Below are 72,089 nucleotides of genomic sequence, written 5' to 3' on the forward strand. Positions count from 1 at the left end.
AGCACGACGAATGCATTATCTGGATCTGGGGCATTTTCTTCAGCATGGTCCTCAGGGTGAGGAATCTCATCAGCTTGAGCTTCAGGCTGAGGTGCATGCTCTTGTTGTGCTTCAGGTTGAGGAATGGGATCTGGCTGATCTTCAGGCTGAGGAATGGGATCTGGCTGATCTTCAGGCTGAGGAATGTGATCTGGCTGAGCCTCAGGCTGAGGAATGTCGTCAACTGGAGCATCCTGTTGAGGGTTTTGCTCCGGAGGAGGAATGGGTTCACCCTGAGCCTCAGTTTGAGGATCTTGCTCAGGAGGAGTTGGGTCAGCCTGATCCTCAGGTTGAGGATTTTTCTCAGGGCTCTGAATTTCATCAGCTTGAGGATTTTTTCTTTGTTCTTCCTCAGCTTGCTTGGTGACAGAGCCAGAATCATCAGTTGGTGCAGCTGATCCTTGTGCAGTTTCTGCATGAGGAATGGAGGGCTGAGGACTGTCGTCAATGCAAATTTTTGCGTCAGTATGTTCCTCAGATGCAGCATCCTTCATTTCCTCATCTCGCCCTTTCTCCTGGTCTTGAAAGGTGACCATTTCATAAGAGGGAGCGATGTTAAGAGGCACAGGGTCCAGTGGAGCATTTTCTTCAAGTGCCTTGAGGCGCTTGGCCTCAGTGTGTTCTTCTGCTGAAGAAGCCTTTCTCTTCTTGGCTTCCTTTTCAGTGGCCCTTGTCTTCTTCACGTCTGATGCAGACGGATTCATCTTCTTCACCTTTGAAGCTTTTAGTGAAGGTGTTTTCTCAGCAGATTCATCAGCTGGCCTTGAGGAACCAGCTGGAGCAGAGTCATCAGCTGGCTTTGAGGAAGCAGCTGGAACAGATTCATCAGCTGGCTTTGAGGAAGCAGCTGGAACAGATTCATCAGCTGGCTTGGAAGCATGAGCTGGAGCAGATTCAGTCTCACGAGCTGTGGCAGCTTCATCAGCTGGCTTGTCCATGGTGATTTCCTCAATTACCGGTTCATCCACACGGCTTTCTTGAGGGATTTCCTCAGCTTGAGGAGTTTCATCAGCTGGTTCTTCAATCAGAGGCTGAGGAGTTGGTACTGGAGGGGCAGCTTTCTTGTTGTAGTTATTAACAGCTTCAGTAGCAAGTTTGATGAAATTGCTTTTGAGACTTTGATGGTCAGAAAGCTTGGAGTACTTATCTGTCAAAGTCTTCAACTCTGTCTGTGTTAATACAAGATCATCAGGCGTCAGATTGAGGAGATTCTGCTTGAGGAATTTCTCCTTCTTGAGCTTAGCCACCTTGGCCTGTTTAGCTTGCTGCTCCTTCCACTTGGCCTCGTTGATGAATGTGGCCACCATGTGGCTGATGCCAGGGGAAGTTTCAAATCATCAAGCGGAGTGTTGGGGTCCTCATACCAGATATTTATGTAGTCTAGGAGGACTTTTGGGTCCATGGCGAGAGGAATGGAGCTACCAGAAGCTTGAGCTACCCTCTCCTGCTTGTTTCTGATCATAGCTTGCAAAGTTTCATCATCATATTCATCACTACCCTCTGATGCAGAAGGGACCGTGATGATTTTGCTTGGGCTGGGTCTTGTTCCTCTCCCAGCAGTCACCTTAGTCTTCAGAGGAGTTGGTGAAGACTTTGTCTCCGAGCTGGTTGCAGCTGGGAGTGAGGAGCTGGAGGTAGCTGGCAGTGGCTTCATTAACGGCTTATGTTCAGGTTTTGCAGCCTATGGTGGTGCTGAGGATTTTGGAGCTGAGGGTTTTGGTGCAGATGGTTTTGAAGCTGATTCTGGAGCTGATTTCTCTTGAGGCTTTGAAGCCTTTGGTTTTGATGGTACTGACTTCTGTTGAGGAATTGCTGAGCCAGAAGTCTCAGTAGCAGAGGAAGTAGCGCCAGTTGAAGCAGCAGCAGATGATTCGTTGAATTTCGTCACAGCAGTGTCTGCCTGCTTCTTGAGCTTTGTGAAGTGCTTTTCCTTTTCATCAGGATAGTCATCAAGGGTCTTGAGGCTTGAGGGATGTGCTTCTTGATAATCCTCAAGTGGAGCCCGTTTGCCACGAGGCTTCAGAGCGAATTTCTTCGCATATTTGGGAGTGACGAACCTATACTCCTTCCACTCCTTAGCCCATCGGCGTTCTATCTTCTGAAGCCGAATTTTCTCTTGGCCATAGTTTCATGTTCATCAGGGGTGCAGTAATCCAGGTATATATCCTCAGGAATGTCTAAGCCTGTATTCTGCTCAAGTTTCTTGCCTCCCTTTTGCTTCCTGTCATCCTCCATTTTCTTCAGCTGGGGATTTTGCTGATGAGATTGAACTCTTGAGGACTCCGATGAGACTTGAAGATTTTCTTCAAGAAATGCTGCAAATGAGTTAATTTGATGAGAACCGAGAGATTCATCAGCTGACATGTGTGTACCTATGAACAGAGTATAGTTGCGAGGAATTTGGAGAGGTCATATGCATTCTCAGATTTGAAGAAAATGAAAAAAATTGACAGTTGAGGAATTTGACCAGTGGTTGAGGAATTTGCCTAAGCATACTGTTCTTGGGTTCCAGAGTTGTACAGATCCGAAAATTCGCACAATTGAGGAATCTCGTGAAAATCTTAGATGCTTAGTGAAGTTCATCAATAGTGTGGTGATAGGTAGTGTTTGAGGAATCGGATGTATATGTATTCTTGAGGAAAAACAGATTTCACATCTCAGAGGTAAAATAGTCGATCAAACTTGTTGTAAAAATAGGGTTTTTATTTACCCTAGATGGCGCGCACGAAGAACAGAGAAGAGTTGCAGGGAGAAGCTCTTTCGGTGCATGTCCAATGCGCCCTAACCCGGCAGCAGAGGACGTCTACGGTGGCGGCGGACGAGGATGGTCCGACTCTGGCGTGGTTTCGGCGACGGAAAAGTCGAGGCAGTGAAGCTCTTCTTCGCCGGCGACGAGACTTCCAGCGGTGGCGCTAGGGTTCGGTGCTTTTGCTATAGCAGGAGAGCGATGGAGCGAAGAAGTGTTTTAACGAGGGGGATGGGGACATATTTATAGCCAGGCAGTTACTGCTGGCGCGAAGAAATCGGACCAAATAGCCCCTGCCTCTACATCTCCGCAGGACATGTGTAGCTCCCGAGCAAAGCGGTGGAGATCGTGGAGATCGTGGTTATCCGAACGAGGAAAGTGGGGTTCGGTTATGGTGCATTAAAGAAACATTTTTGAAGATTTGAGGATTTTGTTACAAAATCATCAGCTGACAAGGACGCAGTGAGGATTTTGAACAAAGTTTCAAGTAGAACGCATATGAAGAATTGAATACACTGGATAAGAATAGCATAGAGGAAAAGTAGGGTCCGATCACATTCACTTAGATCAAACATCAACTTGAAGACATAGCTATAAGTGAATGTTGTTGAGGACTTGAAATCACAATCTATCTAGGTAAACGAAAGTCATCAAGTGTTTTTGAAGATTTGACTAACTTGAGGATTTTGTGATAAATCGTCACAATGAAGAACAACTATTTTGAAGAAAATCAAATTTTGAGGAAATGGAACTTTGAAGAAAATCAACTTGAGGAATTTCATGTTGAGCTCTGCATGACCCACCATATAAGAATGTTGATTACAGACGCCGCGTACAATTGTCGTAGGGCCCTGAGAATCAATTTCTTCGTTGATTTCTTCACATTCAGAGTGATATTCTGCATCAGTTGAAGAAAATCGATTCATCATGTGTTGCACATCTAAGTCATCAATTTTGCATAAGTGTTAGGATGTGTGCATGTTTTTACAAAACATTTGAAGATTCTAAGATATTTAGCTCACACCGCAACTTGCAAAAGCTTTTATCATCCAAGGGCTTAGTGAAGATATCTCCCAGTTTATCATCAGTCTTCACATGGTCGATGAGGATATTGCCCTTGAGGACATGGTCCCGAAGAAAATGATGACGAATCTGGATGTGCTTAGTCTTTGAGTGTTGTACTGGGTTGTATGCAATCTTGATTGCACTCTCATTGTCGCAGTAGAGAGGCACATTCTTCATGTTGATGTCGTAGTCCTTGAGGGTTTGCTTCATCCACAGCAATTGAGCACAGCATGAACCAGCAACAATGTACTCAACTTCGGCAGTGGAGAGTGATACGCAGTTCTGCTTCTTTGAGGACCAGCAAACTAGTGATCTTCCGAGGAAATGGCATGTGCCAGAAGTTGACTTGCGATCCACACAGTCACCAGCATAATAAGAATCAGAATACCCTACCAGATGAAGATTTGAGCCATTGGGATACCATAATCCTAGTGTTGGTGTGTGAGCTAAGTATCGAAGAATATGCTTCACAGCCTTATGGTGTGATTCCTTCGGTTTTGCTTGAAAACGTGCACACATGCAAACACTAAGCATTATATCTGGCCTAGATGCACATAGATACAATAAAGAGCCAATCATAGAGCAATATACCTGCTGATCGAATTCTTTACCATTTTCATCAGTGCCCAGGTGGCCGTTGGTAGGCATTGGAGTCTTGGCACATTTGCATTCATGCATGTCGAATTTCCTCAGAACATCCTTGAGGTATTTCTCCTGTGATATGAAGATTCCATTGCGTTGTTGACGAATTTTAAGACCTAAGAAGAAGTTCAGCTCCCCCATCATAGACATCTGATATTCTTCACTCATCATGTAAGCAAATTCATCACTGTATCTTTTGTCAGTAGAGCCAAATATAATATCATCGACATATATCTGGCACACAAATAGCTCATTATCATAGGATTTAGTGAAAAGAGTTGGATCGAGTGAACCAAGTTTGAAGCCTTTCTTCATGAGGAATTCCTTCAATGTATCATACCATGCCCGAGGGGCTTGCTTGAGACCATAGAGCGCCTTTTTGAGTCTGAAGACTTTGTCTGGATTCTTTGGATCCTCAAAACCTGGGGGTTGAGCAACATATACTTCTTCCTCAAGCTTACCATTGAGGAATGCACTTTTCACATCCATTTGAAATAATATGATGTTATGATGATTAGCATAAGCAAGTAGTATTCGAATAGCTTCAAGTCTAGCAACAGGTGCAAAAGTTTCATCAAAATCTATTCCTTCAACCTGGGTGTAGCCTTGGGCTACAAGTCGTGCCTTATTCCTCACCACTTGACCATCCTCATCTTGCTTGTTTTGGAAAATCCACTTGGTTCCGATGATGTTGTGCTTGCGAGGATCTGGTCATTTGATGAGCTCCCATACGTCATTCAGCTTGAATTGAAGAAGTTCGTCTTGCATAGATTGGATCCACTCCACTTCCAGGAAAGCCTCAACAACTTTTGAGGGTTCTGTGATAGATACAAAAGAGAAATGCTCACAAAAGTTAACTAAGTGTGAAGCTTTTGAGCGAGTGAGAGGACCTGGCGCGTTGATGTCATTGAGGATTTTGTCAAGTTCTACTTCATTTGCAATCCTCGGTTGAGCTGGTTGAGGATTTCGTCTGGGCTGAGGAAGTGGTTCTGGAGCAATTTCCTCAGGAGCACCTTCTTGATTTTCATCAGTGATGGGGATGGTTTCTTCATCAATTTCCTCAGTGGGAACAATGTCTTCAGTAGGTTTGAGCTTTATTGCTTCCTCAGGAGACAACTTATCTGGATCAGAAGGCAATTGCTCTCTTTGCGAGCCATTAGTTTCATCGAACCACACATCTACGGTCTCAACAACTTTGTTGTGATAGTTGTTGAAGACTTTGTAGGTGTGCGAGTCCTTTCCATAACCAAGCATAAAACCCTCATGTGCCTTAGGTGCAAATTTTGAGCTATGGTGAGGATATCTAATCCAACATTTTGCACCGAAGACTTTGAAATAACTTACATTGGGTTTCTTATCCGTGAGGAGTTCATATGAGGTTTTCTTGAGGAATTTGTGAAGACATACCCTGTTGATGATATGGCATGCAGTGTTGATTGCTTTAGGCCAAAAGCGACAAGGAGTCTGATATTCTTCAAGCATGGTTCTTGCCATCTCAACTAGAGTCTTGTTCTTCCTTTCGACGACACCATTCTGTTGAGGAGTATAAGGAGCAGATAATTCGTGAGTAATACCAAGTTCATCAAGATAATCATCAAGACGAGTGTTTTTGAACTCTGTTCCATTATCACTCCTGATATGTTTGATCTTGATGCCGAAGTTCGTCGAGGCCCTTGAAGAAAATCGTTTGAAGATTTCCTGCACTTCAGTTTTATATAAGATGATATGCACCCATGTATATCTGGAATAATCATCAACTATGACAAATCCATATAAAGATGTTGCATTTGTTAGTGTGGCATAGTGAGTAGATCCAAATAGATCCATATGAAGCAATTCGAAGGGACGGGTAGTGGTCATGATAGTCTTCGAGGGATGCTTGGATCTGGTCATTTTCCCAGATTCACATGCACCGCAGAGATGATCCTTGAGGAATTTGACTGATTCGATGCCGATGACATGCTTCTTCTTCGCGAGCGTGTGCAAATTCCTCATGCCTGCATCACCTAGTCTTCGGTGCCACAGCCATCCTTCTGAAGTTTTTGCAAGTAAGCAAGTGGCTGCTTGAGGACCTGTAGAGAAATGAACAATGTACAAATCCCCTCTTCTTACACCTTCGAAGACTTTGGATTTGTCAGATTCCATGATCACAACACATCTATATCTACCAAAGATAACAATCATGTCAAGATTACAAAGCATCGAGACTGACATGAGGTTAAATCCAAGGGATTCAACAAGCATCACTTTGTCTATATGCCTATCCTTGGAAATAGCCACTTTGCCAAGTCCCAATACCTTGCTTTTACCTTTGTTAGCATATGTGATTTGCTTCAGGGGTGATGGAGTTAGTGGCATATTCATCAGCAAGCTTTTATCACCAGTCATGTGATGTGTGCAACCACTATCAAGAACCCACTCAATACTCTTGCGTTTGTCATCCTGCAGATGAATTAGTACAGCTTACCATCTCGTATGCTTCAAGCTTGAAGAATATGATATCAATTTCATCAGATAGGAATTTCATCATAACTGAATTATAAGGACGTGTGAAACATTTCTGTTTCATCAATATTAGCTTGCGTCCTATCAAGCATTTCCTGAGGTCTCCAGCAACTTCTTCGGATGATGATTTTCATTTGGAGACCTGACCTGCAGAAGTGATTAGTTCAATTTCTTCACCACCCACATTTGAAGGGGTGGTAAAGCATTCATCATCCTGCGAGCACCATATGAGAAAGGAGGCAATGAAGCTAATGCACTTCTCTTAGCAGTAGGGGGGTTAAAGTACTCATATGAATATGCAGAGAACTGGTTTGAGGATTTATGAACATAATGATTTGAAGAGTAACGCTCATATTCATATTCCTTGCAGTTTTCCTGCATGTTAGAAGCATTAGCACGGGTACGAGCATAGTTTTGACCAATTGAGGATTTTGATCCTCTTGAAGACTTTGGTCCTCCTGAGGAATTTGATCTATGGTTCAAATTCTTCATAGGTGATGTCATGAGAACATTTACCTGAAGATTTTCAAGATAACTTTTAGGAACCCAGATTTTCCTCAGGGGAGGGCCATTCCTGCAGTTAGTTCCAACATATCGAGCAAATACTTCACCAGCTTGATTTTTGAACAGTTTATAGTTGGAGTCAAATGACTCATCTGAGGAATAGGATAAATCGCATGAAAAGCCAGTTAGATTGGATGGATGGATCGAAAGGTGGCCCAGTAGCAGCAACCCATGAGGTTTCGGGATACTGCTCAGGTTTCCAATAGGATCCATCAGCATTCAATTTCCTCTCAAAGGCAATTCCTTCTTTCCTTGGGTTCTTGTTCAAGATCTGCTTTTTGAGCACATCACAAAGGGTTTGATGTCCTTTGAGACTTTTGTATATGCTTGTCATATACAATTCCTTCAGCCCTGCATTTTCATCAGTGACATGTGTGTTTTCCTCAAGTGAGGAATTTGACACTACAGGAGTAGTTGAGGAATTTGTAGCAATAGAAGCATTTGATGATTCTGGTGAAGAATTAGCAGTTTCACGTTCACTACATTTAAGACATGGAGGAATGAATTCAGCTTGAGCAGCGCTGATATGTTGAGCTAGTAATGAATTATTTTCCATACGAAGATCATCATGAGAAATCCTCAGCTTCTCTAGATAAAGCTTCCTTTGAAGAAATTCATAGGAAAGTTTCTCATGATCAGCGAGGAGTGTATCATAATGATCTTGAAGATTATCAAATCTACACTGAAGACTTTTCACATCTTCAGTGAGGATTTGGGTAAGATTCATTTCATCATTCAACAGATCATCACTTCTATCTAGCAATTTCTGAAGTTTTTCCAGGGTAGTTTGTTGTTTAGTGGCAATGATAGCAAGTTTATTGTAACTGGGTTTTTTATAATCATCAGGCTCACAGTCACTTGAATCAGAGGAGGAAGCAGCATTGGGTACCTTTGAACCTTTTTCCATGAAGCAATAGGTTGGAGCGAAGTCATCAGCATAGTCATCAGTGTAGATGGTGTTATCATCTTCTTCAAGGTTGAAGATTGACTTGCTGACGAAGGTGGTTGCAAGTGCAAGACTGGCATGTCTGGATTCTGAATCTTCATCAGAACCCTCCTCTTCATCACATTCCTCTGAATCTGCCTCGGAATCCATTTCCTTGCCAATAAGTGCCCGAGCCTTTCTGAAACTAGTCTTCTTGTGTGATGAGGGCTTTGAAGATGAGGATTTTGAAGACTTCTTCTTCTTCGAGTCATCAGAACTGTCATCTTTGTATTTCTTCTTCTTTGATTCCTTTCCCCAACGAGGACAATCAGCAATTTAATGACCTGATTTCTTGCATTTGTGGCAGGTTCTTTTCTTGTAGTCCTCAGATGAAGATTTTGATTTCCTCATATCTCTTCTTGAAGATTTACCGAACTGGCCACATCATGTAAACCTCTAGAATTTCCACACGAGCATTGCAAGCTCCTGTCCAAATTCTTCAGGGTCACCAATGCTATCATCCGAGTCTTCTTCTTCAGATGAGAAAATTGCTCTAGCCTTCAGTGCACGTGGTCTAGAATAGCTTGGTCCATATAGATCTTTCTTTTCTTCTTGCTGGAATTCATGAGTATTGAGTCTTTCGAGTATATCAGCTGGATCAAGCATCTTGTAGTCTTGTCTTTCTTGAATCATCAGGACTAAAGTATCAAATGAAGAATCCAAAGATCTTAGCAGTTTCTTCACAACTTCGTGATCAGTAATGTCTCATGCTCCCAGTGCTTGCAGTTCATTTGATATGTCAGTGAGGCGATCAAAAGTATCTTGGCAGCTTTCATTGTCAAGCCTCTTGAAGCGATTGAAGAGATTGCGAAGAACATCAACACGAGAATCACGCTGGGTTGATACTCCTTCATTTACTTTGCACAGTCTCTCCCAGATAAGTGTTGCAGAGCCCAAAGCACCCACTCTTCCAAACTGGCCTGGGCTCAGATGGCCACAGATGATATTCTTCGCTTGAGAATCAAGTTGCTTGAATTTCTTCACATCAGCAGTAGAGACACTAGCAGAGATGATGGGGACACCATGTTCCACAATATACCAGAGATCATTGTCAATAGCTTGTAGATGCATCTGCATCTTGGTCTTCCAGAAGGGAAAGTTATTTCCTTCGAAAGTAGGACATGCTGCAGTAACCTTAATCATGCCTGCAGTCGACATAACTAAAACTCCAGGTGGTTAAACCAAAATCACATAGAATAAGGGAGTACCTTTCTCTGATACCAATTGAAAGTGCGCTATATCGACTAGAGGGGTGAATAGGAGATTTTTAGAATTTCATCACTGAGGAAATTCCTTTTGAGGAAATTTCTCACTGATGACTGACTTACAGCGGAAACAGTAAAGGATCAGGAGTGCAAAGTTTCACTACAACAGTTTTTCAGTATGAGGAATGTAAAAACAGATTGCATAGTAAGCAGGCACGCAGAAAACAGATGAGGATTAACTAGCGTGAATAATTCGGGGTTGAGGAATTTCAGAGAAAGTCTTCAGCAAATTCTTCAAACAGTTACAGTGAAAGTCATCAACACATAATCTAAGGAATATAAAGAGTTGAGGAATTAGAACCCGTTTCACAACGAAGACAGTAGTTGATGACCCAGTTCCAACTGTTGTGACAGTTGTACATCTGGTTTGGAGCGGTTTGGTATTGAAACCAAAAGACACACAGTCCCGGGACACACAGTCCCTACCGTATTCTCCTTGGGTAAGGAACACACAGTTCTCGCCCAACACTCGTGGTAAGTCTTCACGGCAGACTTCCAAACCCTCACAAACTTGGTCACCCGGCGATCCGCAATTGACTGCTAGATTGCTCTAGACCATGACGCCTAATCGTCTAGAGGATGCACAGTCCTCAAAGGTAAAAGGCTTCAGTCCCACACAGGAACAACTTCTTCAGTGATGCTCAATCACTTGGTTTTAGGTTTGTGGTTTGGTGTTTGGGGTATTTCCTCACTGATGAATTACTCTCGAAGACTTTGAGGAATTGGGTTGCTCTTATGACAAGTGTCAGTTTCTAACGGAGCAGCCAACCAGCTAATGGTTGTGGGGGGCAGCTATTTATAGCCTGGGAGCATCCCGACATGATTTGACACTAATGCCCTTAAATAATATGACCGTTGGTGTGGATAAAACCAATGATGTGGCGTGGCTATCGAAACGGTCGGAACCCTCAACTGTGAGAGTCCTCATGTCACTCGTATTCCTCACTTGAGGATTTTGGTAGGATTGGGCTTGGGTTGAGCATCATGAGGAAATTCATTCCAAAGTGTAACTTCGACTCCCTTTAACAGTACGGTGTTCCTATTACTCTAGTGTGAAGAAAACAAAACAGAAACAGTAAATCTTCATGCTTCAAAGTCTTCAGAATGATTTTCTTCAGGACACACCGAATTCCTCAATTACAATATCTTTATGAGGGATATTAATTTCATCGCAGATTCTTCGCAATTCAATTCTTCAGCTTCAGACCAATTTCTTCAACCGAAGATATACATTTTTAGGGGTCGATATTCATCAAATATTTCAAACTCCTCAGTGACTTATAGATCATGTGTACACTCATGAACACATTAGATACTTAACCTATAAGTCTTCAAACCACCAAAATCACTAAGGGGCACTAGATGCACTTACACCATAGATAACGTCACGACTTTGCGCGGTTCTATCAATTGCTCGACAGTAATTCGTTCACCCACCGTCTACTTGCTTTCATGAGAGAAGCCACTAGTGAACACTACGGCCCCCGGGTCTATTCACACCTATCGTTTCCACTTTCGCTTTTACTTTGCTTTGTTTCTTTCTGCTTTCAGTTCTCACTTGGCAAACAATCTATAAGGGATTGACAACCCCTTCATAGCGTTGGGTGCAAGCTCTTTGTGTTTGTGCAGGTACTTGTGATAATCCTTCACTGGATCGATACCTTGGTTCTCAAAACTGAGGGAAATACTTACTGCCGATGTGCTACATCACCCTTTCCGCTTCGAGGGAACACCAACGCAAGGCTCCAAGGACAAGGGGAAATCCTTTGCATATTTTCCAAGGAAGTCCCTAAAGGCATAGCCGTAGCAGAAGGATTCCTGGTGCCGTTGTGGAGGAGTATCAAGACAAGAATAGTCTCCCGTCAGCACGCTTGTTTCTGGCGCTGTTGGAAGGTCTTTTGTTGCAGTAGCAGAAGTATTTCTGGCGCCGTTTCCGGGGAGGGAGAGACCTATCCAAGTAGGTCTCACAAACTCATCTCTTGCATTTACTTTTTTGCCAGTTGCCTCTCGTTTTCCTCTCCCCCACTTCACATTTGCCGTTTTCATTTGTCTTTCTCCTTTGCCTTTTTCTTTTGCCTTTTTGCCTTTCTCCTTTGCCTTTTTCTTTTGCCTTTTTTCCGTTTTCCTTTGCCAGTTTTCTTGCTTGCTTGTGTGCTTGTTTGTTTGTTGAAGTCATCATGGCTGAAAACACCAAACTTTGCAACTTCTCGAGTACCAATAATAATGATTTTATTAGTACTCCGATTGCTCCCGCCACTAGTGCGGAATCGTATGAAATCAACGCAGCTTTGCTGAATCTTGTTATGGAAGCGCAATTCTATGGCCTTCCTAGTGAAGATGCCGCATCCCATCTCAATACCTTCATTGAGCTTTGCGATATGCAAAAGAAAAGAGATGTGGATAATGACGTGATTAAGTTGAAGCTTTTTCCTTTCTCGCTGCGAGATCGCGCAAAAACTTGGTTTTCTTCTTTGCCTAAAAATAGTATCGATTCTTGGGATAAGTGCAAAGATGCTTACATATCCAAGTATTTTCCGCCGGCTAAGATTATCTCCTTACATAACGATATCATGAATTTCAAGCAACTTGATCATGAAGCACAATCTTGGGAGAGGATGAAGTTAATGATTAGAAATTGTCCCGCTCATGGCTTGAGTTTGTGGATGATTATAAAAATCTTTTACGCTGGTTTGAATTTCGCTTCTCATAATATCTTGGATTCCGCCTCAGGTGGAACGTTCATGGTAATCACGTTAGGAGACGCTACAAAACTCCTAGACAATATCATGACCAACTACTCTCAGTGGCACACTGAAAGGTCACCTGCTAGCAAAAAGGTACATGCTATAGAAGAAATTAACTCACTTAGTGCTAAGATGGACGAGTTGATGAATTTGGTTGCTAGTAGGAACGCTCCTTTAGATCCTAATGACATGCCACTATCTTCCTTGATTGAGAGTAGCAACGCTAGTTTGGACGTTAATTTTGTTGGTAGGAACAATTTTGGCAACAACAATGCTTTTAGAGGAAACTATGTTCCTAGGCCTTTTCCTAGTAACTCCTCTAACAATTATGGAAATTCCTACAACAACACTTATGGAAATCACAAAAAATTACCCTCTGATTTAGAGAGTAATATCAAAGTGTTCATCAACTCTCAAAAGATTTTCAATGCGTCCATAGAGGAAAAACTACTCAAAATTGACGATTTGGCTAAAAGCGTTGATAGGATGTCTTGTGATATTGATGCTTGGAAGTTAGATGTGCTCCTCCCAAGGTCAACTTGGATGAAGTTTGAAAGCTATGCGTGTCTCCATGAATGAGAGCAAAGAAAGAACCGCCCAAATTCGCGCTAGGCATGAATGGTTTAAAAGGGTGCGTTCTAGTGATGCAAATCACGAAGATCTTAAAATGCTTGGTGTGACTCCTCTTGAATCTTTGTTTTCGCGTGTCAAACCTATTGATGAAGGGGCTGGATATGAATCCACTTTGGTTGAAAAACGCCCCAATGATTCGGAGTCCACCTATCTTGATGATAAAGGTGTGGAGAGTGGAGTAGAAGAAATCAAAATTCTGGGTAGTAATGAAACTCCCACTCTGGATTTCTAGGAATTCAATTATGATAGTTGCTCCTTGTTTGAATGCATTTCTTTGATGCAATCCATTGAAAACTCTCCACATGCTTGGCATGGAGCACTTTCCTAGAAGGAAAATAAGATTGCCTTATGAATCTATGATGAGGGCTACTTATGGTTTGAGCACCAAAGATGACTATACGTGATTCCATCACCTTTTGCCTAGCTAAGGGCGTTAAACAATAGCGCTTGTTGGGAGGCAACCCAACGAATCTATCCTTTTTCTTTCTGTTTTGTGTTTTCCACACTTTCATAATTCTGTTATGATTGTGTTTTTTGTGTTTCTTTTTGCGTTTGTGCCAAGCAAAACCGTTATGATTAGTCTTGGGGATGATCGTTTGGTCATGCTGAAAAAGACATAAACTTTCTGCTCACGAAAAGAATTTTCATTTTCTTTCTGTAAGAACTTTACCGCGCATATCGTAGATGCTATGATGAAATCTCTTGAAGAGAAGCTCGAACTAGAAGTCTCTATACCTAGAAAACTTCATGATGAGTGGGAACCTACTATCAAAATCAAGATCAAAAACTATGAGTGCAACGCTTTGTGTGATTTGGGTGCTAGTGTTTCCGCGATTCCAAAGTCTTTATGTGATATTCTTGGTTTTCATGAGAATGAAGAGTGTTCTCTTAATTTGCATCTTGCGGATTCTACTGTCAAGAAACCCGTGGGAAGTATCGATGATGTTCTTATTGCTGCAAATAAGAACTATGTACCCGTGGATTTCATTGTACTTGACATAGATTGCAATCTATCATGTCCCATTATTCTTGGTAGACCTTTCCTAAGGACTATTGGTGCTATCATCGATATGAATGAAGGGAATATTAGATTTCAATTTCCTCTAAAGAAGGGCATGGAGCACTTTCCTAGAAGGAAAATAAGATTGCCTTATGAATCTATGATGAGGGCTACTTATGGTTTGAGCACCAAAGATGACTATACGTGATTCCATCACCTTTTTCCTAGCTAAGGGCGTTAAACAATAGCGCTTGTTGGCAGGCAACCCAACGAATCTATCCTTTTTCTTTCTGTTTTGTGTTTTCCACACTTTCATAATTCTGTTATGATTGTGTTTTTTGTGTTTCTTTTTGCGTTTGTGCCAAGCAAAACCGTTATGATTAGTCTTGGGGATGATCGTTTGGTCATGCTGGAAAAGACATAAACTTTCTGCTCACGAAAAGAATTTTCATTTTCTTTCTGTAAGAACTTTTGAGTTTATTCTTTTTGCTGCTGATTGCTACACAAATTCTTCAGACTTTCGTAATTGTTCAGATTTTTTGAAGTACCAGAAGTATACAAAGTATATAGATTGCTACAGACTGGTCTGCTATTAACAGATTATGTTTTTGTTTTGTTGGTTGCTTATTTTGATGAAACTATGGATAGTATCGGGGGGTATTAGCCATGGAAGATTGAAAATACAGTAACCCAACATCAACATGAGTAGAATTTAAGTTTGCTACAGTACCTAAGGAAGTGGTGGTTTGCTTTCTTATACTAATGTTATCACGAGTTTCTGTTTAAGTTTCGTGTTGTGAAGTTTTCAAGTTTTGGGTGAAGTTCTTATGGACAAAAAGATAAAGAGTGGCAAGAGCTCAAGCTTGGGGATTCCCAAGGCACCCCAAGTTGATTCAAGGATGTCGTAAAAGTCTAAGCTTGGGGATTCCCCGGGAAGGCATCCCCTCTTTCGTCTTCAATCCATCGGTAACGTTACTTGGGGCTATATTTTTATTCACCACATGTTATATCTTTTGCTTGGAGCGTCTTGTATCGTAGGAGTCTTTTATTTTTGTTGTGTCCCAACCATCCTTTCTGCACACCTAGAGAGAGAGACATGCACTCGCCGTGATTTTGTTGAGCTTCACTTATATCCTTTGGTAAACAATTCAGCTCACATGTGCTTCACTTATATCTTTTGAGCTAGTTGGTTTTGCTCTATGTGCTTCACTTATATCTTTTAGAGCACGGCGGTGCATGGCTTGGTAGTTTATCTATGCTATGAAAGTAGTCTCAAAAGGGGTAGTTACCAAAGGGATACGAAAACTTCCACCTTCTTGTGCATTGAATAGTTAGAGAAGTTTGAATTATCTCAACTAGTTTTGAGTTGTGGTTATGGTAATATTGAAGTTATATTAGTAAGGTGTTGTGGATCTAGAAATACTTGTGTTGAAGTTAGTGATTCCCGTAGCATGCACGTATGGTGAACCGCTATGTGATGAAGTCTGAGCATGATTAGTCTATTGATTGTCATCCTTTGTGTGGCGGTCGGGATCGCGCGATGGTTTATACCAACCAACCCTTCCCCTAGGAGCATGCGTTGAATGCTTTGTTTCGATTACTAATAGAACTTTTGCAACAAGTATATGAGTTCTTCATGACTAATGTTGAGTCCATGGTTTAGATGCACTTTCACCTTCCACCATCACTATCTTCTTTAGTGTCGTGCAACTTTCGCCTGTGCACAAAACCCACCATTAGCCTCCCTCAAAACAACCACCATAACTACCTACTATGGCTTTTTCAAAGTCATTCCGAGATATATTGCCATGCAACTACCACCATGACATGTGCCACCACGTCTACATTGCCATTGCATGATCGTAAAATAGCTAGCATGCTGTTTCCATTAATGTCCATGCCATGCTAGATCATTGTCATGGTACACTACCGAAGGCATTCCATATAGAGTCATTATTGCTCTAAGTTTTGAGTTGTAAGTGTGATGATCATCATTGATGGAGCATTGTCCCATGTGAGGAAATAAAAGAGGCCAAAGATGCCCACCAAAATAAAAATAATAAAAAAAAGAGTCCAAAGAGCCCATTCAAAAAAATGAGAGAAAAAGAGAGAAGGGACAATGCTACCACCTTTCCACACTTGTGCATATTAAGCACCATGATCTTCAGGATTGAGAGTCCCTCATTTTTTCACCACCATATAGCTAGTCGGAAATTTTCATTATATAACTTGGCTTGTATATTCCAATGATAGGCTTCCTCAAAATTGCCTTAGGTATTCGTGAGCAAGCAAGTTGGATGCACACCCACTAGTTTTCTTTAAGAGCTTTCACATACTCTTAGCTCTAGTGCATCATTTGTATGGCAATCCCTACTCATTCACGTTGATATCTATTGATGAGCATCTCCATAGCTGATTGCTATGCCTAGTCAATGTGACCATCTTCACCTTGTTTGTTGTGCAACCTCCACCACACTCCACACCACTTATAGTGCTAAAACCATGGCTCACGCTCATGTATTGCGTGAGAGTTGAAAAAGTTTGAGAAAGTAAAGGTGTGAAAACAATTACTTGGCCAATACCAGGGTTGTGCATGATTTAAATTCGTTGTGCAATGATGATAGAGCATAGCCAGACTATATGATTTTGTAGGGATAAATTTCTTTTGGCCTTGTTATTTTGAAAGTTGATGATTACCTTGCTAGTTTGCTTGAGTTATTATTGTTTCCACGTCAATAGCAAACTATTGTTTTGAATCTAATGGATCTGAACATTCACGTCACATAAGAGGAGTTACAAAGGACATCTATGCTAGGTAGCATGAAAGCATCAAAAATTCATTATTTATCACTTCCCTACTCGAGGACGAGCAGGAGTTAAGCTTGGGGATGCTTGATACGTCTCAAACGTATCTATAATTTTTTATGGTTTCACGCAGTTATCTTGTCAACTTTGGATGTTTTGTTTACCTTTTATATCTTTTTTGGGACTAACTTATTAATTCAGTGCCAAGTGCCAGTTCCTGTTTTTTCTGTGTTTTTGACTCTTTCCAGATCTGATTTTGGAACGGAGTCCAAACGGAATAAAATCCCCAAAATAATTTTTTCCAGAACGGAAGAAGATCGGGAGGCTTGAGGGCCAAGCAAGTGGGCCCATGGGGGGCCCACAAGCCCTGTTGCCGGGGCCAGGGGAGGTCACGACAACCAAGCTTGTGGCCCCCCTGACGCTCCCCTGCCCTAGGTCTTTGGCCTATAAATTCCCTAAAAATCCAGAAAAATCAGGGCATCCACGAAAACACTTTTCCACCGCCGCAAGCTTCCGTTTCCGCGAGATCTCATCTGGAGACCCTTCCCGGTGCCCTGCCGGAGGGGACTTTGGAGTTGGAGGGCTTCTTCATCAACATCATCGCCCCTCCAATGACTCGTGAGTAGTTCACTTCAGACCTACGGGTCCGTAGTTAGTAGCTAGATGGCTTCTTCTCTCTCTTGGATCTTCAATACAAAGTTCTCCATGATCTTCATGGAGATCTATCCGATGTAATCCTCTTTGGTGGTGTGTTTGTCGAGATCTGATGAATTGTGGATTTGTGATCAGATTATCTATGATATATATTTGAGTCTTTGCTGATTTCTTATATGCATGATTTGATATCCTTGTAAGTCTCTCTGAGTCTTGGGTTTTGTTTGGCCAACTAGATCTATGATTCTTGCAATGGGAGAAGTGCTTGGTTTTGGGTTCATACCATGTGGTGACCTTTCCCAGCGACAGAAGGGGCAGCAAGGCACGCATCATGTTGTTGCCATCAAGGGTAACAAGATGGGCTTTTATCGTAGATATGAGATTGTCCATCTACATCATGTCATCTTGCTTAAGGCGTTACTCTGTTCTCATGGACTTAATACACTAGATGCATGCTGGATAGCGGTCGACGTGTGGAGTAATAGTAGTAGATGCAGAAAGTATCGGTCTACTTGTTTTGGACGTGATGCCTATAGATATAATCATTGCCATAGATAACGTCACGACTTTGTGCGGTTCTATCAATTGCTCGACAGTAATTCGTTCACCCACCGTCTACTTGCTTTCATGAGAGAAGCCACTAGTGAACACTACGGCCCCCGGGTCTATTCACACCTATCGTTTCCACTTTTGCTTTTACTTTGCTTTGTTTATTTTTGCTTTCAGTTCTCACTTGGCAAACAATCTATAAGGGATTGACAACCCCTTCATAGCGGTGGGTGCAAGCTCTTTGTGTTTGTGCAGGTACTTGTGATAATCCTTCACTCGATCGATACCTTGGTTCTCAAAACTGAGGGAAATACTTACCACCGCTGTGCTACATCACCCTTTCCGCTTCAAGGGAACACCAACGCAAGGCTCCAAGGCCACGGGGAATCCTTTGCATATTTTCCAAGGAAGTCCCTAAAGGCGTAGCCGTAGCAGAAGGATTCCTTGTGCCGTTGCTGAGGAGTATCAAGACAAGAATAGTCTTCCGTCAGCACGCTTGTTTCTGGCGCCGTTGGAAGGTCTTTTGTTGCAGTAGCACGTCCCCAAAAGCTCCAAAGGACAAGATCTTCGAGAAGGTCATCAATCCCTACCTCGCGGGAGTGCTGCAACACCCTCACTCTATCGAGATGCGTGAGGGGTTGCTGCACATCCGTGATGTTGAGGGGCCCAAGAAGACCGGAAGCATGGAGGCAAGGCTCGAGGCAATGGAGCAGCAAGTCTTCAAGTGCTAAGGGATGGTGGAGCATGGACTCAACGCCAACCACATGATGATCACGGAGTTCACCAACAAGCACAAGATCGATGCCAATGACATCGGGAAGCACCTCTCCAGGCTCTATGACAGAATTGATCACCTCCAAGCCCAGATCTATGACCTGTAGAACCAAAACTGTGAGTATGAGTATAGATTTAAATCAATACGGTTGGCTGCAGATTTGAGGATTCCGGAGACTCGGTCATCTTTCCATGATGGAGCACCTATGCCTTGGAAGACGAAGGATCAAACCCAGGTTGCAACAACTCCACCACCATCACCTCCAAAGGAAGACAACTAAGCACGGGTATGGGCAATCCCCTTGGCTTGTGCCAAGCTTGGGGGAGTTGCCCCGGTATCGTATCACCATCACATCTTTTGCCTTTGCCTTTTCTTAGTTAGATCCTTTTGGTTTTATCTTTCTATAGTAGAATAAAGTTCTTAGTGTTTTAGGCTTGAGTTTTGCTTTGTGTCACCCCCAATGTATTCGAGCTCGTGAGCCATATAATAAAGAGAGTTTTAGTTAAGGGCCTTGCCTCATGCCATGATCAAGAGAATGATAAAAGAACAAAAGCATGAAAGATCATGTAATGATCTTATGGAAAGTGATGGCTTCACATATAAAAAGAATGATGATTGAAACTTGTTGAGAGTGGACAAACATAGACCTTGGTCATTGTTGCAATTAATAGGAAGTAATAAAGAAGGAGAGGTTCACATATAAATATATCATCTTTGACACCATCTATGATTGTGAACACTCACTAAACTATTACATACTTAGAAGTAGATGTTGCACAAGGAAGACAACATAATGAATTATGTTTGCTTGGTTCCAAACAATGATTATATGACTAGAGATCCCTTAGCATGTGACGATTGCTTCCACCCCATATCAGCCAAAACTCCCGCACCAAGTAGAGATACTACTTGTGCATCCATAAACCTTCAACCCAATTTTGCCATGAGAGTCCACCATATCTACCTATGGATTGAATAAGATCCCTCAAGTAAGGTGTCATCGGTGCAAGCAATAAAAAATGCTCCCTAAATATGTATGATCTATTAGCGTGTGGAAAATAAGCTTTGTACGAACCTGTGATGAGGAAGACATAAAAGCGACGGACTGCATAATAAAATTCTTCATCGCAGGAGGCAATATAAAGTGATGTTCCTTCACACTAAGAGGTCGCACATCCAAATCTCAAAAGCGCATGACAACCTCTACTTCCCTCTGCGAAGGGCCTATCTTGTACCTTTAATTTTTGCCCTTGAAAGAGTCATGGTGATCCACACCAATTCCTTATTTCGCCTTTTTCTTGGCTAACGTCATATGCTAGGGAAAGATCTATATTCATATGTCAACTTGGAAGTAAGTATTCATGAATTATTATTGTTGACATTACCCTTGAGGTAAGCAGTTGGGAGGCGAAACTATAAGCCCCTATCTTTCTCTGTGTCTGACTGAAATTTTGATCTCTTGAGTACCAAGTGAGTTGTAGCAATTATAGAAGACGAAAGGATGATTGAGTATGTGGATTTGCTTTACAAGCTCTTACTTGACTCTTTCCGATGTTATGATAAATTGCAATTGCTTCAATGACTAAAGGCTATTGGTTGTTAATTATCAGTAAGGTTCTTGATCCATACTTTACTTTTTGAATGAATTGTCACTTTAGCATGAGAGATTATATGATGTTATTGTTGTTCTGACTATGATCATGATGCCTGCATGTCTGTATCTTGTTTTGTCGACACCTCTCTCTCTAAACATGTGGGCATATTTATTGATCTTGCTTTTTGCTTGAGGACAAGCGAGGTCTAAGCTTGGGGGAATTGATATGTCCATTTTGCATCATGCTTTCATGTTGATATTTATCGCTTTTTGGGATGTTATTACACTTCACGGTACAATACTTATGCCTTTTCTCTCTTATTTTGCAAGGTTTACATGAAGAGGGAGAATGCCGGCAGCTGGAATTCTGGCCTGAAAAAGGAGCAAGTTTGAGATACCTATTCTGCGCAACTCCAAAAGCTGTGAAAATCAACGAGGATTTATTTTGGAATTTATAAAAAATAATGGGCCGAAGAAGTAACAGAGAGGAGCCAGCAGGAGGTCACAAGCCTGCTAGGCGCGGCCTACCCCCTGGTCGCGCCTAGGGGGCTTGTGGGCTCCCTGTTGGCCCTCTAGCCCCCCTCTTTTGCTATAAGGAGGGTTTCATTCCGAAAAAATAAGGAGGCTTTCGGGAGGAATCGCCGCCGCCACGAGGTGGAACTTGAGTAGAACCAATCTAGAGCTCCGGCAGGGTCGTCCTGCCGGGGAAACTTCCCTCCCGGAGGGGGAAATCGTCACCATCGTCATCACCAACACTCCTCTCATCGGAGGGGACTCATCATCATCAACATCTTCATCAGTACCATCTCATCTCCAAACCCTAGTTCATCTCTTGTAACCAATCTCCGTCTCGCGACTCCGGTTGGTACTTGTAAGGTTGCTAGTAGTGTTAATTACTCTTTGTAGTTTATGCTAGTTGGATTACTCGATGGAAGATTATATGTTCAGATACTTGATGCTATTCAATACCTCTCTGGTCATGAATATTATTATGCTTTGTGAGTAGTTACTTTTGTTCCTGAGGACATGGGATAAGTCATGCTATAAGTAGTCATGTGAATTTGGTATTCGTTCGATATTTTGATGTGTTGTATGTTGTTTTTCCTCTAGTGATGTTATGTGAACGTAGACTACATAACACTTCACCATTATTTGGGCCTAGAGGAAGGCATTGGGAAGTAGTAAGTAGATGATGGGTTGCTAGAGTGACAGAAGCTTAAACCCTAGATTATGGGTTGCTAGAGTGACAGAAGCTTAAACCCTAGATTAATTCTTCTTTCGTAGTTGTGGATGCTTGCGAGAGGGGTTAATCAGAAGTGGGATGTTTGTCCAAGTAAGGGGAGCACCCAAGCACCGGTACGCCCACATATCAAATTATCAAAGTAGCGAACGTGAATCATATGAACATGATGAAAACTAGCTTGACAGATATTCTCATGTGTCCTCGGGAGCGCTTTACCTCCTATAAGAGTTTGTACAGGCTTGTCCCTTGCTACAAAAGGGATCGGGCCACTTTGCTGCACCGTTGCTACTTGTTACTTGCTACTTGCTACGAATCATCTTATCACACAACTATCTGTTACCGGTAATTTCAGTGCCTGCAGAGAATACCTTGCTGGAAACCACTTGTCAGATCCTTCTCCTCCTCGTTGGGTTCGTCACTCTTACTTATCGAAAGGACTACGATAGATCCCCTACACTTGTGGGTCATCAAGTACTTGTTCTACTTGAGTAGTGACCATAGAAGCATGTTTACCAATAAGCTTAAGATCATTAACATTTCTATCCACACAAGCACTTATATGATTAATCATACGAGCATTTTGTTTCAGTTGTCTGCTAACATAATCATTAAAACGTTGTTGTTTGGCAACAAAGTTATCAAATTCATCTAAGCATACGCTAGCAGGTTTATCATAAGTAATATCACTCTCATTGAATCTACGAGGAGAATTTACCTCTACTACCTCTGTCGGGTTATCAAGACCATGTATTTCTCTTGCATAGATTTCTTGGCTTCTTGCATATCTTCAGGACTGAGGAATAGAATACCTCTTTTCTTCAGAGTTGGCTTCGGAGGTGGTTCGGGAATAGTCCAAGCATTATCGTTGCTCAAGATATTATTCAATAGAATTTCAGCTTGTTCCACAGTTTGTTCCTTGAAAACACAACCAGCACAACTATCTAGGTGGTCCCTAGAAGCATCGGTTAGTCCATTATAAAAGATATCAAGTATTTCATTTTCTTAAGAGGGTGATCAGGTAAAGCATTAAGTAACTGGACAAGTGATACGTCCATTTTGCATCATGCTTTCATGTTGATATTTATTGCTTTATGGGTTGTTATATTACTTTGTGCTACCATATTTATGCATTTTCTCTCTTATTTTGCAAGGTTTATTTGAAGAGGGAGAATTCAGGCAGCTGGAATTCTGGACTGGAAAAGGAGCAAATCTTAGTCTACTATTCTGCACAGCTCCAAATGCCCTGAAAATTTACGTGGAATTTTTTGGGATTATATAAAAAATACTCAGCGAAATAAGTACCATAGGGGAGCTACCAGGGCGCCACAAGCCTGGTAGCCGCCACCCCCTGGTGGCGGCTAGCAAGCTTGTGGGCTCCCTGACGGTCCACTGGACCCCCTCTTTTGCTATATGAAGGGTTTCATTCCAGAAAAAATCAATCGGGAGCTTTTTCGTGGTTTCGCCGCCACCACGAGGCGGAACTTGAGCAGATCCAATCTAGAGCTCCGGCACGACGATCATGCCGGGGAAACTTCCCTTCCGGAGGGGGAAATCGTCGCCATCGTCATCACCAACACTCCTCTCGTCGGAGGGGAGGCATGTTCATCAACATCTTCATCAGCACCATCTCCTCTCCAATCCCTAGTTCATCTCTTGTAACCAATCTCCGTCTAGCGACTCCGATTGGTACTTGTAAGGTTACTAGTAGTGTTGATTACTCTTTGTAGTTGATGTTAGTTGGATTACTTGGTGGAAGAGTTTATGTTCAGATCCTTGATGCTATTCATTACACCTCTGATCATGATTATGATTATGCTTTGTGAGTAGTTACTTTTGTTCCTGAGGACATGGGATAAGTCATGCTGATAATAGTCATGTGAATTTGATATTCGTTTGGTATTTTGGTATGTTGTATGTTGTTTTCCCTCTAGTGGTGTTATGTGAACGTCGACTACATAACGCTTCACCATATTTGGGCCTAGAGGAAGGCATTGGGGAGTAGTAAGTAGATGATGGGTTGCTGGAGTGACAGAAGCTTAAACCCTAGTCTATGCGTTGCTTCGTAAGGGGTTGATTTGGATCCACTAGTTTAATGCTATGGTTAGACGTTGTCTTAATTCTTCTTTTGTAGTTGCGGATGCTTGCGAGAGAGGTTAATCATAAGTGGGATGCTTGTCCAAGTAAGGGCAGTACCCAAGCGCCGGTCCACCCACATATCAAACTATCAAAGTAACGAACGCGAATCATATGAACATGATGAAACTAGCATGACAGAAATTCCCGTGTGTCATCGGGAGCGTTTTTCCTCCTATAAGATTTTGTTCAGGCTTGTCCCTTGCTACAAAAGGGATTGGGCCACTTGCTGCACCATTACTACTACTTGTTACTTGTTACTTTTCGCTTGTTACGTTTCACCTCACTACACCATCACTTGTTACCGCTACTTTTAGTGCTTGCAGTTATTACCTTGCTGAAAACCGTTTATCAGAGCTTTCTGCTCCTCGTTGGGTTCTACGCTCTTACTTATCGAAAGGACTACGATTGATCCCCTATACTTGTGGGTCATCAACAAGCCTCCCCAAGCTTGTGGGAGACTCTCTTCTTCAATTTGCACAAAGTTATATATATCCTGCAAGGCAGCTTGTTTCTTATGGGCAGGAAAATATTTCTCAGAGAAGTAGTATATCATATCCTGGGGACTACGCACACAACCAGGAGCAAGAGAAGTAAACCAAGTTTTAGCATCACCCTTTGGTGAGAAAGGAAACAACTTAAGGATATAGTAATAGCGAATTTTTTCCTCATTAGTAAATAGGGTGGCTATATCATTCAGTTTAGTAAGATGTGCTACAACAGTTTCAGATTCATAACCATGAAAAGGATCAGATTCAACCAAAGTGATTAAATCAGGATCGACAGAGAATTCATAATCCTTATCAGTAACAAAGATGGGTGAAGTAGCAAACTTAGGATCATATTTCATTCTAGCATTCAGAGAATTTTCTTTTCACTTGCGTAATAAATTCTCAAGATCATAGCTATCCTTACAAGCAAGAAAGTCTTCAGCTACCTCTCCCTCCATAACATAAACCTTAGGCATATTAGACAATTCATATCTAGGAGAGCTAGGTATAGCAGGTGTCACAGCAGGTTCAACTTCAATAATTTCATCAATTTCAGAAGTATCATCAGATTCAGCAGTAACTCTAGTAATTTGTGCATCAAGAAATTCACCCAGTGGCATATCATTATCAAGCAAAGCATCATCATAAGCATCATCATAAGCATCATGGATAGCAGAAGTAGCATCATCAAGCACAGGCAACATATCAGAATTACTAGTAGGTGGTCGTGTCGCAAATTTACTCATAACAGAAAGTGAATCAAGTGCAGAGCTAGATGGCAGTTCCTTACTTGTCCTCGTAGTTGAGGGCAAGACTTTAGTTTTTGGATCTCTTGGATTCCTCATAGTGATCAATAGATATAAATCCAAAGTGACTCAGAGAATAGAGCTATGCTCCCCAGCAACGGCGCCAGAAAAAGGTCTTGATAACCCACAAGTATAGGGGATCGCAACAGTTTTCGAGGGTAGAGTATTCAACCCAAATTTATTGATTCAACACAAGGGGAGCCAAAGAATACTCACGAGTATTAGCAGTTGAGTTGTCAATTCAACCACACCTGAAAGACTTAGTATCTGCAGCAAAGTTTTAGTAGCAAAGTAGTATGATAGTAATGGTAGCGACGGTAACAGTAGGAGTAGTAATTTGTATAGCAAGTGTGACAGCAGTAGCGGTAAAGTAACTTAGCAAGGACCAGTATAGGAAAAGCTCGTAGGCATTGGATCGGTGATGGATAATTATGTCGGATGTCATTCATCATGTAACAGTTAGAACATAGGGTGATATGCAACTAGCTCCAGTTCGTCAATGTAATGTAGGCATGTATTCCGTATTTAGTCATACGTGCTTATGGAAAAGAACTTACATGACATCTTTTGTCCATCCTTCCCGTGGCAGCGGGGTCCTAATGGAAACTAAGGGATATTAAGGTCTCCTTTTAATAGAGAATCGGAACAAAGCATTAGCACATAGTGAATACATGAACTCCTCATACTATGGTCATCTCCGGGAGTGGTTCCGGCTATTGTCACTCCGGGGTTGCCGGGTCATAACACATAGTAGGTGACTACAACTTGCAAGATAGGATCAAGAACACACATATATTGATGAAAACATAATAGGTTTAGATCTGAAATCATGGCACTCGGGCCCTAGTGACAAGCATTAAGCATAGCAAAGTAGTAGCAACATTAATTTTAGAACATAGTGGATACTAGGGATCAAACCCCATCAAAACTAACTCGATTACATGATAGATCTCATCCAACCCATCATCGTCTAGCAAGCCTATGATGAGATTACTCACGAACGATGGAGAGCATCATGGAATTGGCGATGGAGGATGGTTGATGATGACGATGGCGTCGATTTCCCCTCTCCGGAGCCCAGAACAGACTCCAGATCTGCCCTCCCGAGGAAGAACATGCGGTGGCAGCGGCTCCGTATCGTGAAACGCGATGAACTCTTCTCTCCTATTTTTTTCTAGGCGACACAGACTATATAGAGTTGGAGTTGGAGGCTGCGGAGCCACGTGGGCCCCACAAGCCTGCCAAGCGCGCCCTAGGGGGGGCGCCTCGTGGGCTCGTGGGCCCCTGGCTCCGTGTCTTTGGGTAATTCTTGCGCTAGTATTTTTTATATATTCCACAAAAAAAATCCTCGTAAGTTTCCAGGTTATTCTGAGAACTTTTATTTCTGCACAAAAACAACGTCATGGCAATTCTGCTGAAAACAGTGTCAGTCCGGGTTAGTTCCATTCAAATCATGCAAATTAGAGTCCAAAACAAGGGCAAAAGAGTTTGGGAAAGTAGATACGATGGAGACGTATCAGGAGCTTTCCCGTGTAAATAGTTTTCTCGTTTTAGTTTTTCCTTCTTTAATCTGCTTTCCTCTTAAAAGACTAAAAACTCCAAAAATGTTTTAGTGTGTTTCTCTGAATTTCTTTCCCCTCTTTTGATTTATACCCAAAGGGAAGACCACAATGAAAACATTGAGTGGCTCTCACATGCATTGCTATTGATCTAATAAAGAGCCCATATTACTTCGTCTTCTCCTTTTGAATGAAATACTGCAGATTCCATCTTAGTCCACGACGCTCTTGTACTATTATTATTTTCATATCGTTTGGTCGTGCAATTGAAAGGCAATAATGACGATATTTGATAAAGTGACCGCGGTAGAGAAAAGCGGGTATGAACTCAACTTGTTTTTGTTTTTGTAAATATGTTTAGACTAGTATCCATGATTCAACGTATTATGTCCAAACATGTTTGCAATGACAATTAGAGATTATAGTTGCTCATGCCATGCTTAAGTAGCTAGGAGTAGATGATGATTTATCTTGGATGTCAACATGCATTAAAATGGTTGTGATGTAGTACGATTATATGGTATCCTCCTCTGAATGTTCGAGTGGCTTGACATGGCACATGTTCACGCATGTAGTTGAATCAAAACCAACATAGCCTCCATGATATTTATGTTCATGGTGTTTATATCCTACTCATGCTAGTATGCAACGATGATTATTCATAAAAGCATGTTCATGACCGTCTTCGCTCTCTAGCTGGTTGCTTCCCAACCTATTTTCTAGCCTTCACATGTACTAAGCGGGAATACTGCTTGTGCATCAAAATCCTTGAAACAAAGTTATTCCAAATGAGTCCACTATACCTACCTATATGCGGCATTACCCTATCGTTGCAAGTAAATTTGCATGTGCCACCTCTAATATTTCAAATGAACTTCTGTTTTGTGTGCCTGGATTGCTCATGGAGCGACAGAGGGCGGTCAGTATCTTCCATGCTAAGCGGGTTATTCTCATGATGAGTGCTTATTCACTCGCCCTTGCACGAGAGGGGCTAGTAAAAAGGGACTCCCAATCCCGAATCATGGATCGCAAATAATTAAACAAAACTCCCCCTGGATTGTTGTTGGTATGGACGGTACCCATGGATATGGCTAGCCGTGGAGTGTATGTTTTTTGGTAGAGGGGTAGTAAACCTTTACTTTTATTGCTTGGGAACCACCGCTAATTTCTTTAGCATGGAAGATACCGATAACTCTCGGTCGTAACGTTGACAGGCAGGGTGTACCTCCCTAATAATTTATCTCTTATTTTCGCTACGAGCTCTCTCACATATGCAAATCCCTGCTTCCCTTTGTGAAGCGACTTTCTATTTACTTTCATGTTTTTTTATTTTTACCTTGAGTTATCACCTTCTCAAATAAGAACCAGACCTGAGAGCACTGATGTCATCCTCATGCTTTGTGTCTAGTTAATCATTGTTTGCAGCATGACTGGATCTCTTTTACCATAAATTACAATGTCTAGTTGTTGCTTGAACTTTGGAGGTGCTCTGCATTTATGTTTTGCGGTCTCAGAAAGGGCTATCGAGATACCATTGTTGTCATATTATATCATGATTGTATTAACAAAGTGTTGGTGTTTGAGTTATCTTAGTGTTGCTCGCTAGTTGATTATGCCATTGATATGAGCTAATATAGTTTCTAAGGGTTAATGTTGATATGACCCAAAGTTGCCCAATTTTTTTGTCTTATTGTTGCTCGCTAGTTATTGATGTTTGAGTTATCATATTGTTGCTCGCTAGTTGACTATGCAGACTAACAAGAAGTTTCTTTTTTCTAGCACTAAAGTTGTCTCAATATCACCCCAAATTACCCAAAATAATTTGTCTAAACCTATCCATATGTGATCTAGTTTGGAAGAACTCATCGCAACAAACATAATGGTGAAAACGGATTTGAGATTCGACGCTCGAGTCAAAAGTTACAGATTTTAGAAAATTTTAAAGCCCCAAATAAATGCATGCACGTGAGATCTTGCTGAAAAATGGTTGGATGGAGGGGACGTGAAGACATGAGAGGACAGGCCGACCAGATGCTTTTCCTTTTGTTTGTCACAAAGCAATCACATTAAAAATATCGAGATGAGACGGCTTGGACAGGTGCGTTCGTTGCAACCAAATAGTGCATATGCATTAATAAGTTTTTGAAATATAAGGGCGTTTAGATCACTAAAGTAATTAGCTTTTATATTTCTTTACGGAGGGAGTATTATCCAACCAACAATCGAAAATAAATTATTAAAATCAACTTACTGATCTATCACACGCATAAACCGCACGCAACACTTGACACATGTCCCTGGGCCCATCCACCGCTTTCAGCTCCTCCAGCTACCTTATCTCTTCGCTTTGCATCTCTCCTCCACACATCTTTCCCGTCCCCAACTCGACGGAGTAACTCCCATGGGAACGTCGCTGATGCGAACCAAAAGAGGAGTGACATCACGCACCAGCAGCTGCATCACCATCACAGACGACGACGGTGAAGCTCCGCACACCACCGTCGTGGCGCTGTAACCCCGCGTGGGGCGACGCTCGATGCACTGCTGCAACGGAACACACAAACGGGAGGGCGGCCACTCGTTTAGTGGTGCCGACGATGTGGTACGACGCTCGTCGGCGACCGCGGATGCTACAATGCAACAACGCGTCCATGGTCGCGGTTTGTGACGCAACAACTCGTTCAAGGCGTCGTGTTGTGATGCAACCTTGTCGACACTACGATGCAATCTCGTCGCTGCTACTGGTGATATAAGTCGCCGACGTCAGAGCTACAATGAAGCTCTTGTCGATGGCTACCCCCTGCTCCAATGCAGCACTCACGCAATGCTCGTCGGCGTCTCGATGCAACATCGCTGGTGGCTCGATGCAGCGACTCCAACGGCTCTCAGGGGAAGCTTGGTGTTGCAATGGAGCTATAGCACAACAGCGTGGTGCTACGCGCCAGGGTGGCGGAGTTGCAGTGCAACATTCCGATGGGGTGGCGGAGCTGCTGTGCAGCGGGGCGTGGTGCTACGCACAGGGCGGCGGAGCTGCAGTGCAACACTCCGGTGGGACGACGGAGCTGCAGTGCAACGGGGGTGGTGGTGTGCACAAGGCGGCGGAGCTGCATGTGTGATAGAACACTCCGGTGGGACGGCGGAACTGCAGTGCAGCGGGGCATGGTGGTGCGCGTAGGGCGACAAAGCTGCAGTTTGTGATGGAACACTCTGATGGAACGACAGAGCTGCAGTTCAACATTCCGTCCCGCTGATTGTGGTGCGACTGCCGAGTTGCAGCTTGGTGCGTTGACCGGGTCCAACAGATGACGAGGGTTGGATCCGATGGCCCGACCCGACTGATTCCTTGAAGAAATTCAACAACATTGATTGTTATTATTATTTTTGGTAGTGATAGAAACGTGTAGAACATGTCGAGCAAGGATATAGTACGTACAATACAATCATCGCTCCCGTGTCCCGTGTCAAGTTACAATCACCCCACTAATCATGGTGGACTTTGCTAGCTGTGGCATGATCCGTTTAGCCACAGTGCAAGTGCAATATCATCCTTCCATCAGCCATGCGCTAATCTCTTTTTCTTCTCTCTCCTTCGCATTGTTTTTTTTCTTAAATATTTCCTGAGTTCTGAACCAGCTTTGCCATGTCATAACTGTAATATTTTCGAGCTCGAACCATAAAAGTGTTTTAACCACCCGCACGAATCTACTGCTCTCGCCAACAAGAATCTACCCGCTCAGCGAGTCTATCGGCAAGTAGAAAGCATAGATCCGTCACTCTCATCCACTCGTCGACAAAAAAGATCTCGCCAGCACACCTCCACCCCTCTAATCCTCGTCGTCGTCTTCCTCGCGGTGCCACCACCATCACCGCACGCCACACCATTTTTTGTCATCTGCCCGCGGATAAGGCCGGCCAACCCAGTCGTGAGGAAAAAGGCGAGGCAGCAAGCAACCGGCCAAGAATAAACTAATCTGGCAAGTAAGAGGAAGCAAAGATCAACTGCGGAAGGCAAGAATTAATTGCTTTCCTTTCTTCCTTTCCGTGGAAAGGGACCGGCGCGCGCGGCGACCAGGAAGGCAAGAAACACGTCCGGTTCTTGGATAAGCGGAGGCGCGGCACCGCACGCGGCATTCGCCTGTATAAGAAGAAGGCCCGGGGGTGGGTGGGTGGGAGAACTCCGTCTGCACACCACGCGCGCTCGCACGAAATTCTCCTCGCCGATTCAAGCCTTCTGCTCTGCTCTCTTCGTGTTCGGGTTGTTGTTGGCCGAGCGACAGTTGGGATTCTGTGGAGGTATGAGATTGAGATGCTCCTCTCTGTCGTCTGCGCTTGTTATTATTCCGTGGTAGCTGGTAGGATCGGGTTTAGCTTCGTCTGGGGTTTTGTCCCCATTCGGGTTATCTGATTGGTATCTGCCCTGGAGGGGTTGTCTTGGATTTGGGGGAAGTTCCAAGATTTAGACGTTGCGCTTACCGAACATCTTATTACTGAATAATGATACTGCTGCATGTGTTCTACTACCGGAAATGGCGCTCGAATTTTGTTGCTTTATGTGGTTCTGTTACCTGGTTGTCATCAAGCCAGACTTTGTGTACATCCTGTCAAAGCGTCAGTCATATTGTTAGTTGTAACTTGAAAGCTTAGTTCTTTCATGGTTATTCTGAGCACCATTTTCCCAAGATAAATGAAACTGGGATTCTGTTGCCTTAATTCAGGACAAGGTATTTAATGCTACTGAATAAACATTGGGGAATACAATAGTAATAGAACAGCGGGAATTCAAATTTAAGACGAAACTCATCTGTTGTCCTAATTGGAATTTTGCACATACAGGAGGTTGGAAGTACTACTCTAACAAATGGGGATTGGGGATGGCTCACCTAGTGAAACCCAGCATGCGGCACACAAGGAAAAGAGGGATGAGACCACGCCACTTCTCCCACTCAAGGCGGAAGAGGAAGACGGGATCCATGAGTTCAATGGAGCTTCTTTCTCGGGTGCAGTTTTCAATCTGTCGACAACCATCGTGGGGGCTGGAATTATGGCCCTGCCAGCAAGTATCAAGATGCTAGGCATTATCCCTGGTATTTTGATGATCATCCTTGTGGCATTGCTCACCGAGGCATCGATTGACATGATGGTCAGGTGCAGCCACCAGGCCAAGATTACATCCTATGGCTGGCTGATGGGTGACTCTTTTGGTCAATGGGGGAGGATTGCGCTGCAAGCATCTGTGGTGATAAACAACATTGGTGTCATGATTGTATACATGATTATCATCGGTATGCCTGTGACGCGACCCTTTTTCTGTTATGCCTACTTGCCATCGGGAGTTGTAATGTTGAATATCGATAATTGGCAGTATTGCATTCAGGTGCTATGTTTTTAGTCGCGGACTTACATAATATGGAATCCTTGGAAGCTAATTAACAACTTCTTAATTAATTACTCATAGTGAACACTGATACATGTCTTCGGTAGAACACTTATTTGGTTCACTGCGGCTGGATTGTTGACTGACTTCCCCAAAAAAATGTCCACTATATTACCTATATGCTCCTATGTAGTATGTCCAAGCGATGTGTTAGATGGCACATCGAAATAAGTGCAAAAAAAAAAACGCTCTCTTGTCTTTTAGGAAATAGTTATGTCCCTATTTGGATCATGCAATTTGCCTCAAACTATTATTGATACTGCCTTTTCATATTTTTCTAGGTGATGTGCTATCAGGAACATCTACAACTGGTGTTCATCACCGGGGTATCTTTGAGGGGTGGTTTGGGCCTCATTTGTGGAATTCTCGTCCAGTTGTTCTCCTTGCCACAACTATTTTTGTGTTTGCTCCATTGGTGAGCTTTAAGCGATTGGGTAAGTTTGTTTTACATTGAAGAAATAAGTCCATTTTGCTATTTCTTTTATGGCATCTGAACTAAATTACTAACGGAGCATCTTTGGTCGCAGATTCATTGAGATACACATCTGCTCTGTCAGTTGCTCTTGCCGTGGTTTTTGTTGTCATCACTGCTGGAATTGCTATTCTCAGACTGATAGAAGGAACCGCGGAGATTCCCAAACTCTTCCCCGAGATACATGAAATCAATTCCATCTGGGAACTCTTTACAGCCGTGCCGGTTCTTGTCACTGCCTATATTTGCCACTACAATGGTATGTCTCCTACTTCATACTTGGTTTGCTCTTGCTGTTATTCATTTCTCTGAGATCTTATACATCTGTTTTTTATGATTGGACAGTTCACAGCATCGATAACGAGCTGGAAGATAGAAGTCAGACTAAGCCAATTGTGCGAACTTCACTGGCTTTGTGTTCGAGTGTTTATGTTGCCACAAGTTTCTTTGCATATCTCCTCTTTGGCGAGGCTACCCTCTCCGATGTGCTCGCTAATTTTGACTCCGACCTTCATATTCCATTCAGCTCTGTCTTCAATGATATAGTCAGAGTGAGCTATGTAGTCCATGTCATGCTTGTCTTCCCTATAGTCTTCTTTGCCCTTAGGCTCAACCTGGATGGACTCCTCTTCCCCACCTCAAGGCACATTTCTCATGACAACCGAAGGTTTACCATTATCACCGTCTCGCTCCTTGTTGTGATTTATCTTGCTGCCAACTTCATACCAAGCATCTGGGACGCCTTCCAGTTCACTGGTGCTACAGCTGCTGTCCTGATTGGTTTCATCTTTCCTGCCATGATCATACTCAGGTAATCAGCATTCTGTTTGTGTGATGTGTGCCTGATGTTTGTAGGTATCCTTTTGGTTTACGTGTTCAATAACTTTATTCTGCTCATCGTTTCTTCAGGGATTCTTATGGGATCGCAACCAAGCGCGATAAGGTTTTAGCTGTAACCATGATTGTGCTTGCTGTGCTCTCCAATTCAGTGGCCCTGTACAGTGATGCGATGAGCATCTTCTACAGGAAGGTGGAGGCCTAGTCTGCTCCATGCCTCCATACTCCAAGGGAATAAGTCCAATAAACATGCACAATTCGGAATGATTATTGAGCTTTAGCTAGTATATTGCACAGTCAAGCAATGTGATTTCATGGTGTCCATTAATTTTTGTTTTGGACACTTGAAAGGATTTTGTTTGCTGCATTTGTCTTGTAAGCCGGCTCAGCATCTAGATGAGCAATTTGTGATTGGGTCGCAGGTGTTTCTATTTATTGCCAAGAACGAGATTTTTATTCTTTTGGGGGTTATGTACATGTTCATATTCGATCGTCTTGAAATGGATGGCTTGAGAAAGCTCTTTATATGCAATGAACTTTAACCATATTCTAGACATTGTTGTCGGTATATCATGTAATTTTGCACTAAAGTTTTGCTCACCCTTAGGAAAGGAGAACATCGAACCACAAACCTAGACAGGACTATTGTGGTTGTATCTTCTCTTGTGGTCACAACACAAGTAGGGGTCAGGATCTTCCACAGTTCAATATTGCAGAGGATCTCAACCCCTTTGGTAGACAGATATTCGCCTGACCCTTTTTTATGTATTTTTTTTCATATTTGTAGAATGTGACATGTAAGCGTGTTGCTTGCTATCAATGGTGTCCAATCACCACACTTCATGCCTTTAATTTCATAAAGAAAATGAAAAATGATACATAGACCGAATTGTGCAATCCTGGAAGGCGCAGTTTACGATGGTGCACAATCAGACAATTCACATTAGTAGAAAAATTAACGCCAAGAGGTTACTGTGCTCACTACACAGTTAAAAATAGTTTGTAGATTGAAGATACTGAAAAACATAATTGTCAACACTTTTTTTAGGAGTATTGCGAAACAGCTTGTGATGTGGCCTCAATTCAGTCAGTCTCAAACGGTTAGGTCTCCTTTGCTTATTCCTATAAGAAAACTTAAATTTCTTTTATGACCCTTTGGTTTGCAAGAATGAATTCATATTCCTATGTAGGATTGTTTTCTATCCTTCATTTCAAGGAAAGAACATTTTAGCTCAGATCTAATATAAACAATCTTGCCCGCAAAAAATAATATATAAAAAATCTCATGTTATAAATCAAACGACATCTACTTTGCTTTTCCTTTTTGAGAAAAAAGACATCTGTTTTGTTTTTTTAGGGGTAGACATCTATTTTGCTATATGTATTGTCTTAAATACAGGCCGCCCTTTTGAGATTGGGCCCCATCCTGACGGCCCAGCAAACTCCAAACAGAGAAGTTCTCAGCAAACAGGCGAACGAGCCCAAGCCCGATTCCTACTCCGAGACGGGTGTACGGCGGAAGCTGGAGGAAGCGCCGGCGATGGCGACCCCGGCGAAGAAGGAGGCGGCGGCAGGGCAGAGAGACGAGCTCGCCGACTCGCTGTCCGAGCTCTTCACCAACGTCTCCCTCATGGTCCGCGGCGAGCTCCAGGTTCGTCCTCCACACTCGAGCCCCACCCCCCAGCCCCCGCGGCATCTCCAAGCTTCAGTTGGCAGATCGCAGCCGTCGTGTGCAAATGGACGAAAAGAGAGCGATTTGATTTTGCGCCCAACTGTTTGGTGTTGATTGGATTATTAGCTAACGCGATAAAAAATAATCGTGCCATAACCCTAGCGCAGTGCCCGTGGTCGTTCGTTCGGATTTTGTAGCTGGATTGGCGCACGGATTTGTCTAGGTATTTTCTGGATTTGGTACGCTCCGCGGGGCTCTATGCTCCCATTTGGTACGCTTCAACTCCAAGGACGGATAGTAAAACAGAGGATAACAATCCCTGATCATGTAGTGTTGAAGTGGATTTTCTACCATTGAATTGGTAGACCAAAATGAATAGCTGGACACCAGTAATTGCTACGCAATGTGCTTTTTGGTGAATCCGTTTCCAGGTTATTTCTCATTTATGCTCGAAGGCACAAAACCCGGTTGGTGATTTGAAGTGCCTCTATGGTCAGAATTTGTAGCCTAGGCTATGCGGCCTGTGCTCGGTTCTTTGTTTCTTGAGGGATTTGGTACTTCTTCAGGGGCCAAAAATGCATCACAATTGAGACACTACACTTTTGTAGCTCACAGATAACACATTTATATAGGCATTGCTTCGTTCAACTAACATGACAAGGTATCGCTGAAGTGCATGAATTCAGATTGGCAGCAGAAGTCACAGAACATTGATTTTCTTACTGAATGAAAAGAAGAAATGTAGATCAATGGTATTGACATCGACAGACCTTTGCACAGATAGAGGCCATCCACTTGGTTTGGTGTTTGTGCTATGCCGTGTACCAAACAGCTTTCTGGTACTACTGTACTTCTCATACAGTGAGATCATTTCATATTTGCCAACAAAGCGCTCTTGTGATTTGAGCATTAAACGTTGTATTTCTAGTCTAGTTTTGAGTTTTGACGGAACGTGCTTTGGTAGCTAAGGTTAATTAAATGTTTTGTAAATAACTTCACCAAACCATATAGATTCATTAAAGGGTAAGAAGGTGGTTAAAATTTTCTTAATCTCGGTCTTTTGTGAATGATGACATCTTTAATACAACTTTAGATTTAGTATTCTACTAGAATGTATTTCAAAATAGAAACATCGTTAACTGCCCCTTGCCAGTGTTTATCGGTAGGGCTACTAACGTTTGCTGTTAGTATCAACATTCGTTATTTGCCAGCATTTGTTTTTCTCTTAAGACCTCACATCCTTTTCAGGGAACCAACAACCAGCTCTCGCTGCTTGAGAAGATGAACCAACGTGTGACAGAGGAGTACAGCAACTACGGAGATGTTGCATCTGGTCTGCGGGTCTTTGTAGAGCAGCTGAACGAGAAAAACCAACGGTTCGACGAGTACACAACGCAGATCGACGCGATAGACCAGCAGGTGAGTGAGTTTGAGGCAGTGGTGTCCATGCTTGATAAGCATGTATCCCTCTTGGAGAAGAAAGTCAAGTCCGCGTACCACATTGCTCCCACACAATGATTGTCTCCCAGGCATGTTGTATATCATCCCATCATCTTGTGTTCTCTTTACAATAACCGAGCATATCTCTCCGGTGACTAAACACACTTGGATGGGAAACTTGCACTCTAGTGGTCCTAATGTTTCCACCAGCATTGTACTTGTAGTGCAATTGGATGGCAAAGTTGTGGTGGTAGTTCCAGGCACTTGTTGATACTACTACCTGCTAGTGCTAGTGTCTAAATGTCGTCAGTGTTAAGAATTTGTTACCACTTGTCTTTCCTGTGATGAATGCTGGGAAACCTATGGCTGTGATCATAGCCGCAGAGCCTAAGGGTCTGTTTGGTTGGAGACTAAAGGCATGTTTGGTTCATGACTAACTTTGCCACAACTAACCTTAGGCAAAGTGTGGCTGCCACAAAACGTGTGGCTAACAAAATGAACACCACAAGTGTGGTAAGGTTTGGCAAAAGATTGTGTCTATGACATGTGGACCATATACCTATAAAAGTGTGGCAAGCCACAAGTGTGTCAATGAACCAAACACATGCCTAAAGTATTGTGACATGACTAAGGTTAGGTGTGACAATCTTAGGCTGGGAACCAAACAGCCCCTAATTTTGCCAAACCAAAGTGTGGCAAGCCACAAAGTGTGGCTGAAATAACGAACGTCAAACTTTGGTAAAAGTTGGCAAAAAAATTGACTCTATAATAAATGGGCCATAGTGACAATAAAGTATGGCAAGCTAAAGTGTGGCAAAAACCAAACATATGCCAACTAAACGCAGCAGTTTCAACTCAGCTACTGTGCAATGAACCTGTCCCCGTTGTGCATCTCTGATTGCTGGACTGGCATTCTTCGTGTGCACGTTAGTGTTACAAAGATGCCCGCGAATTTTCAATTCATGGGATCGATCTCGTATGGACTGGTCAATGACAAATGACATGTGGTGACAGGTGAGTTGAAGCCTCTGCCACTGAATTTTCTTGGTCTGTAACGTTTTCACATGCGACTTGGCATCATGCGTTCCTCTTATCATTGCAGCTGTAAGATGGACTTGACTGACTCCAAATTTCTTACTACACATGTTCATATGTAAAATCTTTTCAAAAGAAAATCATGACAATTTGGGACCCAAACCGAAGGTTGCATAGTAGTAGGAGTATGTATGTACTAATGTACATGCAGCTTTGGATAAAACATTTGGAAGGGAAGATACACTATTGTACTACAATGAGATCGTGATTTTTCAATGTGTTGTGATGACGTAAGTTGGTTCGGTCAACGCCTTGAGCCACTGAAAGGTGGTAAGCTGGGCGCCCAGCTGCCGGGTGCAGTTTCCTACACTCCGCTGTCACGTAGCTTACTTAATCGCAAAGCCGACGCCGAGGATTGGATGGAATAGCACAGCATATGGTTTACGCCATGAACAAACACCAAAATCCACACACATCAGCAGCAGCAGCTACCACGCCCGAAGGGCAAAAGTCCAACCGTGAATATATTTTTTTTGTTTCCCGTCTGCAACCGGATGAAGGATAGTACACTTACAAGGTCCCATCTGGGGCAAGAAAATGTTTTCCTGAATCACACCGGGAACACTTTGATTTGACCTCCTGTCATTTGCCCAAGATGTCAAGACGAAATATAGTGAATTAAGAACGTTTATTAGTTTCGGTTTCTTCACATGCAGACGAGACCTTTTCTCCTCCTAAAACGACACTTGCCCGTCGGAGAGGTTAATTATATAACAAGTGTAAAGTTAGGAAAACGATTGATGTGAGATCCCATCAGATCTATACCTAATAATAAAACGGCTATTGCTTCCGTCGGAAAACCCACCGTGTCATTTTTATAAATGATTCGCGCTCCATCATTTATCCGTAACGCAAAAGCAAAAAATGATTCGCTGCAAAAATTATACCCGTACGCATCGCCTTCTCCCGTCGACCATGGGTCACCATGGTCTGTGCCCAGTCCGCCGCCACACCACTCGCCGCCGCGGCCGACCTCAATCGCCACCGCTGTCGATCTCAACCCACCCGCCTCCGCGGTCGTACCTCTCGCCGCTCACTGCCCCCGTTGCGGCGCTCGAGCGCATCGCGTCGACCCTGGTCCACCCTGACCTGTGTCCAGGTCGCTGCCACACCACTCGCCGCCGCGGCCGACCTCAACCACCACTGTTGTCGATCTTAACCCACCCGCCTCCGCGGTCGTACCTCTGTCCGCTTGCTGCCCCCGTTTCGGCGCTCGAGCACAGCTGTTAGAGCATATATCTCCATATGTGGTTTTGGTAATTGATGACAATTCCTATGGACTAATGGTTGCCTTAAGTTATATTTATAGGATCTGTCCATAGGCACTTCTTGAAGTCCATCTGTTGGGTTCAAGGAGTTTATATGATGACGAAGGTGGTATTCAAGGTATTATCCAAAGAATGGTCATAGAAACACAAGGTTGATCAAGATCTCAGACAAAGAGTAAATCAACATGATCGACACACAAAGCGTACAAGATGTACCGAGAGGGATCAAGTGATCCCATGGTATGGTAAACATTGTCCATTACATATTTGTGTACTAACCCATGGTCTTCGTTAGAGTTCTATGTGGGGGTTAGGTGTGTTTCCATGGGCTTGCGTCAAAGAGAAGATCTCATACAACCCATGAAGTATGACGTCAAGTTGTGATCGTCATCAAGATTGCGATGTGCAAGTTCAAGTAGATCAGCACGAAGATATCATGCTTGAAGCTTGCTGTCCATTGACAAAGAGTAAATCAAGATGATCGACACACAAAGCGTACAAGATGTACCGAGAGGGATCAAGTGATTCCTTCCCCCACTATATAAAGGGGGTCTTCTTCCCCCTTGGTCTTATCCATTCGTTGAGCTCTTGTTCTACCTCCATTGTTGACATTCTTAGAGCTTGCTTACTCTTAATCCCTCCAATGATTCTTGCTTGTTCTTGAGGAAGAAGAGAGAGGAGATCTAGATCCACATCTCCACCAATCACTTTCTCCTCTATGTGAAGGGAACCCCTTGGATCTTGATCTTGGAGTTCTTTGTGAGCTCCTTGTTCTTCCTCTCATATTTCTCCATAGCTTTCGTTGTTGTGAAGGGATTTGAGTGTGAGGGACTTGACCACTTCGTGTGTTCTTGCCATTGCATTAGTTGCATCAGTTTGAATTCTCCACGGTGATACGTGAAAGTGAAGTTTGAGAAGCTTATTACCTTTGGTACTTAGTACCCTAGATATTGTTCTTCGCGGATGCTTTGGCGTCCTAGAAGCTTGGTGGTGTCTCGGAGCTCAATCATTGTGGTGTGAAGCTCCGGGCAAGCGTCGGGGTCTCCAATTAGGTTGTGGAGATTGCCCCGAGCAATCTGTACGGGTTCGGTAACCGCCCCAAGGGTTACCACGTGTACGGGTTCGGTGACCGCCCCCAAGGGTTGCCATTTGTACGGGTTCGGTGACCGCCCTCAAGGGTCCCTTAGTGGAATCACGGCATCTTGCATTGTGCGAGGGCGTGAGGAGATTATGGTGGCCTTAGTGGCATCTTGGGGAGCATTGTGCCTCCACACCGCTCTAACGGAGATTAGCATCCGCAAGGGTGTGAACTTCGGGATACATCATCGTCTCTCCCCGTGCCTCGGTTATCTCTTACCCGAACCCTTTACTTATGCACTTTACTTTGTGATAGACATATTGTTTATTGTAATATATCTTGCTATCACTTAGTTGTTTATCTTGCTTAGCATAAGTTGTTGGTGCACATATGTGAGCCTAGTTGTTTGTAGGTTTTGTGCTTGACATATTAAACGTTAGTTTTATTCCGCATTTGTTCAAGCCTAAACCTTAATTATTTTAAAGCGCCTATTCACCCCTCCCTCTAGGCAACATCCACGTCCTTTCAACAGCTTCTGGATCAAATCAACGCAACAACTACAGTGACTGGGGATGATGCGTCTGCTCGATGCAGAACGGCAGCGGCGCGCGGATAAGGCGCGGCGGAGCGAAGTACTTGCAGGTGGAGGTGGGCCTCCATGGCTCACACGGGGAACTCCAAGGTTATGATGCGGCAAGGGCGACTCCTTATGGCCAGATAGAGGCGCCTAACCCTTGCTCCCCCATCGTATCCCCTCCTTCGGCAGGAACTCATCATCTGGTGAGATCCCTTTCCCATGCCTCCAACCGTGTACCAAGCACCGGCAAGAAATTTTGTTTTGTGGGGATTTGTTTGCTGATGAATGAATGTATTGAATGTAAGATTGCATTGTTGTAGAGACAGAGAATGAAACACCACCTTCAATTTGTCATGTGATCCCACATTCTCTACTCCATGAGTGAAATAAGACAATAATCCATTGATCAATTCACGTAGCCTTTTTTGTTTTGCTTTGCTTGTTCCGCTCAATTTCTCATCATGGTGGAATTAACAATGGACGGGTTGATTTCTCAACAAAATAGGACAGGACTGACTACATTAGTTAGTTAGCTTATTATTTTAATAAATCAAAATGATTATAAAAAGATTAAAAGTGTGTAGTATTTTTTTCTTCCGTTGCAACGCACGGACCATTTTGCTAGTAAAACCAAAGAAAATCGAAGGTGGCCAAGTCAACACTCGAGGAGCTCATTCAAAAAGAAGAAAAAAGAAAAAGAAAAAGTCAGCACTCGAGACTTTGACGCTGAGGTTTTTTACTAGGTACACTTACGGCGGGCCCGCGCTCAGGCACGGCCCGCTGGTCAGAGGAAGGGTGGGAATCCAGTTAACGGTGGGCTAGGCGATTAGCCCTGAGCGAAAGATAAGCATATATCTCCTCCTCTCGCCGGAAATAATGGCGTCCCCACCACCGGCCACGGGCCATGGCCCGGAGCTGCCTTCCCATCCTATCCAGCGCATCTCCTCCAAGGTTGTTGCTGGATCGGCCCCTCGACCTTTCCATAATTACGTGATCGATCAGCGTCGGGCTCCTCATTTTTTTCTTCTTTTTTTCTTTTCCTTTGTGGAAGAAAAGATAGATGTCTGGCCTTCTTATGGTTCATGAGAGCAACGGTGGTTGATACGGATGCATGTGAACCTTGATCTTTATATCATCATTATGGCTGGTACCAGGAAGAAGAGACGCGCTCACCTACGAACCAAAATAAAAGCAGTTCAATAGTACTTTCCTTGTCTCAAAATAATCGCCACATGTCAAACTAGCTTAAGGACCAGTTTTTTTTTGGATGTCTTACAAAAATTAGCTGCCATTTTTCAGCTTAAAAAATTTAAACAGCTCTTAAAATTTGTTGATGCTTCTAAATTAGTTATCTCATAACTAGTTCAGAAGCCCCAACAAATAAGAAAGACAGCTTATGAAAAAAGCCGAGGAGGATGCAACTTTTTCTTTATGCCATCAAAAAAACCGTCGGAAGTTGCTTAAGTTGGACTAACTATATGTGAAAAGAATGTGTTAAGACCTTCGAACCCAAATACACATATCATGAAAATATATTTATATATATAACCTGATTAATTTGATGTTCTTTATGTTAAAGTATTTTTAATAGACCTGATCAAACTAGTACATCATTTAATGTTTTATGATATTGTATGATACTACCTGCATAACACATAGTATCATATCTTGTTATCAGAGTGACCTCATTTGTTATTGTGCATGCTATACTATTATTATATCATTTAATAAGTATGATATTATAGTATAACATCATGATGCTCGATTTTTTAGGGGGAGCAAAAATGTCTAACTAACATGCATAATACTTACCTATTATACTCACATTCTAACCAATCTAAGCAATTTTGACGAGATATCAACTAAAGCACATATGATTGAGTATCTTATCATGACACTGTATCATAAAGATGCATGTTAAAAATTAAGATCATTTATAAGGTACTACTAATTTATGATACTATCCATTTCAAAAGGTCTAATTAGTGTGTGCCTATTAAATTACTACGCCGTACTGACTTCTTATTTTATAACCAACGGTGAAAAAATATAATGGTAAATATAATCCTAATAGCAATTTCAGTTTTGCAACACTCTTTTTTTTAGCAAGGATTTGTTGGGAATCAGTTGCAGTAACTCTCAGCAACCACCACACCACAGTTAGTCTACTCAACCCAGACCGGTAATCCCTGCCGTGCAAAACCGCAAGAGCTTAACCACCCAGCCCACAAATCCCTCCACACTCCTCCCCTCTTTCCCTTCCAGCGCAACGGAAACGCGCTCCTCCTCTACTACCCATCGTCGTCCCCCTCCTCTCTCGCCGTCTCCTCCCTCGCCCTCACCCGAGCCGCAGCCCTAGCCAGCCAGGCCTCCCCGCGGGGATGGGCGGCGTCACCTCGACGGTCGCGGCCCGCTTCGCCTTCTTCCCGCCCACCCCGCCGTCCTACGGCATCGAGCCCCTGCCGCCGCCCGATGCCGCCGGGGCGGCGGCGGCGGCGGGGCCGGGGGAGGCGAAAGGGAAGGAGGGCAGCGTCGTGGTGGAGCTCACGGGGGTGCCGCGGAGGGCCAACGTGGAGGCGCGGCGGCTGAGGACCAAGCGGGGCACGGATGTGGTCGCCATGTACGCGCGCCAGACCGGCGCCAAGCTCACGCTGCTCTACTCGCACGGCAACGCCGCCGACCTGGGCCAGATGTACGAGCTCTTCGTCGAGCTCAGCGCGCACCTCAACGTCAACCTCATGGGGTACGCACGCACGCACCCACGCACGCAAGCTGGATCGGGTTGGGTTAGACTTTAGATTCGGGCAACAGTCCTGGATCTCCCAGGCCGCGTTTCTCTGGGGATCAAAGCCACACTTTTTAGCGGGCTTTGGGGAAAGGAAGAGGTATTCCTCGGTGGAAATGTTCGGATTGCGGGTCAGTAGGAGGATGGTCGCATCTTGGATTGGACGAAAAATGCCAACTTCTCTTCTGGTATTGCGTGATTGGGTTAAGGCTTTGGTGTTGGATTTGCTAACGCTAGTCTAAATTAAACCAATTACAGTACTAATCTGCGTGTGGCTTGTTGGGTTGGATGGAAGTGTTCATTCTCATGTGTGCTAGTGCCTGGTTTCATGGAAGCATATGATGTGGTATTTGTCACTGATACGTCTGCTAATGGTGTCAAATCATTTTGTTCCTCCTCAAATTCTTACTTATGATTAGAATAAACTGCTACCGAATTGTGAGTTATTTTGTGGTTTTTGTAGATTGTTGGGAATGCCTGCTTTAAGTGGTTGCTAGAAGTATCTGGAATTTGTTCAGGCTTGGGTAGGAAGAAGGATATTTGGATTAAATGTGCCTGTCTGTGATTGGATAATCCATGATTCATGTGATTTACTGGAGGTGACCGAAGACTTAGTTCCTATTTTTGGCCAGAAATTGATGTATTTGTTCAGATTAGGTGTTACATACTAGATACTACCACTCTTAGAACATTTCACTAATAGAGTCTAGTGAGGAAAAAACAGGAAATCAATTCTTAATGAAGCTTTCCATGACATTATTATGCAGGCACACGTGTCTTGTCCACAGCTCTCTTAAAAAGCGTAAATGCCAAAATAATCGATCTATGTTGTTATCTTCCTACCGTAACACCCGTAACTGCTTTACAAGTATATCCATTTTTTGGGTTCAATTTCTTCTTTTGTTGGAGTTTTAGCCCGTTGCTTCCTATGCATTGGATGGAAAATATTAAGCCAGTTAAGTTTGAGTTTCTGATGAGAGAACCGTTGATTTATTCAGTTGATCTAGAAGCTCTAGTAAATTTAAAATTCTGTGGTTAGGAGTGATTGTCTTGTCCTTCACTGCTGTTATTAAACTAAAGCATTTTGTTCTTTACCTACCATGGTTATAACATTATCATATTTAGTTAATATTTGTGTTATATGTCTGCTCTGTGAACACACTTTTGTCTTTATGTGGCCACTAGTCTTAGCGCAAGGCATTTTAAAAATGTTGAGTGTTTACATTATTACTAACTATAATATAACTTCAACATCGCAGATGATTCCAGACATGACCGTTGTGGTTTCTATGCCCAGATTAGATAGAGTGAACACTGAACACTGTTGTGCCATTTACTGTATATGCCTAAATACCCTTGCTTTATTACGGTTTAAAAAATATATTCCCCCAGCACATGAAACTTGTGTTCTCGGGCTTAGCCGCTTTCTTCGCCCTCTTGGCTGCTGCTGTACTCAGCCAAGCTTTGCGCAGGACGGCACCATGCCTCCATGTTTGTGCTCGGCTGCAGCCCTATGTAGTTCCCATGGCTCTATAGCCACTCCGGGCCAACTTCTTTGTGACCTCTATTCGAGCTAGAGATTTTGTGAGGGAGGTATGGCGCCCTATTGAAGTTGAACTGTCGGGAATCTTCATTGTAATTAAGTTAGTCTAATTGCTGTTTTTGTTAGAGCGTTCCTGGAAATGTGTAAGAGGGAGGTGGAAAGTGTGGATGAACTACGATCGCTACAAACTCAGCGTTCCATAATTGCAAAGTTCATAAATAACATATAAGGCCACGTCTCAGCTGCCTCCCGTGCTAATTAGTAGTGATACAAGGCCTTCTATAAATGCAACATAGCTAACTGATCCTCCGGTTGCTTATTTTGTTATGTTATCTTCTGGGTTTCAATTTTTCCATGAAAGTGAAAAAATATATTGAGATGAGTAAAAACGGTAAGTGTCTAGAAGGAAAGGAAACTTTCAACACCGATACAAGCCACTATATTGATTAGTTTCCCAATTAATATGCCAATTTTTTATAGCATTTTCAGTCCTGTTCCTTGCCAGCTTACATGGCCGCGTGTTGCCACCACTCTTTCGTCATGCTGTGATATTAGTACCTTGGAAGATAGTGGTCGGACCCTTTCCCGGACCCTGCGCAAGCAGGAGCTACGTGCACCGGGCTGGCCCCCAATTAACAGGATGCATCTGATGAAGAAACCTATTTTCACAATGGAAATCACTGAATGAACCTCTCTTATGTCTCTTGGGATTATTTTGGCGAAACACTAACATATTTTTGTTCTTTCTTTCTTTGCAGCTATGACTACTCTGGTTATGGGCAATCTTCTGGAAAGGTACACAATTTTTTTTTGCTTCTATTCTCCTCGGTGTGCATAATACTAATCATTTACTTTTATCTATTGTGGCAGCCCAGTGAGCAAAACACATATGCTGATATAGAGGCTGTTTACAGATGTCTCATAGAAACCTACGCAGCCTCTGAGGAAAATATCATTCTTTATGGCCAATCGGTGGGGAGTGGTCCTACTTTGGATTTGGCCTCACGTTTGCCTCGTTTGAGAGCAGTTGTTGTACATAGTCCAATTTTGTCTGGCTTAAGAGTGATGTATCCTGTAAAACATACATACTGGTTTGACATATATAAGGTAACTAATTTACATTTCTTCAGTCCTTTTTTGTACTTACCTGCATCTGATCTGTCTTGTATCTGCAGAACATCGACAAAATTCCACTAGTCAGTTGCCCTGTTCTAGTGATTCATGTGAGTGCCCTTTCCTCCTTAATCTTATACACATTTTGACTTTATCTTCAGGGCATACGTGTTATCCGCCTAGACATTTTTTTTAGCGTTTTCATGCCCTTGTCTGCCCATTCATGCACGGGCACACATTTGCATTCTAGTAATGTTACGTAGGTGAACTTGTACATGAGGATATGTTGATTAGTTACTAGTGGAGAAAATACCAAGCAGGTGCAATTATCTAAGATGTCTACAAATGGCTATTTGGTTTTTTGATCACATAATAGGCGCACGGCAAAGTACAGTATCAACCATCAACTGTTGCCTTTGCGAATGGCTAAAATTTTGACTTTTGAGAACCTGCTAGCACTGATGTGAATATGAGGCAGCATAAGGCCATCACTGTATTTCTGGCGGAAGTCTCTATAACGGTAATGCAATCAAAAGTCTCCAGGTTCGCTGAGAAAAAGAAATGGTAACCGATATAGCATACTCTGTAAACACGTGACAATTATTCCATTATCTGGCATAGCTTTACCATGAGTTGAGTTTGTATACTACCCGTGGCATTGTTGCTTTAAAAATTATTCATAAATTTTACTATTTATTCTAGTCAAGATGTAGAACAAGAAAGATGATACAGTAGTATTCTTTTGTAGAAGACAGAAAGCTGATACTGAGTAACCGCAACGCCTCTCTGCACATTTTTGTGATACTAATACAATCTCTTTTTTCAGGGTACAGCTGATGAGGTCGTCGACTGTTCCCATGGGAGGGCATTGTGGGAACTCGCTAAAGTAAAGTACGAGCCTCTATGGGTCAAAGGAGGAAACCACTGTAATTTGGAGCTCTATCCAGAATACATCAAGCATCTAAAAAAGTTTGTTGGAGCCATAGAGAAACTGCCACCCCCAAATGATGAATCCCCAGAGAGCTCAGGTGCATCAGACCGTACCCAAACAGAGCCCGAAGGCACAGAGGAGCCGAGGAAAAGTGTAGACCATAGGGAGAAGACGAGGCCAAGCTTAGATCATAGAAAGAGCACAGACCGTCGAGATAAACCGAGGGGCAGTACAGATAGGAGGGACAAAAGCAGAAAGAGTGTAGATAATCCTGACAGACCACGAGCTAGCGTTGATCAGCCCGCCGATAGGCCAAGGAAAAGCGTTGACCGGTATGTTTTTACCCTTCATGACGTACCAGATAGTTTGTTTTCATGGCTTTCAGTTTGTAAGGTTGCTTGCAAGAAAACCTGCTTTCTGTTTGTTGTTGACTAATATGGTCGAACCGGTGTTTGTTTACAGCTTCGGAGGTATGATGAAGGCTGTCAGGTTGCGCAACATTGACTGTTTCAAGGTACCGACAACCTCCTCCGGGAGCTGAAGATAGATACCAGAAGAAAGGTCAGTGGTGTTTTGAAGGGTGCCTCGTCTGTATGTATTCCATCCGTGTAAGTTAATTCATTTGGGTGATTGGTTCGGCTGTAGGCGGTATATCTCAATACAGTGGGGGATTTGTAATGCTTCTGTTTTCTTGTGTTCCTTGTGAGATGAAATAATAACTTAACTTGTTTATAACATGCTCAATTTTCTTCCTACTTAGACGAGGCTCAGATCCTTTTAGATGGATTTCGTTGTGGACCGTGATAGGCTTGGCTCGGTTCGATCTTTGCAATTTGGTCTCTCCGGTTGTAGCGATGGTAGTAGATCTGAGGTTTGCAGAGCAGCAGAGTATCATTTGGCAGCAGTTGGGGAAGGTGGTGGTGAGGCTGGCCCCTGTGCAGCAGCTCCAGATGATTTTGAGCAGTATTCTCTTTTATTTTATTTTATTTTTCAAGTTGCTTGTCACATGTGCCATGTGGTAATTTTGAGCGGTATTCTATCCATGAATGCTCTCTACGGGATAACTGACATCAACGTAGTAAATCAAGTTTAGGCTACGTTTGGTTAGCCCAGTATGTTTGGAGTTTTGCGACAGAAAAAAAACACTTTGATTTGTTTGACGTCAATAAACAAAATAAGAGGGTGTTTGGATCCAAGGGACTTATTTTAGAGGGTGCTTGGATACGTTTTAGTCCCATGACTACAAATAGTGGGACTAAAACTTGCTAGCCTCACACATGCTTGGATCTAAATACTAAAGAGACTAAAATAAAATTAATGAACATTTATTATCCTTCAAACCCTCTAATTCAGAACTCGTCTGTGTTAAAGGAGAGGAGTTAAATGAGGAGAAAGATGACTTGTCTACATTTTAGAGGGTGCTTGGATACGTTTTAGTCCCATGACTAAAATAAGTAGGACTAAAACTTGCTAGTCTCACCCAAGCTTGGATCCAAAATACTAAAGAGACTAAAATCAATTAATGAGCATTTATTATGTTCCCTCTCCCCTAATCCTACCACAGTAACAGCCAACTCCTCTCCCACCACTACCGTTGCTCATACACAAGAAAATTTGTCCATACAAGTAAAGTAAAATTGTCCATACATAAGAAAATTAGTATTGTCCATACACAAGAAAATAAATAACATGACAATGATCTTAATGGCCCTGGAACAAACCATCAGCAATTCTATCTCTCAATTGATTCATGTCGACCGAATCTTGCTCCATTTCTAGATCCCTCCTGTTACGACGCCTCCTCCTTGTTTCCTCAAGGAGAGGTTGATAATTCTCATCTCTGTCACACCTGTCGAATTCCGTATCCGCCAACTGACTTTCGCGAATAAAATTGTGCAAGGCCATACATGCAACAATAATTTTTGTTTGCTTGTGTGGAGGATAACTTTGTATTTTAAAAAGGATCCTCCACTTATTTTTCAAGACTCCAAAAGAACGTTCAATGACATTGCGTAGTCTAGAATGAGTGTAGTTGAAGTGCTCTTTTTTACCCCTCGGCATGGTGCCTTGATGGAACTCTTGGAAATGGTACTTCTGTCCCCTATATGGTGCAAGATAACCCGCCTTGTTGGGGTAGCCCGAGTCAACAAGATAAAATTTTCCTAATGATGGCAATGCATTTCAGTCAAAGTCAATGTCAATGTATACACAATTCAATCATGTACTGAATGTAAAGTATAGTACCTGGAGGTGGATGAGGAAACTTGTGACTAAACCGGCTAAGGGCATCCTTGAAGGGCCTCATATCATGAACCGATCCAGGCCACCCGGCAAGAACGAAAGTGAATCTCATGTCAAAATCACATACAGCCATAACATTCTGACTACAGTAGCCATGTCTGTTTAAGTACTGCGGAATCTCGAGGGTGGCACCACAATTTGCACATGAGTCCCATCTATTGCCCCAATGCTGTCGTTAAACCATGGATGCCACTGAGCATTTCTTAACCTTTCATGCACAACTCTGAATTCAGGATCTCGTGGCTTAATTATGTCAACCGAAAGCTTAACCACAAAATTCAATACTTTGTCAAACTTCCTAACAACTGTCTCCATGGACCTTACAAAACGATTCTCACTTTGCCTAATGGACTGACCATCTGCCACCATCCATAAAAACATAGCTAGAGCCTCAATTGATGACATCTTCTTAGTAGACTTCAGCCCATAAGAATCCACTAGCAAATTATGTAGTTTATGAAACACAGGTGGATACATCCTAAACATTTTATAGCAGTCTGTTCTGTGTCCTAGAGTTCTTAGTACCCATTCATAGTCGGACTCTTTAGCTTTTAAAATCCTCCGTTCCCCCTTATCCATGAAACGCTCAATGTAATATGAACCAAACATTTGGACGATCATACCTATATTGTTGAGCCTTTTCCGCCTCAACTGGAGTAGTGCTAGCACTCTATTTCTCCTTGCATCTTCCTCTTCCTCATCACTAGAGTCCTCATCAATACTTTCCTCTTCACTGGGCTCATCAATACTATCACCATCGGTAGAGTCATCCTGCAATTCAAAACATAAAGGTGCACATAGTAATTCAACACATAGTAATTAGGTGCACATAGAAATTCAAAACATAGTAATTAGGTGCACATAGCAATTCAACACATAGTAATTAGGTGCACATTAGCCCAACTCATCATAGGACACATGATACAATATGGGACATTGGATACATGAAAATCTAGCTAAGACTCATCTTCGTCATACATCTTCTTTGCTTTACACCATCTCTTCAACCATATGAGCCTAGCTTGAGGGGTCTTCATGTTCTGGAAGACAAACCTGTTGTGTTTGTCCTTGAATAAGTCAGAGGCTACAAAGTACTCAATTGACTCTTCTGCTGCCCCACACTCAATGGCAAGTTGCTGACATGTAGCTACTGCTACCTTACGCTCCTCACTTCTCTTTGCCTTTTCGTTGCCTTGGTCCACAATTGCCTGCAATATAGTGTTTGATGTCTCAGCTTCCTTGTCCATTCTGGTGGTGATCTCCTTCAAAGTCCTCAAAAATGGACCCTTAGTTTTGCCATTCTCCATGTTCATTTTCTTTAAAGGACTACTTGCTGTACTCCTAAAATCAACTGAGCTGGTACCCCTCTTGCGGGTATTGATACTCATTGGGCTGCCATCCGCAGCATCATCATCATCGTCGTTTGCCTTTGTATCATCTTCTGGCCCAGGTACGTAAGCAGAAGTACCATCCACAGCTACCTCATGAAACATCTCATGCAACAGTCCAATGTACTCAGGGTTACCCTTTCTAAATTTCTTGAGATTTGGTCTACTCTGCAAAATAGTATTTGTACAACATTAGCATATATCTCAATGTACGCAGTGTTACATTTGATCATGAAAAAGCTTTAGTTGTCGTACCTTGATCTCCCTCTCCCACCAAGCTGTAGTTGCCGTAACTTCTCCATGTTCGCCGCGGCCGCATCCGGTTTGCTGCTGCAACCAAACGCAATCATTGTACATACCCTTCAGGTTCTGGATTTTGTTCTTCAATTCCCTCCCTGGATGCCACAATCTTGTCTTTTGATAATATTTCTCCTTCATATTTTTCTAACCCTGACCGGTCCAAACTTTAGCAGTAAAATTGCCATCATCTATCTCCTCACAAGCTAACTCACACAAAATGTATGTATTTTCGTCTGTCCAATTAGCCTTGCTTTTTGGCCTCTAAAATAAATATGCATAAGTAAATAGCCTACATCTCTATGTTTCAAAGAAATGTTGTGAGCAGAATTTCATACCTTCCTGTGCTGGTTCAGCGTGTTATCATCTTCATCTTCGTCTTCTTCGATGCCGTCATCATCATCCACCGGAATCGACTAATCCACATTTTAGTAGGGGTACCCCTGACTAAAAAAAATTTAGTCTCAAGACTAGTTTTAGCCCCTTTTAGTCAGGGGTGCTTGGAACTTTAGCCTCTGAAAGAGACTATTTTTAATCAGACTAGTTTTAGTCCCTTGGATCCAAGCACCCTCTTTAGCCTCTTAAAGGGACTATTTTTACTCAGACTAAGAGGGTGCTTGGATCCAAGAGACTTATTAGTCTGACTAAAAATAGTCTCTTTAAGAGGCTAAAGTTCCAAGCACCCCTAACTAAAGAGGGGCTAAAACTAGTTTTAAGACTAAATTTTTTTAGTCAGAGGTACCCTACTAAGAGGGTGCTTGGATCCATGGGACTAAAACTAGTCTGACTAAAAATAGTCTCTTTGAGAGGCTAAAGTTCCAATCACCCCTGACTAAAGTGGGACTAAAACTAATCTAGAGACTAAAATCTTTTAGAGGGTGCTTGGATACGTTTTAGTCCCATGACTAAAAGTAGTGAGACTAAAACTTGCCAGCCTCATCCATGCTTGGATCCAAGTACTAAAGAGACTAAAATCAAGTTAATGAGCATTTATTATCCTCCAAACCCTCCAATCCAGAACTTGCATAAGGAGTTAAATGAGGAGAGAGAGGACTAATGCACATTTTAGTAGGGGTACCCTTGACTAAAAGATTTTAGTCTTAAAACTAGTTTTAGCCCCACTTTAGTTAGGGGTGCTTGGAACTTTAGCCTCTTAAAGAGACTATTTTTAGTCAGACTAATAAGTCTCTTGGATCCAAGCACCCTCTTAGTCTGAGTAAAAATAGTCCCTTTAAGAGGCTAAAGAGGGTGCTTGGATCCAAGGGACTAAAACTAGTCTGATTAAAAATAGTCTCTTTCAGAGGCTAAAGTTTCAAGCACCCCTGACTAAAAGGGGCTAAAACTAGTCTTGAGACTAATTTTTTTTAGTCAGGGGGTACCCCTACTAAAATATGGATTAGTCATCTCTCTCCTCATTTAACTCATCTCCTTTAACACAGACAAGTTTTGGATTGAAGGGTTTGAAGGATAATAAATGCTCATTAACTTGATTTTAGTCTTTTTAGTATTTGGATTCAAGCATAGATGAGGCTAGCAAGTTTTAGTCCCACCACTTTTAGTTATGGGACTAAAACGTATCGAAGCACTCGCTAAGTAAATCCGTCTAAACCGCAGTAGTAGTATCTCCAATGCTCTGTTTTTTTTTTGTTTTTTTTTGGAGTATTTTGAAAAGGAGGCCGTCTTTTTTTCTTTCTAAACTTGTGAAGCGAACTGAGAAAGCTACTCCTTTTTAGAAACTGAAATTGTTGGTTTACCCAGGCATCGGAACACCGAGGCTTGGGATCATATACGGTTTTATTTAGTGCTGTAATGCTGAAGCAGTGTGGCTCTTGCGTTTGTGCGGCAGTCCAGTCCGACCTCACGTTCTCTTCCCGATCAACTCCACGTGCACGCCTGCTCGTGGCCTCACTGTACATGTAGGGGTTACCCCATCGCGCCATGCCACGGTTTCCCTTTCGCCAGGCTTGGACACGTAGCCCCGGTGAACCCAACCGAGGCCGAGGAGGCGCCAGACCCGGAGGCCAGCAAGGCGGCTCGATGGGCAAGGGCGTCCCCACACGCCGCGGCCTCGTGTCCCCCAAAACCCGAAGCCCTCTGGCGGTGGCCGACGAGCGTCGCGTCGGATCCAAACCGTGTGCTGCTCGGGCGTGGGGGTTGGCCTCGACAAAGGCCGTGCAACGTGCTGCGGCGTTCCCATACCACCATTTCCTTACCAACCCAACCCCCCGGGGTCCAGTCCTCTCCTCTCCTCTCCTCTTGTGGGCGAGGGAGGGAGTATGGGAACGGCGCCGGACTCCACCGAGCCGGTCGGGCCCCTGCCCGGACGTACGTACGTGCGTGGAGTTGTTGTGTCGCGCACGCACGCACGCGGCTGTGTCGCTCGCGGCACGTACGTACGTAAGGCGCCACGACGTGGGTTGGGGGCCAGCCGCACCAATGCTTCTTCCGGCCCACAACGCGCAGCGCATGTTGTATCACGCGGTCTATCAAGTTACTCTTTGATTGTTACCTTTGCATTGCAAGTGCTACCGACCGGAGCTGTACATTTTCGGCCAAGTTTAGCGCCTGCACAGCACAAATACCATCACTAGCCAAAACCTATCAAGTTTATACCCGTTTAAAGTAGTGTCCCACGCCAACGATGGCTTGGATTTAAAACAAAATAAAATAAAATAATGTTTCGCAACAAAATATGTCTTGATTTAATGTGTAACTATGAAATCGGTGACACCAACGTCAGCCTCTAAACCTATCTTTTCCTTGGCAAGGACAAGTTTTACATTGAACTACGCTCGATATATTTTATAGCGTATATCCGCTTGGGTCGACCGTCTATGTCTGGCCGACCATTTCATTTCATTTTCTGCTATTACATTAGAGTTTTTTTTTATCATCTGTCAATGAATATTCTAATGGGAATTTCATAATACTGAAAGAGAATAGCTAGCAATTCAGAACAATACTCACTTTGGTCCAGCCCTGCGAAAGAGATGGAACAAGGGAAGAAAAAAGTCACGGATCCTTGTCAGGTGATGAGGTCATTGTTACTTATTAGAAGAACTCATGTGAGGACATGTTATGATGGAATGAAGCGACACCTTCAACTGTTACTTTTAAATTTGTTTTCAACTGTTACTTCTAAATTTGATTCATAGAGAAGTTGAATATCAATGAGACTGTGGAGCCCCCGAAAATGGAGATTGTGGAGATGTGAGCAGCCAATCGTTTCTGCTGCTATGGAGGAGATAATGGACTCACGGTTAATAAATTGAAGCAAAGAAAATGAAAACATAAATGTTCACATGGCATCATAGGAGGGAGATCCAATAGTACAATTGCATGCTTGTTGATATGGCATGCTATCTGAGTTGACATGTGTGCATGTTAAGATATATATAGTAGTGAAAATGACCCTTTTCCGACGCGTTGTTATAAAATTGCATAAGTAGCTGCTAAAAATAGCTAAATTTAATGAAAAAGTTTAATCTTGAATAAATAAATAAATAAAGTGTCTAAAAATAAAACAAAAACTTTTAAACTACAGTTAAAAATGTCATTTTGAATAAATAAGTGAAGGATAATTAATATGAATATATGATGTGCGAGTGTTATGACTAATGCAAAAATAATTGTAACTTATAAGTTAAACGTATGACTCATTTTTGTGACAGATTCTGCATGACGTATTGAAAGAAAAAACTTAAATGCACTGCTTAATAAAATGTTAAGATGGACGCTTTGCATGTTAAAAATATATTAAAACCAACTTTTTAAAAAATATAAGATATGTTTGAGATAGGCATACCATGATCACGGAAGAAGAAATACCAAGAGTACAATAATAACTCGCTCGAATACAGCACTGTCGTGTAAGAGCATGTATAACTGGACCTTGATAGATCCTCTAGATCGGATGTGTGAAGATATGCGGTAGTGGGGAGTAGCAGATGGGTTATACCTTCTCCTTGGTCGAGGATCCCGAGCCAGACGCCATGGTGGATGGCGACGGTGGCGATGAGAGAGAGAGGGCGAAGTGGTGGCGGCGGTGGTGCTTCCCGTCGGCTATGCTAACCCTAGATCGGTAGGGATTGTTGGTGGGGGATGTCGGCGTCAAAACCGGCGAATCTCAGGTAGGGGGTCCCGAACTGTGGACCTTGGATCGATGGGTTGCAGAAGATGAAGGAGACGATGTTTACCCAGGTTCGGGCCCTTTTGATGGAGGTAAAATCCTACGTCCTGCTCTTGTTTATATTGATGATGGAGTATCGAGTATAGAGTTGATCTACCTCGAGATCATATGTTGTGGTCTAAACCCTCATGATGTAGACGTTATATCTAATGAATATCTATGAGATAATTACAACTGCAGTACCTGTATTGTCGGGCACGTAACAAGACAGTCCTGGTACTCGTCGATTGCTCTAGTTCGGTCCTCAAATACGCAAAGACGCTCCAAAACGGTCCTCTATACGTATCAAGCTACGAAGCAGCCGGACGAGCGACACATCATCTACGAAGCAGGCTGTTTCGAAACGGCCCAGCTGAATGCGTTCAGTTTGAGCCCAACTGCCCACGTTGTCTTCCTCTCATGCCCCAGGCGACGACGGCGTAAGACAACGCAGGTAGTCGATCGGCGACATCTAGGCGACGAGAGTCGCTCGTACGGTGGGCGCTCGCACGGGGCGACGACCCGTCGTGGATGGCGTCATGCGATCCTATACGGCGGCACATCAATGCCCGAGTACCCATGTATGGTAAGATCCTATACGGCGGCACATCGACTCTCATCCTGCCATATAATTTAGATAATTTAGGCACATTTGCTTAGGATCTACGTATATGGTTAGGATTTAATGTCCGATGGACAAATTTGGAACTTTTTTTTGGTTTAACAGATGAAGGCACTGATTTCTGTACAATTGAGTTCATCCATGGTGGATTTTTCATGGGCAGTGGTGGCAATCGGTCACATCTCAATGGTCGCAAGGTCTGTTACGATTACTGTGACAGAAGTGTTGCTTGTATGGAAATGTTGTATGAATTAGTAGAGAAGATGGGTTATGAGACTGCAGGAAGAATTCAAATCTATATACTGCTGCCTGGGATGCAACTGAATGAAGATGGGCTCAGGTTGATTGCAAGCAATAATGACACAAAATGCATTAACAAGCTGGTGAGGGAAGGGCACAAATACCTGATGTTGTATCTTGGTCATGATGCCGCTTCTGGTGGACGAGGATGGGCTGATGTGCTAGCAAATCCATGTATACATACACCTGATGTGATCAATCCTATGAAGAGCAAGATAAATGATAGTGATGCAGAGGAGCAAAACGTTGTACTTTTGGGGGACAACAGTGCTTCCATGTTGCTTGCATGTGAGGAAAATGCAGAAGGCACAAGCAGGAGCAGCAGAAGAGGGACAACAGAGGAAGAGGAGGAGTTATGTAGTGAAAGTGACAGCAAAGACTTTGATTATATTCCGGAAATAATTGATAGTGACTATGACCTTAATGATGGTGACGACGATTTGATCAATGAGGATGCAAAAGCTGCTCGTGATGAGAAGAAAGGGACATGGACAGGGAAGGAGCTAGGAGAAGATCCAAACTCCGAGGATGATAGTCTTGATCTGCCCGAATCAGATGATGATGATGACATTAAGTTCAATTTCAAACATTTCACTGAAGTTGATTTGAAGGAGCCTAAGTTCTATGTGGGGCAGGTTTTCCCATCTATTGCATTAATCAGACATGCCCTTAGAGAGTATAGTTGCAAGGAGAGGTTGCAAAACTTAGACTTGCTGCTGAAAAAAAAGAGATTGCAGATCAGGCAAAGTTTGATGCGGCTTTGAACAAGATCAGAGAGGAAGAGCAAAAGATTTTGCAAGCTGTAGAGAAAATGAAACAAGAGGCTGCAAAAAAAAAAATAGAGATTGAGGAGAAAAAGAAAGCCGTGCTGAGAGAAAAACAGTTGGCAACTGAAGAAAAAAAGAGAGAAATTGAAGAAAGGAAGAGAAAAAGATTGGCTGAGCAGCAAGAGAAGAGGGCACTTGCAGAGGCCAAAAGGAATGCACTGCAAGATAAAAAGATGCAAATGGAGGAAGCAAAAAAGGTGAAGGCTGCAGAAAAGAAAAGACTTGCAGATGAAAAAAGAAAGAGAGCTGAAGATTCACTAAGAGGAGAAGAAATGCAATTTCTTATGATGCAAGAGGATGAGCAGGAAAGAATTAGAGGTTTCAAAGATTATCTTGTTCAAGGGGAGAATTCAAGGCAGCAGGCATGGGAGAAGCAAAATCTGCAGCAAGATACATCCAGGGCACATGATTGGGAAGAGAGAAAGAAACAAGCAGAAAAATGGAACAAAGCACAAGCACAAGCCGAGGAAGGAAAGAAACAAGCCATGGAGGAAAATCTTAGGTTGGCAAGTGAGAAACAAAGGCAGGATGAATACCAAGCAAAGCAGAGCATTTTGGAGCAGCCACATCAGCCAATGAGACCTTACTTCACTCAGGCTAGGACAGGTTTTAAGAAACCAAGAAAAAGTAGCATGTTTGATATATTTAAGTAGCATGTGTGTTTTCTTTTTGTTAAGTTGCAAAACTCCTTTATTTGCTTTCATAAACCTGTTAAATGTTGGTCAGACTGATCATGTTATGTTCAAGATCATGTAATGACAGGCCAACCTTGTCAAACTGAATGCTTTTTGGTGAAATGTATGAGAACATGTTGCACCCTCTTCAAAAGATTATTTTGGCATTAAGATTTCTGCTCTTTCTCTATTTCTGAATGAAAACAAACATGTTTTAACAAGCTGGACAGGGTCCGTTTCAAAACAACATGCTTCGTAGATAATGTGGCACTCATCCGGCTGCTTCGTAGCTTCATACGTACATAGGACCGTTTTGGAGCGTCTCTGCGTATTTGAGGACCGAACCGGAGCAACTGACGAGTACCAGGACCGTCTTGTTACGTGCCCGACAGTACAGGTACCGCAGTTGTAATTATGTCAATATCTATCAGCAAGCCTCACCTCGTCTTATATATTGCACCGTAGGCCTAGTATAACAAGAGTCCTAGTCGGCTACGTCGGTGTAGAGGAGTCCTTGTCTCGATCGCCAAGTCTTGTGAAATCTTCCTCGTATGCGTCATCGGCTGCTCGAAGTAGTCCAGGAGTCCGGCCCATAGATATAGGCCAGCGGCCCGAGGACCCCTTAGTCCATGACTCCCTGAGGGGTTGCGGCGCACAGTGAACCTCGTACCGTGTGCATCCAGCTCCCCACCTCTTTATGTAGCGCGACGACAGGGGCCCACCAACCATAGTTTCGTTGGGCGTCCCCAATCAGGACGCGAGTCAAGGATCCGCGTTGGGCCCACACGGGAAAGAGAACAACCTATCAGACCTCTCATACTCGTCTCAAACGTCTAGGCAGGCCACATGATTACTGGTCGGTCATGAAATATCGATCCAGTCGTGTGCCTCCAACGGACCTCAAACGTCCGGACAGACCGACACTCCTTCATATCGAGCCCAAATATGGGGCTGATATGGGGTGTCCGGGCACGCTCGCCACATCGCCTGATGATGGGTCCCATTGTCATGCCCAAGATGCGACCCTATCCTCAATTTGGCACGAGGGCCGCGTCACGGATAGAAGCGCATCTCGTCGTGTCGCAAGAATGGATATCGTTACAAGTGCATGTACTGAAAAGAAGAGATATAAAATAGAATTGGCTTACACTCGCCACAAGTTACATCAGAGTCACATCGGTACATTACATATTCATCAAGAGTAAGAGCAGGGTCCGACTACGGACGAAAACAAACGAGAAAATAAGAACGACGTCCATCCTTGCTCTCCCAGGTTGCCGGCGTGGAACCCATCCTAGATCGATAAAGAAGAAGAAGAAGCAACTCCAAACGAACAATCAACGCGCTCGCGTCGAATAACCTTTACATGTACCTGCAACTGGTGTTGTAGTAATCTGCGACTCGTCAGACTCCCTAGTGGAAAACCTCAACTCTGAGTTTACCCAAAGCATCACCGGAATCCCGATGCACAAGATATTTCGTCAAAGGTAAAACTAATCCAGCAAGGCCGCCCGACATGTCGACGATCCCGATAGGAGCCGCGTATCTCGTTCTTAGGACACGACGGATGAGCGATGGTTACCACGCCAAACGCCGAGTTTCCCCGGGTTGCGTTAATAAGCTGCTCTGTTTTGGACCAACACTCATGAGGAGCACTGGCCCGGGGATTGATTAAATTATCCTCGGGTTAATTACTCCCTATGAAGTTCATTAGTTATTAGGAAAATGTAGTACCAAAGTTGGGCCTTGCCAGACCAGCTTTAATCTAAAACGAATTATCAAGGGGGTCCCCATAACAACCCCGATCGTGTTAGGAGCGCTCAATTATGGAACATAACACCGGTAGCCGAAAACTAAGGGGGCAAAGGTGGAACAAAACACCAGGCTAGAAAGTCCGAGACTACCACCTTTTACCAAGTATATAGGTGCATTAAATTAAATAGCATTTAATATGGTGATATGACAAGGAACCCATGTTATCACATGGAAGCAACTACACCTGCAACTAGCAACGTTAACAACATGGTTAAGCAAGCAGTAACATAGTCAATCAGTGGTTTGCTAGGTCGAACAGGTTGAAGGTTATCATGGCATGGTTGAGAGGCTGATATTTAACATGTGGTAGGCAACGAGACATAAGCGGTAGAAGCGATAAAACTAGCATGGCCATGATAGTAATGGTATCTGGGGAAATGGTCATCTTGCCTGAGATCCCTCTTGGAAGAAGAACAACTCCGTGAAGTCGGCGAACCAACGTAGTCGAACGGGTCCTCACATTCCGACACGCTTGCGGAACTCTATCGATACGGAGCAAACCGGAAACAACATCAACACAAATATTCACCACACGATGCACAACATGATGCACAACCTAATATGATGCATGAACATATCAATGATGCAAGTGATGGCATGGCAATTCACCTCACGCAAACACTACACATTAAATGAAGCTCGATATGCAACGACTTGCATACCGACGAAACTCCATGATTAATTATTTAATTCACTCCCGTTTATTTACACGCAATATTAAGTTGTAGTTAACATGGCAAGGGTGAAGCGAGATCCTACGTGTCATCCTAGTCGGTTAACACACGGGACTTAGAACGGACACTACGACACAAGAGACATGCAACACAAGATTATATGCCATGAATGCGTCATGCATGCAAGTTCAAAACGTCACGACAAGAAGAGGAAAGAAGCATGTGTCGCCACGGCGAGCGAAAGGGGAACTATGGCGGCAAGACGGAAACGAAGCCACGACAACGTTCCGATCCCGATAACTCGTTGAGATATCGTGCCAACGTATAAGAAGCGTGCGTGGGAATGCTAAATAAAGATGGGGTGATCCCGCTACCGGGTTCCCATGTGTCGAAGGCGCGACGAAAGAGAGACAACGTGCAACAGGCAACAACTATAGGCGCAAACATGCGGTTACATCTCATACATCATATGCATTCGGTTCACGACACGTCTCATTGGTATACCTTCGAAATATGCATATCGGAGCAGATCGGTTCGTCGCAGACGTCGTGGAAGTCGTGGTCGTCGGGTCTCATCGACGGTAGTCATTCTCTTGTCGTCCGTACTCGATCTTCGGCGTCGGGAGTCGAACACGTTTCCGGGGGGTCGTCGAGGACGTCGTGGACTCGGCGAGCTTGTCGATTCCACGGCGTTGGGGATGGTGCACGCGGCGACAGCAGGCGACACAACAGCAACGATCACCGGCGACGGCAGGCGACACAACAGCAACGATCGCCGGCGACGGCAGCAATCAAGCAACATAGCAACGGCAACAACATGCAGGCCATCAGCAACTACACGGCTAGCACTAGCAGGCAAGAAAGCAAACGCAGCAAGCAAAGCAACTATACATAACAACTATCAGCAACAGCTAACACTACTAGCTAGCAGCAAGGCAGCCTAGCACAACAACTAGCAAGCAGTGGTGGCGAGGTCGGGCACCGGCGGCTGCACGGGCGCAGGGTGCTGCGGCGCTGGGAGAACGGCGAGGCGAGGGCCTGGCGGGCGAGCACGGGCGGGGCTAGGGACGACGTCGAGCACCGGCGAGCACGGCGGCAACAGGCCATGGCGGGGCGAGGCCGAGGGCGGCGCGCGGGGAACAGCGCGGCGGCGCAGCACCGGCACGGGTGCATGGCGACCAGCTCGGGCAGCGAAGGGAGGCCAGGGGCATGAGCTCCTTCGGCGGGGCGAGGAGCGAGGTGCGAGGCCATGGGAGCGCAGGGATCGGGGAAGACACGGGAGGGAGATGGGGATCGAGGAAATAGGGGGAAGACGACGCAAGAGGAACGAGGGGGATCGGGCTCCTGGCGCTAGGGCAGGGGAGGCTTGGGCCTGGCCGGCTGGGCCTTGGCTTGGCAGCTCCCTCTCAACCCCTCTCTTGTTTTTCCCTTTTTTTTAAAACACCAACACACACAAGAAAGGAAAATGATTAAACAAAATAGGAAAATACTTTTGGCTCCTTTAGAAACCACACCCCAACTATAAGAAATAGTTGGGCATTTTTTTAAAGGAGTAAAAAAAATTAAAACCTTTTTTTAAAGAATACAATAAAACCCTTTTACAAGAGAATAAAATAAAACCCCTTTTACAAATAAAACGAGTCTCTAGTTTTGAAATAAAACAAAAGGAAAAAAATAAAGGAAACCCAAGGGGTTGCCTCCACCTTTAATAAAATGAGTTTTAAAAGAAGACCAATTTATTTTGAAGGGGTTAAAACTGAAACTTTAGCAAAACCACAAAAATGAAATAAGAGGGGAGAAGGGTTTACGTCCTTGGTGCAACAGGGTTTGAAGCGGCTCTGTTGCACCCACTCTCATCACGCCAACGAACAACGCCACACTCACAAAGCACTCACAAGCATTGACACCCAACAACACGGAGCAACAAGCAACACCGACAAAACACAGTTGACATGATGCCATGATGCAAACTACATGATGATGCAACAAACGGAATATAATCACACGACGGAAACGAAAATGAAGGGGAATCTTCTGGAGCGCCGGTCTCGGGCTGTCACAACTCTCCTACACTACAAGAGGATCTCGCCCCGATATCCAAGAATGAAATGGGGGAGAGGATGAGAAAGAACAAGAGGTAAAACTTAGTCGCTTCTTTGACAAACGAGTGAAACCAACGATCCTTGAAGGTTGTAAAGAGATGAGGAATGATATGAGAAAGAAGCAAGAATTCACGGAAAATTTCGGCAGCACTTCGGTAGGAAAATGGGACAAAAAAATTCGATAAGAAGAGAGAATTAGACAATATACATAACAAACAACTAAATAGAACAAGGGAACACCATGATCTTGGTAGAACAACATAATAGACCCAAAAGAGCAACATCACAATGCCTCCGGAAGAACAGAATATGAACTAGCTCAAGCGGAAGACGAGAATGAAGAAAAGAATGACAACTATCATCACAATAGAATTGAAGACCCTCCGGATAGAGAATTGACGTAGTAGTTGGAAAACCAACAACGAAAAGAACAAGATAGTAGTGGGCTTATGAAGATCATCTCAACATTATTGAGGTGACAACCAACCACTAAAAGAAAGAAGGATAGAATAAAGCAAAGATATCAAAACTTCTTACACCAAGAGGGTGCATTGAGAACTGGGATTAATGACTAGCACCATGATAGCACAATCCATAGGAAAAACTTTAGGTGAAATCCAAACCAAGATAGCTCAATGAAGAAATCATGGGTTGAAATATCTCATGATCAAAGAATTCGTGGATTTAATTATCTCATTCGTGAAAGGAAAACTCTTCGAGGCTCCTACACTAACAAGTATGCTATAATACCACCTGAAATGATAACGAAAGAACAAATGCACTGAAAATGGAAGAGAAAGAATACTTGAGGTATTCCAACAGGAATCTTGAAGATCACTTGAGAATGAATGAAATCTTGACGAACCACCAAGAAGGACCTCCGTATACAAATGAGTGATGCAAAGATATGAAGGATGAAAGAATAAGATTGAAGCCTTGCAAAGTCTTCGATGAAGCTTCACGAAGAGATACTTGAGAAAACTTGGAACTCCATAAAAAGAAAAGATAAGAACACTTTAGAAAAAGGAATTGATATCATGAGCCACTCCGGAAGAAGAATTCAGATCACTTGATGAAACAATAATAAGAATTATGTTATGCTAATCCTTCATCAAGTTTAATTGATGACAAGCAACAGATTTAGCATACCACTTATTCTCTAGAAATGAATGTTGAAGAGGCAGAGAGATAAGCACCACTTGAGGCAAAATTGAAGGAAGCACCGGTAAGAATTCACAATAGAATGGAATATCAAGAAAGCATGGAGACACATGAGAATGAAGAGATCATGATCCACCTGAGAGAAACTAGAACACGACACCACATAATCGAGAGACGAACAAAGAGACAACAATTGAGAAGAATTGAGGATGAAAGCTGAAAGCTGAGAACGAAGAATCTTCTAAAATGATGGTCTTCGGAGGATCGAGAATGAAAACAACTCAGAGAAGCACCGAATAGCAAGAAAGGGATACTCATGATTGGAACAAATAAGATGACGACACCAAGCTGAAATGATGATTCTACAATAGAATAGACCAAGATTCGAGAGAAACACTCCTTCGGATGGCAAGCTGAGAATGACGACGAGAAACAACACCAAGAATTACTGAGACACTCTGGAATAACGAAGAATGAAAGGTTGAGCCAAATATGAGAAATCATTGGAATAGATCTTGAAGACGGAATATGACTGATGAAATCATTCTTACGTCACATTTGAAATAATTAGAGAACTCCGGGAAAAGATTAAAAGAGTCAGGAAAGATCCTGGAAAGAACCTGTGGGTTATGGGCCCACTCAAAAGATCCACCGTTGACAAGATTGCTTAGAAGAGAGATATTGCACCGGAATAAGAAAACTAGATGAGGTTGAGAACCTCGAAATAATTGAAAAGATTGGAAACAAGAACTACTGAGATATCTTCAATGCTCCGGATAGAAAAGAGAGGAATGAATAACAAGAAGACTGATAAGAATTTCCAACATAGGAAAGAATTACAATGACGAAAAGGATATGATGAACACGGATAGCTGAACGGAAAAAGATGACGAGAATGAACAAATATGAACACAAAGTTCCTGAGAATCTTCACAATGAATCATCGGGTAAGAGAGAAAAGAATAGACAACGGAAGCACATGAAAAGAAAACTCTTGGATGAAAATTGAATCACTGAAGAAAAGGGTCGGAGGGCGGGGAAAAACAAAGACACTTGGGCTAGATGAGATGAACTCTAGAATAAAATGAGAGAATGATCTGCAACAACTTGAGAAAATTGAATTCAGTTGAAGAGAAGCACACTGGTTGGAAAAGAATAGATATGACAACTCCGGTTGACAAGAATTGATATGACAATTTGAATGAACAAAAGAATTTGCATTCTCACAAAAAAATATGAGAACACCTCTTAGGACAGATCTGAAATCACCACTTGACATCGAAGCAACTTGAATTACCATATTCAGCAAAACAAAGGGACGAGGCTTATGAAACAAGCCAGAACAAACTCATGAGAGAGATTTCGTCCGATATTTTCGTGGACAGGATCACACGGGCTCGAACCTTACAGTAGACATCAAGTGCAAGGCAGTGCACCCGACATACGAAGCGTCCCCGAGTCATAGCAAGCTACAAGGACTCTTTAAGACACAACGAGAACCGCTGTAAGTCGACCGTCAACAAACGAATCCACTAGATGTCAAACCCCAACCTAACATCATGCATTTGTTGGAAGATTGTCCTATAAGCAACTACTTGAATTCCCACCTAAGAATTCCCGAAATATCTGGTCATGCAATCTAGTACACGGATACAAGGAGTAATATCACACAACTCCTATACTAACCCGTCACCTGTATCACATTCGTCAACACACAACCAGAATCTCGGACCTTCATCTACAACAGACCTTCGTGATCACAACGATACAAAGTATGGCAGTACTCCCGAACAATCTGCACCAGTACTGGGGACATCGGGTTATCTCGCCACTACTAGTATTGAAGCAATTACGAACATCCTTTGTTCTGAGATACTAAGAAATCCGAATGATAATGATGTGCTCGAGAATCCCTTGGAGCTCAACTCCCCGGAAGAAAATCAAATCAGACAGGAAGCACCAAGACAGAACTCCGTCACATCGGGATCATATAGATCCCAAGAATATCCGCGTGATCCTAACAAAATTTTGAGTGAGAAGAGGAGTAGAATAAATTATTACGTCAAGATTCCTCACGAGAGCATAGAAGAGGAGAAAAAAGAATCCTACTCTCCGATATATAACTAGACTCAAATAGTTTTACACTAGACTCGACTCGGCCAAGTTCGATCAATCAAGGGGGCTCCTAGATCGGTACTGCTCTGATACCAACTTGTCACGCCCAAGATGCGACCCTATCCTCAATTTGGCATGAGGGCCGCGTCAGGGATAGAAGCGCATCTCGTCGTGTCGCAAGAATGGATATCGTTACAAGTGCATGTACTGAAAAGAAGAGATATAAAATAGAATTGGCTTACACTCGCCACAAGTTACATCAGAGTCACATCAGTACATTAGATATTCATCAAGAGTAAGATCAGGGTCCGACTACGAACAAAAACAAACGAGAAAATAAGAACGACGTCCATCCTTGCTATCCCAGGATGCCAGCCTGGAACCCATCCTAGATCGATGAAGAAGAAGATGATGAAGAAGAAGAAGAAGCAACTTCAAACGAACAATCAACGCGCTCGCGTCGAGTAACCTTTACATGTACCTGCAACTGGTGTTGTAGTAATCTGTGAGCCACAAGGGACTCAGCAATCTCATTTCCAAAGGTATAAAGACTAGCAAAGCTTAATGGGTGAGTCATGGTTAAGTGGTGAGGCTACAACAGCGACTAAGCATATATATGGTGGCTAAACTTACGAGTACAAGAAATAAGAGGGGGAAGATGTACGCATAGCGGGCGTGAACTACGGTTGATCAAGTGAATGATCCTAATCACCTACCTACTTCAGACATAACCCCACCGTGTCCTCGATCGGAGAAGGAACTCACGAAAGAGACAGTCACGGTTACGCACATAGTTGACATATTTTAATTAAGTTAACTTCAAGTTATCTAGAACCAGTGTTAAGCAAAGTTTCCACGTTGCCACATAACCGCGGCCATGACTTTCCGAAAAGATTTAACCCTGCAGGGGTGCTCCAACTAGTCCATCACAAATTACCACAAGCCGCATAGAAATCATCAATCACGAAGCTCGCGATCTGACTCCCTAGTGGAAAACCTCAACTCTCAGTTTACCCAAAGCATCACCGGAATCCCGATGCACAAGATATTTCGTCAAAGGTAAAACTAATCCAGCAAGGCCGCCCGACGTGTCGACGATCCCGATAGGAGCCGCGTATCTCGTTCTCAGGACACGACGGATGAGAGATGGTTACCACGCTAAACGCCGAGTTTTCCCGGGTAGTGTTAATAAGCTGTTCTGTTTTGGACGAACACTCATGAGGAGCCCTGGCCCGGGGGTTGATTAAATTATCCTCGGGTTAATTACTCCCTATGCAGTTCATTAGTTATTACGCAAATGTAGTACCAAAGTTGGGCCTTGCCAGACCAGTTTTAATCTAAAACAAATTATCAAGGGGGTCCCCATAACAACCCCGATCGTGTTAGGAGCGCTCAATTATGGAACATAACACCGGTAGCCGAAAACTAAGGGGGCAAAGTGTGACAGCCCGATGCCGACGTTCTAGAAGCTTCCCCTTTTCTTTCCGTTTTCGTCGTGTGGGTATTTTCAGTTGCCGCATCATCATCGCATCATGCGCATCATCTGCATTGCATCGGCATCTCCGTTGCCGCCAGTTTTCAAAAAACTTGCATTCGTTAGGAGTTGCCGGTTCTCGTCGTCGTCCGTTCTGAGTCCGACCGCACACGCGCGCGCCCGCGGTACCGTCGAAACCCTGTTTTTAAAGTGCATTTAAAACTCTCTCTGATCGAGGTGAAACTTGGCACGCGGTCACGATCAGTTATAGCTAGGCCGCCTGTCGAATTTCGTCGTGATCGGAGTCCGTCTGGTGCCCGAACGGTCGACCGTAGCGACATCGTAGTCGGTCTATCGTGGGACGTGTCCCGGTGTTTTAAATCACGTTGCCGCGCTGCCCGTTTTCCCTCTCATCTCCGCCTAGCCCCTCTGTGCACTGCACCGACCCTACGCGCAGCCCAGTCCGAAACCTCCCGGAACCCGAACCCGGCGGTCGTGACCGTTGGATCCGGATCGACCCCGTTTTACCCTAAACCATCATCGGTTTGTTCATTCGACTCCCTAACCTAGCTATTTCTGACCGTCCGATTTAACCGGAGGGTCCAAAATCCCTAATCCTAGCTACCTACTATATATAGACGTTCCCTAGCCTATTTTGGAAAACCCTAAAATCTAGGAGATGTGTCCCATCGCCGCCGCCACCTTCCTTGTTTTCCTCATCCCACCAGCCACGCGCCAGATCCCTCGTCCCTCCTGCCCCGCGCCTCCCTCTGTGTTTCTGCTCGAGCAGGAGGTCGTCCTCCAGGCCATCGCCGCGCCACCAGGAACAGCACCAGGACGCCGGAGCCGCGGCCTCCTCTGCTGGTGCCCGTGCTGTAGCGGCAGCACGGCCCGAGCGTAACGCAGGTGTCCCGTTCCTCCTTCTCTTCCTTCCCCCTTTCTTTCTCTCTCTGTTGCTCAGTTCTTCCCGTCTCTTTTTTTCAGAGAAGAGCCATGGTCGCCTCCCCGAGAAGCTCCCCGCCGGCCGGCCTCGCGATGCTAGACGCCGCCGTCACCGGGAATGGAACGGCGATGCCGAGACCCTCCGGATCCGACTCGAGCTCGCCACCATGCCCATCCAAGTCGCCACAGGGATGCTCCCCTGTTCTTGCCTCTGTTCGTCAGAGAAACGGGAGAGCCAGCGCCCGCCTCTGCTTCGAGCGAGCAGGAGGCCGCCCGCGTTGACCTGCCGCACCTCCTGCATCGGAGCACGCCGCCGCCCTTGCCTGGACCTGCGTCCGCCGGCGACCTAGCCTGCCTAGCCGCCATGGCGTCTCCTTTCCCCGCTGTGAGCAGCTCCTTCCGATCTGATCCCATTTTCTTTTCTAGATCCGTCAGGAGGAATAGCCACGCTATTTAGAGCAGCCATTTTGTTTCCAGTACGGATCGTATGCTATAGTGGAGTGGTCAGCACCAGCGAGTTTTGCCCTGTGATCCTGGGATCAAATCCCCATCAGTGCATATTATATCTTTTTTTAGGAATTTTGCCTCCAGCGCAACAGCTTCTGTCATACCTTTTTGATGTGCTGTTTTGTCAATTTTGACACAACCACTTATTTAGTCTGGTGGTAGGGCTACTAATGTTCATGCAAGGGATCTGGGGTTCAAATCCTAGCAATTCCAATTTTTTTTATATTTTGGACAGACTCAAATGCCCGTTTGTAAAATTCATATAAATTTAACCGTGGACCGGATTAAAATGTTTTCCACACGTAAGTTGCTTAGAATTTTCTGTAGTTTCATAAAAACCAACTCTCATGCATAATTAGATCTGTTTAGTGTGTTGTTCGCATCGGTTTGCGTCTCGACGTGTTGAAAACGATTTAGGTCGTAACTATTTGTCCGTAGCTCCGTTGGAGATGTGCCATATATGTAAATGGACCAGAACGACGAGTAGAATCACGTGTACCACTTTGTTTTGCTGTTTAACAAACTTAAAATGTGATTAGGACAAATCTGGACAGAATTAGAATTTAGCACGTGGGGTCATTTCGGAGATGCTATATGCCGGTTCCGGTCTCATTTAAAATGCCTAGCTAGGTAGATTAATATGTGCTTCACCCCCTTGCCATGTTAACAACCTTTTAATATTGCCGAGTACCTAATCGGGATAGAACTAAATAACTAACGTGGAGTTTCGTCAATATGCAACTCGTTGCATATTGAACTGCATTTAATGTGTAGTGTTTGATTGTGTGAAGTGTCATGCCGTGTCTTGCATGTATTCAGCTGCTCATGCATCATTTGTGTCGGGCATCGTGTGGTGAATTCCGTGTGTTGATTTGTGTTTCCGGTTTGCTTCGTCTCGATAGAGTTCCGCAAGCGTGTCGGATGTGAGGACCCGTTCGACTACGTCGGTTCGTCTGCTTCACGGAGGCATTCTTCTTCCAAGCGGGATCTCAGGCAAGATGATCATTTCCCCAGATACCATAACTATCATTGCCATGCTAGTTATTTCGATGCTATCGCTTATGTCTCGTTGCCTACCACCTGTTAAATATCAGCCTCTCAACAATGCCATGTTAACCCACAACCTGTTCGACCTAGCAAACCACTGATTGGCTAGGTTACTGCTCGCTTAACCCTGTTGATAGCGTTGCTAGTTGCAGGTGCAGTTGCTTCCATGTCAAACATGGGTTCCTTGTTATATCACCATATTAATGCTATTTAATTTAATGCACCTATATACTTGGTAAAAGGTGGAAGGCTCGGCCTTTCTAGCCTGGTGTTTTGTTCCACCTTTGCCCCCTTTAGTTACCGGCTACCGGTGTTATGTTCCACAATAGAGCGCTCCTAACATGATCGGGGTTGTTATGGGGACCCCCTTGATAATTCGTTTTAGATTAAGGCTGGTCTGGCAAGGCCCAACTTTGGTACTACATTGCCTAAACACCTAATAAAATTGCATAGGGACTTTCCGGACCCCGAGGATAATTTAATCAACCCCCGGGCCAGTGCTCCTCATGAGTGTTGGTCCAAATTGGCAGACTACGGGGCCACCGCGGGGCAACCCGAGGTTTGGTACTCCTAGTGTGACCCATCCGTCGTGTCCTGAGAACGAGGTACGCGACTCCTATCGGGATCGTCGACACGTCGGGCGGCCTTGCTGGATTAGTTTTACCTTTGACGAGATATCTTGTGCATCGGGATTCCGGTGATGCTTTGGGTAATCTCAGAGTTGAGGTTTTCCACTAGGGAATCCGACGAGATCGCGAGCTTCGTGATTGAGGATTTCTATGCGGCTTGTGGTAATTTGTGAAGGACTAGTTGGAGCACCCCTGCAGGGTTAAATCTTTTGGAAAGCCGTGCCCGCGGTTATGTGGCAACGTGGAAGCTTTGTTTAACACTGGTTCTAGATAACTTGAAGTTAACTTAATTAAAATATGCCAACCGTGTGCGTAACCGTGACTGTCTCTTTCGTGAGTTCCTTCTCCGACCGAGAACACGGTGGGGTTATGTCAGACGTAGGTAGGTGTTCAGGATCATTCTTTTGATCACCAGTAGTTCACGTCCGTTATGCGTAGACCTCCCCCCCTCTGATTACTGGTACTCGTAAGTTAGCCACCAAATATATGCTTAGTTGCTGCTGCAACCTCACCACTTAACCATACCTCACCCATTAAGCTTTGCTAGTCTTGATACCTTTGGAAATGAGATTGCGGAGTCCCCTGTGGCTCACAGTTTACTACAACACCAGTTGCAGGTGCAGGTAAAGGTTAGTTGACGCGAGCGCGTTGATTGTTCATTTGGAGTTGCTTCTTCTTCCTCTTCTTCATCGATCTAGGATGGGTTCCAGGCCGGCAGCCTGGGATAGCAAGGATGGACGTCATTCTTCTTTTGTCGTTTATTTTCGTCCGTAGTCGGACCCTGCTCTTACTCTTGATGATTATGTGATGTACTGATGTGACTCTGATGTAGCTTGTGGCGAGTGTAAGCCAACTCTTTATATATCTCTTCTTTCAGTACATGTACTTGTAACGACATCCATTCTTGCGACACGACGAGATGCGCTTCTATCCCTGACGAGGCCCTCGTGCCCAAATTGAGGATAGGATCGCATCTTGGGCGTGACAAGTTGGTATCAGAGCCAGGACCGACCTAGGAGCCCCCTTTATTGATCGAACTTGGCCGAGTCGAGTCTAGTGAAAAATTATTTGAGTCTTAGTTATATATCGGAGAGTAGGATTCTTTTTTCTCCTCTTCTATGCTCTGGTAAGGAATCTTGACGTAATAATTTACTCTACTCCTCTTCCCACTCAAATTTTTTTAGTATCACGCGGATATTGTTGGGGTCTATATGATGCCGATGTGACGGAGTTTTGTCTTGGTGCCTCCTGTCTGACTTGATCTTCTTCCGCGGAGTTGAGCTCCAGGGGATTCTCGAGCACATCGTTATCATTCAGATTTCTTAGTATCTCAGGACGAAGGATGTTCGTAATTGCTTCAATACTAGTAGTGGCGAGATAACCCCGATGTTCCCAGTACTGGTGCAGATTGTTCGGGAGTACTGCCATACTTTGTATCGTTGTGATCACGAGGGTCTGTTGTAGATGAAGGTCCGAGATTCTGGTCGTGTGTTGACGGATGTGATACAAGTGACGGTTTAGTATAGGAGTTGTGTGATATTACTCCTTGTATCCGTGTACCGGATTGCATGACCAGGTATTTCGGGAATTCATAGGTGGGAATTCAAGTAGTTGCTTATAGGACAATCTTCCAACAAATGCATGATGTTAGGTTGGGGTTCGACATCTAGTGGATTCGTTTGTTCACGGTCGACTTACAGCAGTACACGCTGTGTCTTAAAGAGTCCTTGTAGCTTGCTACGACTCGGGGGCGCTTCGTATGTCGGGTGCACTGCCTTGCACTTGATGACTACTGTAAATCGTGCCCGTGCGATCCTGTCCACGAAAATATCGAACGGAAATCTTTCTCATGAGTTTGTTCTGGCTTGTTTCGTAAGCCTCATCCCTTTGTTTTGTTGAATACGGTAATTCATGTTGCTTCGATGTCAAGTGGTGATTTCAGATCTTTCCTAATTTGTGTTCTCATACTTTATGTGAGTGTGCTAATCCTTTTTGGTCAATCAG

At 43.6% G+C, this 72,089-nt stretch overlaps 3 protein-coding genes and 1 pseudogene across 3 annotated transcripts; 3 read left to right on the forward strand and 1 right to left on the reverse strand.

The window, feature by feature from the left end:
- Positions 1 to 30,538: 30,538 nt before the first annotated feature.
- LOC123400961 (amino acid transporter AVT6A-like) lies at positions 30,539 to 34,072 on the forward strand. The gene is made up of 6 exons (XM_045094675.1): positions 30,539 to 31,090; positions 31,631 to 32,079; positions 32,513 to 32,665; positions 32,759 to 32,962; positions 33,049 to 33,514; positions 33,613 to 34,072. The coding sequence occupies exons 2-6, from the start codon at positions 31,656 to 31,658 to the stop codon at positions 33,743 to 33,745; spliced, it is 1,380 nt and encodes a 459-aa protein (XP_044950610.1). The 5' UTR covers positions 30,539 to 31,090; positions 31,631 to 31,655; the 3' UTR covers positions 33,746 to 34,072.
- A 940-nt stretch (positions 34,073 to 35,012) lies between these two features.
- Positions 35,013 to 36,978, forward strand: LOC123400962 (biogenesis of lysosome-related organelles complex 1 subunit 2). The gene is made up of 2 exons (XM_045094676.1): positions 35,013 to 35,191; positions 36,461 to 36,978. Exons 1-2 carry the CDS (start codon positions 35,081 to 35,083, stop codon positions 36,728 to 36,730), a joined length of 381 nt encoding a protein of 126 aa, XP_044950611.1. The 5' UTR covers positions 35,013 to 35,080; the 3' UTR covers positions 36,731 to 36,978.
- Positions 36,979 to 42,911: 5,933 nt separating this feature from the next.
- LOC123402168 (alpha/beta hydrolase domain-containing protein 17C-like) lies at positions 42,912 to 47,797 on the forward strand. The gene is made up of 6 exons (XM_045096046.1): positions 42,912 to 43,413; positions 45,757 to 45,793; positions 45,869 to 46,105; positions 46,174 to 46,221; positions 46,938 to 47,374; positions 47,505 to 47,797. The coding sequence occupies exons 1-6, from the start codon at positions 43,052 to 43,054 to the stop codon at positions 47,581 to 47,583; spliced, it is 1,200 nt and encodes a 399-aa protein (XP_044951981.1). The 5' UTR covers positions 42,912 to 43,051; the 3' UTR covers positions 47,584 to 47,797.
- A 2,502-nt stretch (positions 47,798 to 50,299) lies between these two features.
- On the reverse strand, positions 50,300 to 52,968 carry LOC123405255 (annotated as a pseudogene).
- Between the last annotated feature and the right edge of the window lie 19,121 nt (positions 52,969 to 72,089).

Source organism: Hordeum vulgare, chromosome 6H (genome assembly GCF_904849725.1).
Source record: "Hordeum vulgare subsp. vulgare chromosome 6H, MorexV3_pseudomolecules_assembly, whole genome shotgun sequence".
Lineage (NCBI taxonomy): Eukaryota > Viridiplantae > Streptophyta > Magnoliopsida > Poales > Poaceae > Hordeum > Hordeum vulgare.

Coding starts and splice junctions, on each gene's coding strand:
- LOC123400961 (XM_045094675.1), top strand. CDS start 31,656: ATGGGGATTGGGGATGGCTCACCTAGTGAAACCCAGCATGCGGCACAC. Junction 32,666..32,758: donor GGTGAGCTTTAAGCGATTGG/GTAAGTTTGTTT, acceptor CTTTGGTCGCAG/ATTCATTGAGATACACATCT. Junction 32,963..33,048: donor CTATATTTGCCACTACAATG/GTATGTCTCCTA, acceptor ATGATTGGACAG/TTCACAGCATCGATAACGAG.
- LOC123400962 (XM_045094676.1), top strand. CDS start 35,081: ATGGCGACCCCGGCGAAGAAGGAGGCGGCGGCAGGGCAGAGAGACGAG. Junction 35,192..36,460: donor TGGTCCGCGGCGAGCTCCAG/GTTCGTCCTCCA, acceptor CATCCTTTTCAG/GGAACCAACAACCAGCTCTC.
- LOC123402168 (XM_045096046.1), top strand. CDS start 43,052: ATGGGCGGCGTCACCTCGACGGTCGCGGCCCGCTTCGCCTTCTTCCCG. Junction 46,222..46,937: donor GCCCTGTTCTAGTGATTCAT/GTGAGTGCCCTT, acceptor CTCTTTTTTCAG/GGTACAGCTGATGAGGTCGT. Junction 47,375..47,504: donor CCAAGGAAAAGCGTTGACCG/GTATGTTTTTAC, acceptor GTTTGTTTACAG/CTTCGGAGGTATGATGAAGG.